Raw genomic sequence first — 72,089 nt, forward strand, 5'->3', positions numbered from 1 at the left:
TACTAATTAATTCTATTGTTATGTTATCAATTTTTGACAGCTAATTAAATTTATATTTTATATAGGGTAAAGTGCAACACACACACACACACACGCACACAGAAAATAAATAAATAAAAAAGGCATGCTTTATAAGAAATGTGTAAAAAAATACCCCCACTGTTTAAAAAGTGCATATAAGTCCATGTGTTTTGAATTTTGTAGCAAATTGCTCCCTAGTCAGTAATTTTGACCAAATATTTTTTTTTTATAAAACCCAGAAATACCCTTAAGGGCATTTTAGGTATTTTAATATTATAAAAAATGCCCGAAATTCCAAAAAAATTTCAAAACCCCAAAATAACCCAATACCCAAAATTTTTCTATAAACCTCAAAAATGTTTATAAAAATCTCAAATTTTTAAATGAGTGTTCTATTTTTATTTTGTCTTGTTCGAAATTCACATTTTTCCGAAAACCGGGTATAGTTGTAAATTAAGGAGGAAAATCTTTGACTTTGTAATTAGTTGAAAATTAATCCTCATTTAGCTAGAATCTTGATTTAGATAGGAAAATCCCATATTTTATGGGATTCAAACTTTATTCCTTGACTTTGTAATTAGTTGGAAATTAATCCTCATTTAACTAATATCTTGATTTAGTTAGGAAAATCCCATATTTTATGGGATTCAAACTTTATTCTTTTTATATGGCCAACACTCCATGATGTATATATTATATGATTCCCAATAATAATAATAATTTCACTTCTCACTAAGATGCCTTAAAGTCATTTTAGATATTTTAGCCTTCAAATTATTATCCTTATTTGTTCAATATGAAAAATATCGTGCAATTTTTTGAACATCACATTAGTATTTACACATTCAGGTAGGATTTTCTTTACACTTTACCCTTTTGACTTGAAGAACCCATTTTTTTTTTTTGTGTAACCTCTATTATTGGTCTATATTTTTATTTATTAAAGATAATTTAGTATTGAAAAATTTAAATTGACCCCCTAAAAATTTTCTGTAACTTCTATACTTCTATTAATAGTGTATATTTATGATTATTAATGGTAATTTACTATAGAAAAATTAAAATTGGCCTTCCAAATTTACAAAAAAAATACTTATTTTTGTTATTTATTTATGATTATTAAAGATGGTTTGCAAAAGAAATTGCTTATGTTCTTTTTTTTTTTTTTGGAAGGTTATTATTGCAATCTTGATATAACATATCAGTACTCTATTCATATCCTTCATACAATATTTAGTTTTATTATTATATACATATAATTTATAGACATGTTAACGAAAAAAATAATAATAAAAATTTAAAATGCACTAAAAAAAAATTTGTTACAATTATTTATTTTTAAAAAATTCAATTTTATACTAGTAATTTGGCTGCCAATTTTATATTTCTGGCTCCGCCCTTGATTGCACCTATGTTGAAAAGCTTAATTAGATCAAGAGAAATAATCACAAGATGTATCCCTTAGGCCTTTGAAATCACATTAAACTTCATTAATTAGTTGATAGCACTCAACCATCTTAGTGCTTTCATAACATAATCAAATTGATGCCAGTATAATATATATAAAAGAGCACCTTCTGCTTCAGGGACGTGCCCAGTTGAACAATACTAGTTTGAAATATATCATCAGCAATCAAAAAAGGTGATTTCTAATGTTTCCGCCAATAAATAAATAGGTATATTATAAAAATATATATCTATATATTAACCAGTCGTCTTATTCTAACAAACAGCAAGCACTTCAACTAGTGGATATGTCCTAACATTACGAATAGTGTCTTAGTGCTCATGACATATAGCATATGCTTCTTTATCATTGTTTTAGAAGCAGATTCCGCTGTAGCACTTTGGAATTCCCATCAACTTGTTGAGATTTTATTAGTTGAAGCATATATCTTTCTAAAAGACTCTGGGTAAGAGAATCCATGTCAAAACCCACCACTTGGATTTCAAATTCAATGGCTTTTGTATTGCCTTTTTATTGAACCCACTTTGACATTTTAAGATTGAAAGAAATAGCATCTATAGCTGGGAAAGTGTACCCTAAACTAAAAAAGATAGACCCTTGAAGGAAGCCAAATTATATACTAGCTAGCATGAAGAGTTCACTTGGATTTCCAATTTCTGCAGACAAAAATAAGGCTTATATTGCAATTATCCTTATACAATGTATCAATGCAGGCACGGCCTTGCTCTCCAAGGCTGCAATTGTTAGAGGAATGAATTCTTATGTGTTTGTTTTTTATCAGCATGCTATTGCCACACTTGTGTTAGCTCCATTCGCTTTTTTCCTCGAAAGGTTGCACCAACATACAATTCTAATTAACTCTACTGCATCTGCATGTGCTTGAATTTGCTTATGATATTAACTGTACTGCGTTTTTTCACTTCCTAATGTGCAGTAACAGGTCAGCCCCTCTATCGTACAACTTACTCTGCAAGATTTTCTTTGCTGCTTTAGTTGGGTATGCAAGTCCCTTTTTATTTCGATCTCATGATTTACATTGGGGCTACTTTTATGATATTCAGTGAGCTAATGTTTAACTCGCAATATAATTATTATTTTTTTTTTTACAATTTCAGGTTCACTGTCTGTCTTAATCTCTTCAATTTCGCTTTAAATTACACCACCGCAACATATGCTTCTGCCAGCATGAACACAGTTCCGGCCATTACATTTATCATGGCAGTTTTCTTAAGGTAATGCGAAAATAAATAAAATATCAATAATCAAATATTTTCGGAAAAATAATCAACTTTTTCTTTAAGGAAATTAAAACTTAAAGTCCGCATGATTTTGAACATTTCAGGATGGAAAGTATTTCTCTGAGGCAATGGCATGGAAGAGCCAAAGTGTTGGGTTCTATGATGGTTCTTTCTGGGGCTGTAGTGTTAATACTTTTTAAGGGGCCTCCTATTTATTCAGGCACCCAGAAAGGAGCTTCAAACGCATCAATAAACCATATTTCCAGAGGAAACTGGATAAAAGGCTCTCTAGTCATGCTCTCAGCCAACATAACATGGTCCATGTGGCTTATTTTGCAGGTTCATCGCTTCTATCTCTATATTCGTGTGTGTGAAGTTGTGACCTAAATTTTGTTTCCATCTTTGTCCCTTTTTATCTCAGGTTATGAACTTGAATGCTAATATCTGTTGTAACTCAATATATAAGGGTGCTAAGGTCTTTAACTTGGATATGACAAAATATTCTAACAAAAAAAAAAAAAAAAATGTGTAGGGATTGACAACTTATATTCTTCATTTTTCTTGGCATAGTGAAAACTTTTCGTCTATCTTCAATAGGGATGTGACTTAGAATATGGCCCAGGGAGAGGTTGGCATTTATGTGTGAACACCCCTTGGCGAGATTGGCATTTATGTGTGAACACCTCCTAAAGGTGTAGACACATTTTGAAAATCGCAAAAAGAGAGATAATTATTTGTGCATTGATTTCCGTTGTCCTAAAAATATATTCTAAAATTAAAAAAGCTTCTTCAATATGGTTTTTGTTCTTGCTTTTAGGCACCCATTGTGAAGCAATATCCATCCACATTACGTCTTGCAACTCTACAGTACTTCTTTAGCAGCATACAATCAGCAATATGGGCGGTTGCGATGAACAGGACGATATCATCATGGAAGCTTGGTTGGGATGTGAATCTTATCTCCGTTGTGTTTTGTGTAAGTTTCTTCATCTGTTATCACAACTAATCTTGTGAAAGTTAGTTTTACCAATTCATATTCAAATAGACTTTGGTATCTTAAATTTCTGGCCTTGGTGCACTAAGCCCCCCTTCTAATTTCAAAAAGTTGGCATAATACATCCTCTAACAATTTACAAAATGCAGCAAATTACTCCAATTTAACCGACTAGGACACAACAACCCATAAATATAGAACTTCAAAATAGAAAGCTGCTATTAGAGCATCTTAGTGGCATCTCTAAAATTTGGGTCTCCAAATTTGCCATGTCAACATTTTTCAATAGTCCCGTAATCATTTCCAATAGTCACGTCAATATTTTTGACTCTCTAAATTTTAGCTATTGCAGGTATTCCAATTGTGAGTTTTTGCTCTCCAAAATTCGAAATATTTTAATATTTTAAAAAAATTTAATGAATTGTTTTTTTTATGATTTGATATTTTGATTAGACTTCTATAACAGCTATATCATACAAAAACTATTAAACAATACAAATTTAATAAGGATTAGAAAATTAAAACAATACAATACTATATGATTTTTTAAAAAATAAATAAATAAATAATACAATATCATTATTAAAATGAACTAGAAAAAATAACAACCATATTACAATTTTTTTTTTTTTTTCCTTTTTTTAAAGAACAATCATATGACACAATCATATACAATAATTTTTTATCTATTTAAAATGCACTAGCTCATCTCTTTTTTTTTTTCTTTTTTTTCTTTTTTTTTTACTTTTTTTGTCGAAAAAAACCTTTAACGCACTATTTATGTCAGTCAAACAGTGCCTTAACTGCTCTTTTGTTCAATTGTGTTAAAAAAAACTTTTAAGACACTATTTATATCAGTCAAACAATGCCTCAACGGCTCTTTTGTTCAATTGTGTTGAAAAAAAAAAAAAAAAAACACTCAAAAGACAGGTTTCTTGAATATTTTTTCCAACCAAACATGCCCTTAACCCAATTATGGGCTGAGGGCTACAGTGATTTGGGCTTAAGGCACTATACTAGCCCCTCCAAAGTTTTCTATCCTTATTTTTCTGTGTTATGAGTTGTTACTTTGTTGTTTTTGTTTTTATTAAAATCTCAATCTTCTTGCCAAAACCCAACTTCATCTTAGTATTGGTCAAAAATCATAGCAACTCGATCTAATTGCTCCAAAATCAAAATCAATCTAGCGGAGTCTACATCTCCTTTGGCTGTTGGTAACCATTTACTCCCTCCGTCCCATAAAAAGTGTCACTTTTAAGAAACCGTGACTCTCACAAATTGAACTGACACGATTCCTAAAACATGACACTATTTTTGAGACGGAGGTAATATTAATTTGCATTTTGTTGATCAAATGTCAGCTCTCATAATTGGCTGCTTGTGTATGTTGATATATTTAAATGCTATTTTTAATTGTATATGAGGTTGGCCTGAAGTAGTGTAGAGAGAGAGAAATCAAACCCATAAAATATTTATGCAATTTTTTCATTAATATATATATATATATATATTCTTTAGTGGCTTGTTCTAAGAAATTATAATATTAAAAGTGGTGTTGATTTATTAATTATGTGAGGAAAAATCATATACCTTTTTCTTATCTTCTTCTTTTTTTTCTTTTTTTTTTTTGGTAAGAAACTTACACACTCCACCACTCACACACCCACTTTGCTCATTTGGAGACTCAAATCATTACTATTTATTTTTAGAGATAGATGAGATATCACTGAGTCACTTACAGATCCACTTTGCTCATTTAAAGACTCAAACCATTATCATTCATTTTGAGAGTTAGGTGAAATATCACTGGACCACAAGGCTATATACTGGCTTCTCGTTATCTCCCTTGATAAAACTATATACGTCTGGCTCCGCGTTATCTCCTGTCAGAAACTTAGGTTTCTTTCTTCATCCTCTCTCTTTCCGTCCACCATCACAAATATTATAATCTATGGGTTGTTGTGTAATTTTACATCATACATTAACTCTAGTTATTCCTAAGTTAGCCAAATGAGGGTAATTTGTTTCCATTGGTAAATTGTGGGTGTTTGTTGCTTCCAAAAAAAATTTAAGAGGGAATTTTGCAGGCTTTTGAAAACAGTGGGTTTAGTACACTAAGGCCTAAATAATTTATTGAGAGTAAATTTTATTAATGTTACCTTTGCAAAGAACTTTATTACAAATCTAAATAATTTTTGGGAGGCATATTGACTTGCCTTTTCCTTTTAAAGAAGATGATTAAAAGTTACTTAAATTTATTAATGCACAATTTTCTATTTTATAATACTGTTATCATCATTTGTAATAAAAATCTTAACTATTTTTTTACCTTCTTTACTTTCTTTAATACATTTTTTTATTTATCCCATTAAAAAGATAATTTATTTAATAGAGATGACTTTTATTTGGGTCCTTTTTCGGAACTTTTTTATGTCTTTGGGTCTTGCCAATAGGGATTATTTATTCAATAGGAGATATGAATTTTTTTTTAATTTTTGGTCCAATCAAAAAGAGATAATTTATGCAACAGCTATAACTTTATTTTTGAATTTTTTTCCTTAATTTTATTTTTTATTTTTGAGTCTTATCAAAAAGATAATTTATGCAAAGAGAACTTTCTATTTTATTTTTTATTTTATATTTTTTGGTCACGTCAAAACATATTATTTTGTTTATAACTTTATTTTTTGGGGGAGGGGTATTTGTTTTCTGGTTTGTCATAAACCATATAGCACGGATATGGATACGAGATACAGATACGATACGACATAGATAAGTCGATACGTCAAATTTTTAAAAAAGTAGGACACAAGTACGACGTGGATACGGCTACATATAAACATAAATTTTTATTTTTATACATCTATTCAGTAATAGTATTATAAAACTTTAATTCATTTATAATTTCTTTCTTAAGAATTGCTTTGAAATGAATTAGAAAATGAAATAATGTCATTATTGTAATGATTTTTATATCATATATACCGTTATTTCACTACTTTGTGATGATAACATTTATATTATTTTCAAGATTACTAGGTAGACTTGTATTAGAAATGCCTGGGAAGTCTGCGAAGTGTCCAACATAATAATATTAACTTTTATTTATGGACACGTATATGAAGTGTCAGACAAGTATTTGAGGAGTGTCCGAGGAATATCGGTGTCCAACATCGATACGATACGGGTACGGCTCCTTCGTAGAAGTATTCGTACTTCATATGTCATAAGAGACTAAAAATATATATATTAAAAATTGGAGGGAGGGAGGGGAGACCAATCATACAGTAATTGTGAAATTTGATTAAATTTTTTTTAAAAAAATTCACTTATTCATGAAGTTAGGATTAAAATTAAAAGAGTCATTTTCTTTTATATGAGAGTGCAAATATAGAAAACCAATCAAAACCACAAACTCACTGTTACCACCCCAACGTCTTCCACAATGCTACCTCCATCACCAAATGTAATTACACAAATTCACTACTAGGGATGGCAATTTGACCCGCCCCCACGGTTACCCACCCCACCCCATTTTTGGCTGTTTTGGGACACTATTTAGCTTATTTGGGCGAGAATGGTTTGATGTAATAAAAACATGTACGGGTTTGGTGCGGGGGTGGAGGGAGGTCGCCCCGCATCGCCCCGCCCCGTTTAGATAGGCAAATTACTTAAGTACCCTTATTTCATTAGTATATATGTTTCCTAGTATATATATTAAGTACCCTATATAACAATATTAAAGTAACAAATGAATTTGATTAGAAAGAAAGTTAGAATGGTGAAGAACTGAAGATGATTGGAAAAAAAATAGCAAATCTATTTCAACAATAAATAAATTATGGTCTTAAACGGGGCGGTGCGGGTACCCGCGAGGGTAAAAATGTTAAACGGTTGCAGGGATTGGGTGAAAAGTTTCCCCATTTTTACAGTTTTAGGCGGGGACGGGGCCGGGTTTTTAAACGGTTACGTGGGTGAGGGAAGGTACACGCGCCCCAAACCCGCCCCCATTGCCATCCCTATTCACTGCCACCACCTCAAACCTACACCCACAACCAGACCCAAAGGAACAGAAACTCGAACAATTGATGCTAAACCAAATTATGAAACCTAATTGAACCACAAAACCCACAACCGCCACCACCATCACCGCCACTGCCATCACCACTACACCTTAACACATAGAAGTAGAAGCTGACAAACCATATGTACAACCATTTGGAAACTCATGAAACATACACCGCCACACATCGTAAAACAAAATCGAACCCATAAACCCACTACCACCACCCCACCTTCACCACCACCATTACCGCCACCTCAATCACATCCATCAGCACCACCACAACATCAACCAATCCAACCATAATGGAAAATTAACCATACACCATCAAACCTAATCGAACCACACAAACCACTTCCACCACCCCACCTCGCCACCACCATCGTCGCCGCCTCACCAAGGTCACAGAGCGGGTACACCACGATAGGAGTGACACAAATTGTTCAAGTATGACTCAAAATTAAGGAGGTTTGTCCAGCAGAACCAATATTGAAAGGAATGAGGTTGATTTAGGTCTTCAATTTTATGATTTTCTCAAAATGGGTTAGGGTTTCTACAACTATGCAGTTTGGCATATACATATATATAAACGTATAAAGAAGGTGTTTGGCTCTACGGTTACTTAGATGGGCAATTTGGTCTTTTACATCTTGTAAGGGTATTATTGTCCAATAATTCTCACATGACAAACACATGCTATTTTAACAGTTATAAATTGCTAGATGGTGGCCTAATGGGATAATCTGTAAAAAATTTCAATAGTTAAGGAAGTTAGTTGCCACTTTTGTAGTTTAAGGAGTTTCATGTTGGTTTACCAATAGTTCATGTGGTTTCTTGCATTTTACCCTTATTCTTAATTATTCATACAAATTGACTTTATATCGTAATTAATAGTAAATTGATAATATTTGTGAACTTTTATACCACATAGAGGTTTTAAATGAGGAACACTTATTTGGGTTCACTATAGGAGTTTTCAATGGGCATCGCATTGCTCTTGTGCATAAAACACCTTATAGTTTTAATTTATGTAAATACGTCTCACCTAGCATATTTAAATTATAACTTGACTAAATTACTTTTATATACACATTTTACATATTATTAAAAAATACATTATATTGTAAAATGACTTAAATAGGCATAAACGAAAATAATGTCGTTTAGCAAATTCCTTCATTGAACAAAATTACATTATTGGACAATATTAGTTGCCCACGTGTCAGTAGCCTATTGGCTGCTAACTTTAGCCTCTCTTTTTTCCCAACTGGGTCTCTCTCTCTCTCCCCTCTCTCTCTCTAACCCGCCAACCCTCCACCACCATTTATTGATGATGACGAAGTAAGAATGAAAATATCTTGTTTCTAGAGAGAGAGTCGCCAGCCCTCAACCTTCCTTTGTTAAGACTTAAAGTTCATTCTCTCTTCATATTATTACTGAGCATTTTCCTTTAAGTGATGATATATTTATAGGTAATTTACACAAACCAATCATATGGTTTGTCATAATTACATAGACCTTCCTTGTGGTTTAAAAATTTACTTGGACCTCCCATAACAATAAAAATATTCTACATGGACATCTCTTATGTGTGACGGACTGTCAAATACACTAATAGACCTGTCAAAATTATTGAAATACCCACACATTGTTATCTTAAATTGCTAAAATACTCATAAGCTTTTTATAAGAGTGAAGCCACACATATATATATATATATATACATATAATTTTTTTTTCTTTTCAATTAATGTACTTTCCCAAACGACGCAAAACATGTTTCTGTCAATCCACGTGCTGTTATCACCGGCGGTTCTTTTGATTCACCTCTGTGAGCTTGAGCTTGTCTTGTTGAATAGCTTCTGCAGGCCATTAGAGCGTGGATGAGTCGGATGAAAAATAGAGAGCAATTATTGTCGAGTGAGGTGATAATGGATGATTCGGCTAGATCACAGTGATCAGCCGCAGAGAAGTCCCCCTGCCTTGTTAAGTCGATATGTTCTCTCTCCTCCACAGATCCATACACACAGGCCACTAGAGAGAGAAAACAAATATATTTATAGAGAGAGAGAGTGGAATAATGTGAATCATTAAGAAGATGGTGAGTGAAAAAAAAGAAGCCTAGTGAACAGGCTCGAGAACCAGGTGGACAATGAAGGAGGAGGGGCTTGGGACTACCTGTCCCTCGTTCGGAAGCTCAACCTTTGACGCTCTAACAAGGTTTTGAAACATGGCTTATCGATCTTGAACAACCCCAAGAAGCGATCCAGTCTCGGCCCTGACGGTACTCACACGTTGTTAATCTTTTTGCTTAATTCTTATGCCAAGAAGATTGATTCGAATTTAGCCTGAAAAAGCTTAAAACTTGGATTATCGAATTGGGTGTGTTAGATTTTTAATTGAATTGTTGGGTTTTGTTTGCTATCCCTGTAGTATTTGTTTACTCTTAAACTACATACTCAATTTGAGAGCATGGGTACAAAAAACTTGTGTTGGCTTCGAGCCAGAAGTGGAGACGGAATGGAATCGAAATTAGGGAGAGGGAGAGGGTTGAGTTCGGAAATCATGGATTCGAGCCAAGAAATCAGAAGGGTGACATAACAATTCATCTTGTTCACTGACTTGACTTTGTTATTGGGACAAGGGTTTGTGAAATATATATATATATAGGGTTGAGTTCGGAAATCATGGATTCGAGCCAAGAAATCAGAAGGGTGACATAACAATTCATCTTGTTCACTGACTTGACTTTGTTATTGGGACAAGGGTTTGTGAAATATATATATATATATATATATATATATCAATTGGTAGGGACAAGAGTATTATAGGAATTTTAGTAAAATTTGTACATGATGTCAGCATATTCCGTCTTTGACTGACATTAACTCTAACAGAAGGAAGGTCTGTGTAAGACATTTTCATTATTAGGGGAGGTCTGAGTAAATTCTCATACCACAGGTGAGGTCCGTGTATGGCAAAGGGGAGATTTGTGTAAATTATCCTATATTTATTAACTTATTGTTAAAGTGGTTGTATCCGACTCTTGGACTAGGGTTGCAAATGAACCGAGTTGTTCATGAATCGGAACAGCTTAGACTCGACTCGTTAAAAGCTTGGCTCGGGCTCATTCGTTTAGTAAATAAGCAAAGTTCAGGCTTAATTTTCAGGCTCATTTAGTAAACGAGCCGAGCTTGAGCAACCTTGAGCTCGGCTCATTAGGCTCATGAACAAACTCGGTAAGTAAAATGGCAATTTTGTAATATCATTTCACATTTAAAACGTGGAGCCCATATTCAGTATTTAAGATGTTTATAACCATACAAGTTTAGTCCAATTCAAACCATCTTATTAATAAGGCCTAAAGACTTCTAATTAAATAGTCCAGGCCACAAGTCTATAGTGGCATGTCCTCTTCACTTCCGAATGATCTTGCCAGCAATCCCAATCATGTGAACACAGAGCTCATCTCTCTCTAATGGATCTCAAGGTTGACCAGTTAGAGTAGTGCAATAATACTGTAGATCACGAATAAAACCTTCGAAGTTTTGATTTTATTTTAAATTTTGTTTAGTTTTTTTTTTTATTTTTCCTTTCTTGGAGTGCGATTTCTTTCTTGTTGGAGATGGAGATAAAGATTTCATCAATTCAAAGTTTGATTTCTTTCTGGTCGAAGATGGAAATTGGATTTCATGGAAGAGGTAATGACGATTTCTTGAATCAATGATTGTTTGGTATGCTATCGGTCCCGAGCCGAGCCTAAGCTTTTCTAATTTCTGACGAGTCGAGTCCGAGCTTAGTTAGGCTAAACTCGGCCAAGCCGGAACAACCAAAGCTTGGCTCGGCTCATTTACGGCCTATCTTGGACTAAATATCATTTTCTTTAGTAAATGAATGAACATGAAAAAATTAGGACGACAAGTGATACATACGGACATAGACTGTACCATTCTTAAAAAATAATAAATTGTAAATATATGCATATATATTACAAAGATAATATGAATAGTAGGAAAAAAATTCGTGGTAAAACCTATGGTAGCATTAATTAATTCACTATCTGTTTATTTATATTACAATAATTATTATTTTTTATTTTTTTCAATCATATCATAATATTAAATCAAATTAAAAGAGTAACAAAATGAATTTATGATTGTTAAAAAATTATAAAACATTCCATAGAGTTGAATATTTATTTGTTTACCTATTTTATTTTTTGGAAAATATTATTTTTTGAAATTTTTTATTTAAGTCACTGAGTGACTAATTCTAAACAAATTTACTCTACAGTTACCCTAGGAAAAGATGAATACTCTGCTGACCCAAACCTCCTCACCTTCGATCTTACGGGGACCCAAACCTGGGTTCCCCTGTAAATAGTTGGTTTATAATTTTATATTATATTTGTTATAAACATTTATAGTTCAATTATAATACCTACAACTCAAATTGAGAAAGAAGTGGGCCTTTATAGCCATTGCATTTACTAGTGAATGAGGTTTTATTAATGAGATTAACCTAATTACTTAACACTGAACCCAAAAAGAAAAACTATTAGAAATTTTAATACAAACCTAATGAGTTAAGAGTACCATCATTCAAAATCAGCCCATGTAAAAAATGAGTTCATAATTAGTGCTTCATACTTAAATTCAGCTAATTCACATGAAAAACGAACAACAGTCATGTCCTAGATAGGGATGGCAAATTTCTCATCCCTACCGGGTCCCCGCTTTGCCCCGTTTATAGTAAGGATGTGGACCCTTTTATGTAAATGAGGATGGAGATGGAGGTATATTTTGAAAACCCACCGGGGTCGGGGTCGGGGGCGGGTGCGGGGATGAAGTAAACCCGTCCCGATTAAGTGTTAAATTACTAATATATCCTTACATTTAATAATTTATTACTAAATTAGATTTAGTATACATATGAAAATAAGAAAAATTAAGTTTTTTTTTTTTTTTTAAATAATATATGTTAATCTGGGCTGGAGATGGGGCGGGGATGGGGATAAGGGGTCGGGGTCGGGGTCGGGGTCGGGGGCAGGGGCGGGTATGGGGGTGGTGGTGGTGGTGGTGAAATTTTAAGCGGGGATGGGTATTGAAAAATTCAGCGAGGATGGGGATGGGGAATGAGATCCCCGCCCCGCCCCACCCCATTGCCATCCCTAGTCCTAGACAGTCTGAGTCCAAATTTGTTCACCAATTACTTAAGTTTACCCATGGTTGATATTGAAATATGGTTATTCTTGATGTTGTGAACAAGAAAATTGTTGTTATATTACATAGTTTATATTTTGGTAAAGATATATTTTAAAAGGTCTTATAGCTAGCATCAACATATATCTAAAAGAAAAAAAGAAAAAAAAAAACACATCTATATTCATATATTTGGATTTCTTAATCTCAATATTTATGGAATGTAGGGCATAACTGTCACTGGGATTGGCATCTGGTTGCGAGTTTGGATCATAAATAAGAAGGGCCCTGTTTTCGTTGCTATATTCACTCCATTAGCATTTATCATAACAGCTGTCTTTTCTGCATTCTTCTGGAATGAGATTCTTCATTTGGGAAGGTACAAATTTTTTTTTTTCTAATTGGTACTCACACACATATGTCTTTTCTGATACTTAAATTCTTAACATCTCTTTAAAAAATAAGAGACTGATATCCCTAAACTCTCTTCTTATATATTATTATATGTGTGTGTATGTGTATAATATATATATATATATATAGAAGATAAAGAGAGTACAGTTACCTTCACTTTAATATGGAAGATTAAGTTGTCTCCACATGCAAAAAATAAATAAATAAATAAAAATAAAAAACTATCGATACTAACTCAGTATAGACAATCAGTCATGTAATTTTTATAGATTAATTAATTCATCTCATTAATTAAAAGTACCAGAAACTAGAGGGCTTAAAACACATGAATGCCCCTAACTACATTAATTTTGTTGATATACAACCAATTGGTAGGGAATTCTTTGTTTAATTCGTAAAAAGATACCTTAATGTTCCCCTGTTGAGGTGAAGTTAGCTTTACCATTTTGTGTGCGTCTGAATAGACAAAACAATTCCTTAACTTATATACATATATATAATGTCTATGCACAAACAAATTCTTAAACATTGATGGAAATCGTTGTTATATTGGCAATAGTGTTGGTGGAGCTATATTATTGATTGGGGGCTTCTACGGCATTTTGTGGGGAAAGTACAAAGAAGGAAAAAATAAAACAAATCAACAAAGATCAATTGCCAAAGAGGAAACCACGTTGGAGAGCATCGCTCACTAGTGATTAATGATGGAATGACAGAAAATGGCTTTAATGATGACACGAATGCAATTACTAATGTATCTAGAAAGACAGAAGACATTTCCCAAGAGGGTCACTTTTGTAATTACGAAACTGTTACCTTGTAACCATTTGAGGATTGTTTCCATTTTTCATTTTTGATTTCATACAAATCAAAAGCAATATTTTTGTTGTATTGAAATTTGTTACGATAGAGAAACTTGTATGGTAGTTAAATTTGTTGTACAATGATTCAAAGTTTAAAAGAGAGAGTGTTGTTAACTTAGATGTAACCACCTGTAAGTGTATGGATTTTTGCAAATAGGACTTTTTTTTTTGTAAGAGTGTCATATCCAAAAGATTTGCATTAATGAAGTTGTTAACATATTTATTAAATTCTAAATTTACTTGAAATAGGACAAACAAGTTTTGATGATTTAATCTAATGAACTAAGTAGAAAATTAAATAAAAGGAAATAATTAAATTAGATGAAGAAAATAAGAGAGATGAGACTATGGACACGATTTCACCACTAACCAGTCAATTGCATCATTTTATTGAAGAGATATGAAAATGCATAAGAAATTAATCATGGCTACAAGCACATATTAATTCAGTTATAAGATGATTAAAAATTAAACCTAAGCATGGATTATCTTCTGTTGGGATTATATGCCCTACAAGCCAATTAGTTATTCGATATTTTATTAATAAATGTGATATTCATGCATTCGCTTTACACATTTTTGCATGAGATGCATTATTGTCCTCAAGTTGCATTATAAGTGACTTAAGTGTGTAAATGAGATTTACATGCAAAAGAATTGAGCTCACTGGTTTCTTGCACCTTGGCATTGTTCGCAGTCAGTTATAAAAGTTGGGCACTTTTATCTGTAAGACTGAAACACACTTGACCTCTATAAGATATGATGTTTTGTCTCGACCATTGGGGTAGTTGACTCTAACGCAGTATGTTAGTGTGCTTAAAGTACACTGAACTGGATCACCATAACATCACACCATACAAATTACTATTATTATTTTGGTGTGATTCTTATCTACTAGATACATTAACCTTTAAATCCTGAGAGGTTTAGTGGACTTAAGTTTTAGTATTGGTCATTTTGACTTACCAATATGTGAAATCTTTTAAGGTCAATATCATGGTATCTTGGGTGGCTAATGTTGGAGCTCTGGGAACACAAATGCTCAACATGGAATCCATACTCTATAAGAGTTAGAATATCCCCTTGATGTAATTTAATAAGTTTGATCACTGGAACCTGGTTAGGGCATTTTAGTAAAATATTTACTAAATTATTTTTCTATTATTTATTTAGAAAAATATTTATTTTGAAAAATTATTTTATAAAAGAAATTCAGTGATCATAAGGATTAAATTAGTTACTCAAAGAATATAAGAAGTAAGCATGCCTTAGGTGGAACAGTATTTATTTTCCTTGGGGCTACTTATAAATGTTCGGTAGTGGAGGGACTTATATGTAGTTATTTAATATGACAAGACTTTGTTGTAATTTCTAAATCCTATATTACAATTACAATATTATTGTGGTACTTATTATAATTAATTAGATAGGATAGAGTTATGAGATAACTTTATCTCTATCTAGTTGGAGCTAGGATAAGAATCGCTTTTGATCCTTATCTCTAACCCCATCTATATACATGATATATCTCTTTTATTCGGATATACACACAATCTTATAGAATACAGAATAACGAGAGTAAGAGATATAGGGTTTCCACAAATCTGTGTATTCTGGGGATATAGAGGTGAAAGTTTACTGGTGTTCATGGCCAAAGAAGGACCAATCTAATTCACTGTTATTCTCGGAGTGTTGACTATTAATCAATCGTCCAAATGTATGAAATCTTTTACAAATATTCCAGTTATTGATTTGGTGAAATGTCCTGTGGATATGATCCTGAAAATTTTTAAATCGCTTCCATTGTGCCTTCAATTGGTATCAGAGCAACCCACGTGCTTTTCATCAAATCATGATGTTGATTTGATTATATGATTATTATCTATGATTATATAGATTTATATTCATGAATTATTTTTGTCTGTTTCATGAATATGTATTTTATTTATTATTTGATCAAATAATCCATTATATGAAAATTGGATCACAGCGAATAAAGTAAATAAATTTCCTAAACAGTACGACAGCCATTGGTGACACAGTAAGACAACACCCATGAGAATGGGTGATTAAAATGCATGGGGGTCTATTTTTGGTGATCTGTATAAATAATATTTGTATTAGTGGTATCAACTGATGCACAGTTACAACTGATTTTGATCTGTGCACACCCATGTGATGGGTGTCACACGACAAAAAGAGTAATCTGTTGATTGCCAGTTTCAGATTTTTGGTAGTACTAATAAATAAATAAAAATAAAAATAGAAAATTATTTTATCCAATGGCTGTGCTGATAATCTATTGATTACTAGATTCACGTTTTACTTATATATATATGTGTATATATATATCAATGGAAAAACTTATCTTTTGAGTTTTAATAGGAGACTATTTCTTGACCAGTAGTGCTTTTGGTTGGAAAGTAGCGTCTCTGGATTTGATTCATGGGTTGTGTGTTGTTTTGGTATTACACTATTTACACATAAGTTTGTCATTGTAATTAGTGCATTGTAATGGGCAGTCACGTTATAGTAGAGATTCTAAATTTCGCATGATGTTGTGGCTGCAAATAGCAACCACTAGTTCGCACATGTAATACCCATGTGATGGGCGTGCAGTGATAAATCAATGGGCAATGTATAGTACCACTGTACTAGGCAAGTAAATGACTAACACACATATTTCTTTTTATTTCAAAAGCCATCTGTTAGGTGGGTGTTTCCATCTTTAATGGGTAATATGACTAGAATGTGGTACTAATTAATATAAAATTATTATTTTTTTTTTATAATAATCTTTATATGATTAGTGAATTTATGTGTATTTATGACCTGCATTGCATATGGGATCTATTAAGTAATCTATGCATATGATGCGTAGAAGTTACTCTTATGTTATCATTGTTCAAATTGTTTGCCATGTAACCAGTGAAATCTATTTACTAATTAAATTTATATATATTGTCAAATGCATATGTTTATATGCATAGAATATTTAAGCTCACTAGCAGGTGTAGAGTAATTACTTTAATCTCTCTCATGGTCCGGTACAGTTTTAAATTATTATTTAATTACATGTGATGTAATTAATTAATTAATTAATGGCGGCGTTTTAAAGGGCTGTCCCAATAAGGGTTGGTTTTCCCTAGCCGAATAGGATTTAATTATTTATTTATTTTATCTTGTTTATAATTTTATATAAGTCCTAAACTGGAAGTAGGACAAAGCCTTGTACTATATTTTTAAATTTAGCGTTGAAGTTCTTGAAGAGTTCAGGAAAAGATTTAGACAAGATAAGAGTCAATGCTTCCAATGGAGGACTTTGAAAGTACAAGATTATCATGAGATGATATTTAACCAGCCAAGAGAGGGGCTTAGCACTGGGCTTAGCACTATTTATGGTGCAACATGATTTTTATTTGCATGCTTATATTCATGTGATGGTTATATGCTTGAATGTCATGCTTAATCCATGACTTGCTCTAGTTATGTTTTATTTAATTTTAAACTAGATAAAATTGGAATTACTTTTTTTGGGTAGTTTTGGAAAAATTAGCACTTTTGAAAATATTTTTTGAAAATTTGATTTTCTGTAAATTAAAATTTTATTTTTAATTAAATTTTGTGGAAAGTGTAGGATTATCCCATAGCTTAGCTCAAGAAATTGAGCTAAATTGACCCAAATGGATTAGGTTCATTGGGCCTAAAAGAAATTTTAAAATGGATTCCAATATTATTTAGATTAAAATTAATATCATAATATGATGATATTATGCATAGGATGTATGGAATTTAAAGAAAACTCTCTAATTTTAAAAATCAAGTGGGAGCATGATTTAATCTTAAATTCCACAGCCTTCCATTGTCGATCTATTGTAAGGTGGAACAAGTACCTCGCCACCAATCTTGGGTGCTCCTCCGTAGGGTATTTGTTTTACTGGTTACTAGATATAGATTTTGCATGATAGAACTAGCGGTAGGTGGATGGGGACGATCACCATTAGGAGACGGGCCTCATTCAATTACACTATTTTTAGATAATGGTATACACTTGACTAAGTGGGAGTACGCTCCACCTAGGGGGTATTTTCACATAGAGGCTAAGGTTAAATCGGTTGCTATATTTCATTTGGCATGAGATGCCTAGATAGTAGGATGTGGTGGAAATTGTTTCCATCTAATCAAGGTAGTGACATAATCTCTTGGTAGTGGTATGTTCTTATTGCCCCATGAGAGAAATGAGTGAATACCTACAGGGATTATGATTATTGATGTTTTCATTATATCAGTGGCTTAGAGAGACCTACAGAGAAGCTATGTGAAAACTAAAGTTTATTTTTTGTTTTTTGTATGGATGCCATTTTATTTATGCATGAATGTTTATATATATTTCAGATGTCGAATGTTTTCAGCCCACTTGCTGCTATACTTAAGGACAATAAATTAACCGGGCCAAACTATGTTGACTGGAAGAGAAATCTTCACATTGTACTTACTACACAGGAGTACAAATTTGTGCTCACTCAAGAGTGCCCTCCTATACTTGGCACTGATGATAGTTAGGTGCTAAAGGAAATGTACGAGAAGTGGCAAAAGGCTGGCCAAGTGCTATATTTTAGCTTCAATGTCAAACATTTTACAACATTAGCATTTGTCTTTTGTCACTACTCGTGACATTTTGTTGAACCTTAAGGAAATGTTTGGGGAACAAAGTAGAGCGGCACGACAAGTTGCAATGAAACAGATTATGAACGCTTGTATGCCCAAAGGAACTCCAGTTGGCGAACACCTTTTAAAAATGATTTCTTATTTCAATGAACTGGAAATTCTTGGGGCAGACATAGATGGTGAGACCCAAGTTGATATAATTCTACAATCATTGCTAGAGTTATTTAATCAGTTTAAACTAAATTATTCTATGAATAGCATGGCTTATTTTTTATCAGAACTGATGAATGCTTTGCAAGCTGCAAAATGAATTTTTAAGGGTAAATGGAGGGTTCATACAGTGGAAAAGGGTTCTTCTTCTCATGGAAAGCCGAAAGGCAAGAACTATAATAAGAAGCAAGGTTCCACTGTCCCCTAAAAGGTTGGTTCTAGTGTTAGAATTGTCAAGGCTAAGGGCAAGGCTAAAATCAAAGGAAATTGTTTCCATTGTGGTAAGGAAGGGCACTAGAAAAGGAATTGTCGAGTGTATCTAGCAAAGAAGCACTTTGAAGGTATGCTTCAGTCACTTATTGGTGTGTCGCCACACCAACGCTTAAAGATGTGCAAAAGATAGTGAATGTGCAATGTAGCCAAGTTTTACATTTATAAATGCCACTACTACCATTAACTAAAAATATAGCAAGGGTGAGTAGGGATCATCCCAAGGGATTAGAGGGTTACTAGTAACGGAAACAATGCTTAGGGTTAGTAGGTCGAGTGATCAAAGGTGGGTTGTTTGGTTGATTAAATTACAATTAAGATTAAACAAGCTCAATATAAAACAAGTAATTAAAAGATAGAGAAAACAAGAGAGAGAGATCTTGGGACTTAGAGATCACCACTAAGCATCACCTTTCTCTACACTCAATTCATAATTAATGAGGGGAAGGCATATGTTGCAACAATAGTGAATGTGTGTGATTGTTTCAACAAGCATGGATGACCAATTAAGTGTATATTGTCTAAACAACACAATGAATAGCGCAATATATCAAACTAAGCCACTAAGCCTTCCTTTAAGTTCACAATCCAAACACATCACATAATTAGAGAAATATACTACTTGCATTCATAAGTATGGAACATCAAACAACAAGCATGGATTGTCCTCCCATTTAACAACTAAGGTAGCTACACTACATCTAAACTAATGACATGAAAATTAAACTAATTAGAGTAAGGAAGAGGCACAATCTATCAAGAAATGAATATGAACCACCAAATAAACCACAACAGCATTCTATTAAGCACTATGTCTTGACAATCTCTAGATCTATAGCATCAACACACATAAACATGCATCAATAACACAAGAGATAGAGATAAACACATGAACATCTATCCTATCATACATAGACATATGGATAGAATGAAATGATTAATTAGAAGAATTAAATCACACAAATCATTGAATAAACAAGATCTATGTATATAAATATGTCAAAACATATATTACAACACAAATCCCCTCAAAAATACATAAATCAAGGTAAAGAAAGCATGTTTAAGGCTAACTCTAGCCCCAAGAGGATGTCTAGCCACTCATGAATGGTGTCCTCCAACCTTCAAGGGCTATCTCCATGGTAGAAGTGCTCTTTTTCTTGAGGAAGATGGAAAGCCTCTCAAGAATGTGTCTCTAGCTCCTCTTCTCTTTTCTTCTTCTCTAAGAATTATGTCTTTCTACTCTAAAAAGTATATGAAAGACTATCCAAGACTATAAAAAACTATGTGTAAAAGTTGCTCATATTCCTTATATAGGTAGCTTAAATGTCACACCCAATGGTCTAGGCTTGTACACAAGGACTCCTCCAATAATTGCACAATGAGACAACTTTTAATGAGCTGGAGATATATTTTTTTTTCGTATTTGAGAGGTTTTGATCGATCGAACATGTTCTATGGTCGATCGAACATGGCTGAGATCTATCAAACTTTGGCTGGATCGATCCTCCCATGGCGGCGCCTTTTTGGATAAGGACAGATCTGAGATATTTTGGGAAAAAAGACAAAAGTGGTAGGTAGGGTGGTAAAAAGGATAAGATGGAATCTTTTTGATCGATCTGAGAATTGTTGGATCGATCGAACTTTGTGGGATCTTTGGATAAAGATAAAAGAGCTTGGATCCATCTTGGAGAATCTAGATCGATGAACTTTCGATCGATCGAACTTGCTGAATTTCCACACTTTGCTTCAATCTGCTTCCACTTTGCTCCTTTCTTCCATCTAGCTTGAGTTAGCTTCTTTTAAGCTCTTATTTAGCTGAATTAGCTTATTTTGGGGATAAGCACCTAAAAAAGGGAAATAACACGAAATTAGTCTAAAATGGGAAAATAAGATAGATAAAGGTCCTAGAATACCTAAGCTTAAGGGGTTTAAATGTGCACTTTTCAGCACTCATCACACCCCCAAACTTAAATTTTGCTAGTCCCTAGCAATGAACTATAAAGTAAAGGAATGAAATGAACAACTATACAAGTATGAACTAGAAATCAATAAATGGATAGCGCCACTTTCGTAGGGAACACGATTGCATTTAGCATATGTAACAAGCCTTTTAAACCCCTAGGTTACCCCTAGTGGACGAGTGAAGTCTTGTGAGGGTTTCTAGAAATGATACCCACAAATATTAAGCTCATTCTTACTAAAGAGGTACCAATATTGCAAACAAGCATTAGGAGAAAACTACCTCAAGTATGCAATTTTTCAACCAATCTCCCAAAATATCAACATCAAACAAGCAAATATGGTCTTCTACACATCAAGAAAATGATCATTCAAATCAAAACAATACTAGAATCCTTTTTGAGTGGACTGTCATCAAATACGTTGCTATCTAAGCCAACTAAAGAAATGATTACATCTTTACCCTCAAACTAGTACACAAATCTAGTACCGATCATAAGATAAATAGTGGACCTTTTATTAAAGCTTTATTGATCTAGGTGCGCTTATTTTTTTATTTTTTATTTTTATTTTTTCCCTAAGGATCAAAGATGGAAGTATAGTGCAATGTATTGATCTATTAAGCTTTCTAGCGATTCATGAGGTCGAGCGTTAGGTCAATGACTCCCAAACCGGACGGCTTTAGGGCACTAGGTGTTGAAACACCCCTAAGGACTTACAAGCTCAAATCAACTAGGCTACAAATCAAAACAACCTCTATCTAATCATTTCCCACTTCTCATCTTTTGAGAAAAGTCCTCACTTTTTTTTTTTTTATTGTTTTTGTAACTTTTTTATTATTTATTTATTTATTTATTTTTTCAACATTCAATTATTAACCTATAGTTTGGGCCCTCCACCTTTCGGCGCGAGAAATTCAGTGCTTGATGAGACTAGAATCTCGGCTACTCAACGAAAAGGGTTTGTTATCCACTTTTATCAAAATGAAAGCTTTCAATGCACTACTAGCTCAATTGGGATATAACCAATTCAATAATCAACAAAGCATGTACCCCACAAATGAATGCTAATGTTTGTCTGTGCTAGTGTAGAATCCTAGAGTGAATCTCAAAAAAATCACAAAATCAGGATGATGTGGACCACAAGTGCAAGCAAGATATCAATCTTTGAAAAAAATTACTCCTAAATGGCATCCACAAGGCATACAAGGAGTATTGGACTCTCAAGTCAAGCAATTTTTAAATTTTAAACAATATAATCCTCAAAGAATCAAAGTCATCGCTAGTTATGGACCAATCATAGACAATCCCTCAAATACACAAGTCATGCTTAATATTTTGAATTAAAAGCAAATACTGCAATGAACACCATTACCCCCTAAACTTAAATGGCACAATGTGCTCAATGTGTAAAGAGAACAAAGGAATGAGTATACCAGTGTAGCTTTAGCAAATAATAGCCGGGACATAAGTATCCAAAGTGGGTGGTATAACCCCCCCAAACTTAGAATTAACTGTGGTCCTAAAAAGATGCACTGGATAAAAGTTCATTAGATAACAAAGGAGAATAATAACAGTGTACAGTGGACATGTAAGTGTAAATGGGACAAGAAATTGAAGTAAAGAGAGAGAGGAAAAAGGGTGGTCCTGAAAATTTGGGCGGCACTCTCTCTCACTGAAGTCACTGGGATGCACCTGATGGAGTCAATCAAATATAGATATATCAATACAAGGTATGACATCCGGAAGATAGCAAAATATAGAATGCATAGCAAAAGATAAAAATAATGTAAAAATAATGTACATCAGAATGTCTGGGCCAATAGACTGGCCGTAGAAATATCACAACAGTAGCAAAAATAGAAAATATCACAGATATGTAAAGCAGGTAATAAAGAGATATGAAGATCATACTGAGGAGGTAGGACGGGTAGGGCGCGTTCCGCGGATATCTCGGGATATGTCTCGCAGCGCAATCATGACATCCGTACGCAGGGAAGAAATGTCAGCTCGGATGGAGACAGTGTCTGCGTGGATAGAGACTACAGCATCCTCCAAAGCCTGGAGACGCTTTCCAAAGCCGAGTGTCTGTACTGGAGCCTCAGGTATGACTAGATCAGGAAACTATGGTACATCCTGAGCGTGCTCCGGAGAATGAACTGGCAACCTTGTTGGTGAGTGATGCTGTAGACCCTCTGCAGGATACTGCTCCAAGTCTATATCCATATGGACTGTAGCTGGATAGACTGCTGGATCGTCCGCTGCTGGTGCGTTTGCTTCTCTTGCTGCTGCCATCTCCTCCTCCTCTGCCTCCTCTACTGCTATCATTGTGTTCTCCAAAAGACTCTTGATAAGAGCATTGTAGCTCTTATTCTAGTCTTTCTTGCCAAAATGGCAAGCTCTTGTCTCTGAGCCCTCATCGGAACGGAATGGATAACGCTGATCTCAGAGGATCTGAGTGATAAGATGGCCAAATGGAAGATACTTAGCCCACTTGGGCTTGGCCTTGCTGATGTAGTCTGCGTAGAGCTTCATCATCACAATGCAGTATAAGGCTGGAATAGAAACCCAGCACCCTGTGTAGAAGGCATACAAGGCTGTCAAATAATCGCCGCGCCTTTGGATCTTGTGGCCGGCCATGAACATATTTTGGTACAGGAATGAATTAAAGAACCACAGGTCATCGGGCAGATAGGTGCGAGTAGCAAATGTGTCGCCCTCACTGTAATGGCCTGTAAGTGCCTCAGCCATAAATGTATAAGAAGGCTTCCTCTCCAAAATGGGATAATCGAGCTCAAGCTCAGGAGGGCAGGCATGCGGGCATCGGCAGGATCGGGCCAGAGTCTCCACTGTAATGCGGATAGGATGGCCATCCACGGTAGTGCGCAGCTTCGCCAGATTACTCGAGGCAGGTTGGAGGTTCTGGAAGAACATCCGAATAAGCCTCGGGTGAACTATGTATGTGACAAGGTCTAAAATAGCTGAAATGCCCCTGCGGTCAATGTCCTCGTAGGCTGCCTGGGTCAGGATATACCGGGCGAAGAAATAGATGTCAAAAACTGACTCCTGCGCCACTGGAAGGCGTGAGTATCTCGGCAGAGGTCTGTTTGAGGCCTAGTCTGGCTGTGCATGTGGCGGAGATGAAGAAGGTAATGATGTATACTCAGCCTCATCATGTGATGATGAAGATGCAGAAGCAGAAGACTGTAGTTTACTGTCTGATGGGGACTAAGCTGGATCAGCCTTTATATAATCCTCCAGCTGCTCAGGCTGTTCAGGATCCGGGACCTGAAATGGTCCTGCCTGATGCTCTGGCTGCTCCCGAACATGAGAGGGCTCACCTAGCCCCTCTAATCTTGGCCTAACTCGGCGATGATAATGTCCACGGGCAATAGTCTTGACCCTAGCCATGGCCTACAAAACAGAAAGAAAAACACTTGCAATATAAGTTAGTATTGGCATTAAGAATTGAAGCATAGTATATAGAAACATGTATGTCAAATAAGATAGATAACACAAGACATGAATCTATGCAAGTGATGACGGGGCTAAATAAACAGTGACAGTAAGTGAAGCATACTAAACAATATAAGTATGGAATGCATCCAATATAGAAAACATAGGCATTGGGCATGTATGAGATAACATGGAATCACAAAGGAGAGTGTGTGAAGTGTGGGATGCAAATATGTGAAGTTCGATTAATCACAAAAATGTGAGATCGATCTCTGTGAGATCGATCTGAGATAAGTTCGATCGATCTGAGAAAACTTCGATCGATCGAACTGGGATGGGAAATTCGAAAAGTCACAGATCTGTGACGTGGAAGGCACGGGGGCACCCAAGCAAACTTGTGGGGCCCTCTCACACATCAACAACACAATATAGGACACTTGTTTGGCCCGTAACCCTCAAAAATTGATTCAAAAATGAAATATATACAAAACTATATATATATATATATATATATATATATATATATACAAATATATATAAAAGCTTCAAAACTTTAAAAATGGAAGGAATCAAACATGGCAACCCTAGATCTAGCATGTAAACATCCCAAATAGGTAGATTGAAACTCAAAATCAAGGGGAAAAACTCAGAACTTACCAAATCCGAGAGAGAGAGAGAGGTGGAAATCGCGAGATGGACGAGATCCGAGATGAGGGAGAGAGATTCGAGGCTTGGGATGGTTGCCGGAGGGCTCGCCGGAGATGGGAGAGATATGGTTTGCAGTAGTGAGGGATGAGAAGGTCTTTAGATCGATCTTTGAATCAATCTAATGACCCTAGGGTTTTGTTTTTAAAAACATTTCCTGACCAGTTTGATTGATCAGGGAAAATTTTCGATCGATCGAACATAGATCGATTTAAAAAATGTCAAGATCGATCTCACCTCGAATTTATTTATTTATTTATTTTTTGGAAATATTTTAAATTTTTGGAAATTAAAAATTAAAATTACAATTAATACTATTATTTTTGAATTTTTGGAAATAAAACAAAAGAAAATTGTTTTTGGGATTTTTGAAAATTTTAAAATAAAAATAAAATAAGTAATTGAAAATAAAAGTGAAAAAAAGAATGAAAATCTTTTTTGGAGTTTTTGAAAATAAAATAAAATAAAATAAACACTAAAAACAAAAATAAAAATAAAAATAAAAATAAAAATAAAAATAAAAATAAAAATAAAAATAAAAATAAAAATAAAAATAAAAATATGCTTACAGTCAAAGTCAAAGTCAAGGTCAACAAAAGGTAGAGATCGATCAAGCTGAGATCGATCGAGAATATGGTTCGATCGATCAAACAGGTGAAAATCTACAAAGAAGTTCGAACGATGCACAGATAGGCCTTTTTTTCATGGATTTCAAAAATTTTCTAAGTGTGGAGTGAAGATCGATCCAAGAAAAAGTTGGATTGATCTAGGAACTTTCAGATTGATCCAAAGGAATTCTTGAACGATACATAAAGGGCTAATTTATGCAGGAATTTTTAGATCGATGGAACAGAGCAATGATTGGATGCAGGGATGAGTGTTCGATCGATCGAGCATCTTTTGAGATCGATCGAACAGGGACAAAATGACTATTTTTAGAATGAAAGTGCATGCACACTCAATCAAAATTCCTAGCCATGTGTATGAATTCCAAAACATATCTAGACGAAGCAAGAAATGAAAGATAAAACAAAAATGAGGGAGGAATAGGGTTGTAAACCCTACGAAGCATTTACTAGTCTTTAACATCTCTAGCAAGACGCTGGGCTCTTTTAGCCCGGATCAAACATCTTGTAATGCATCCCCTCCTTATCGGGGTGATAAGTACTTTGAATTCCACCTAACAAACGGTTCCCTAAAGAACTTGTTGGATTAGGTTCAAAGGAGATTATTAGTCCTTTGTCAATGTGATCTTTGGGCTTCCATGCCCTTTCAAAGCAAGATTTTGAAACATCATTTTTTAGTTTCAAGGTTAAAGATAAACTTTTTGAAGTTTTGGTTTCAAGCAAAGACTCCATTCTTTCACATTCATTGTCTAGACATTTTTCTACAACATTTACTTCTTCATGCTTGTCAAATAAATTTGGGGTCAGATTGAAGATATTCAACTTCACTTTTATAAGCCCAAATGAGATTTTCATTACTCCCGTCCTACAATTGATGTTGGCATTTGCGGTTGCCAAGAAAGGACGGCCAAAGATAACAGTAATTTGGCTCTTGGGATTTGGAACCGGTTCCGTGTCAATGACAACGAAATCGATCGGGAAGAAGAATTTATCAATTTTAATTAAGACATCCTCAATGATACCCCTGGGCTTTTTGATGGATCGGTCGGCAAGTTGTAAAACCACCGACGTTGGTTTCAAGTCTCCTAAGCCTAATTTGACATATACCAAGTACGGAAGAAGATTAACACTTGCTCCTAAATCTAGAAAAGCCCGATTAATGACATGGTCACCAATGATACAAGAAGTAGTAGGCAAACCGGGGTCCTTAAACTTTGGAAGGGTGTTATGTTGCAAGATTGAGCTCACTTGCTCGGTCAAGACCACTTTCCTAGGTGCTTGGCTCTTGTTCGTCCTCTTTTGGGTACAAAGATCTTTTAAGAACTTGGCATAAGCTGAAATTTGCTTAATTGCATCCAAAAGTGGAAGATTAATCTTCACTTGCCTAAACATTTATATGAGTTCATTGGTCTTAGTCTTTTGTTTATCAAGATAAATGGATCCTTTGAAGGCATCCGGAAATGGAGCTTTTGGCTCAAAAACTTTTTCAAAATTTTTCTTTAAAACATCATCAACACAAGAATTTTTAAAATCCTTTTTCAAAGCTTTGTTCAATTCATCTTTCAAATCAATTTTGGACTCACTGTTCAGATCACTTTCTAACACTTTCTCATTTGAATGATCATGCATATGCAATGAAGGAGAATATGATAAGAAATGGGACGGGTGTCAACTTTTGGTTTCACCGGTTCACTCTCTTCATTGGACACACCTACTTTGTTGTCCACAATCTTCCCACTTCTCAAGGTTGTCACCGCATTGACATGCTCAATTGTGTGCCCTTCCGATGAGGAATGAGTCTCCATAACACATTATTGCTTTGGTGGGGCATTCAAAGGCATCTTCCCCTTCTCTCTAGCATTTAAGGTACTAGCTATTTGCTCTACTTAGGTTTCTAGCTTAGCAATGGATTCAGAATGAGAATAAAGCAATTGAGTGTTCACCTCTAGAGTGCCTAGAGTGGTTAAAACTTTCTCTTCAAAGGCGGGACTCCTAGAATTTCCTTGGGAATATTATGATTGATTAGGAAAATGAGAATTAAAAAATTGATTGCCATTTGATTGAAATGATGATGATTTAAAATCTTGGGAACCTTGGCCTTGCATTGGTGGCGGAACATACTTCCCTTAAAAACCACCTTGGGGAGGGTTTGAGCCTTCCCCTTGGCTTTTCCAAGAAAAGTTTGGATGGTTCCTTCAACTTGAATTGTAATGAGTGCCATAGGGATTATTCCCTTGATTAACAAATGTAGCATTGACTTGCTCATGGGGCTCACTTTGTACATGTCCATGGGGACAATTGGAAGTAGAATGCAAGACACTTGAATAAGTCATACAAGATTCATTAGATGCACGATGATGAATATGAGTAGGGGAGGAAGATACTTGATTCGCCGAATTTTGGTTGATCAAACCTTTGAGACAAGGATTTCATCTCGTATGTCATTGGAGTTGTCAACTTGATACAAGCAGACATTCTTCCTTCCACCTAGGTTTCTACCATTTTTAGAAGATAAGGACCTATGAATGAAATTTTCACTCATACTTTCATACAATTGGCACACATCATTTTCATGCTTATCAAGATAAGAACCACCCATGGATGCATCAACCATACCCTTGTGATTATCCAGTAAACTTTCAAAGAAATATTGGACTAGTTGCCACTTAGGTATGTCACGATGAGGGCACTTTCTAAGCAAATCATTAAATCTTTCCCATGCCTCATGAAACATTTCCCCATCCCCTTGAGAAAATTCTCTAATTGAAGTTCTCATGGCATTGGTCTTCGAAACCGGATAGTACTTTTTCAAGAACTCTTATTGCATTTTCGCCCAAGAAGTTATCGAAAAAGGCCTAAGATTGTTGAACCAATATTTTGCCTTGTCTTTAAGGGTAAAAGGAAAAAGTTTAAGTCTTAAAACTTCCTCCAGCATGTCTGTGTATTTCACGGTGGAACACACTTCAAGAAACTTATCCAAATGCTTATAAGATTCTTCACTAGGAAGTCTATGATAGTTTGGAAGCATTTAAATAGTTTGTGGTTTAACTTCTTAGTGATGTGCTCTAAATGGAGGCAATTGAATGCAAGTGGGTGCATTTTATTCATTAGGCACATAATGGTCTCTTAATGTAATGGGAGGATTCACAATTGGTGATGCTAAACGAACACCTTTATTAGCTTGAACTATAGGGTGTTGTGGAGCAAATATTGGCCGAGGCATTTCCAATGGAACTTGGCCTTGTTGTTGTGGGTGAATGAATGGCCTAGGCATGCCTAATGGTACTTGAACATTTTCATGATGCACATTAGGGTGGAGGTTACCTTGTTGGTCTATGTGACCAAGGTCCTCCACATGGTCGTCATTCAAATCCTCCATTGGTGAAATGGAGTGATAAAAACTACCTCTCCCCCTAGGATTACGAACAACCGATTCAAGATGCAAATAAGGAGGGACAAGAGTAGGATTCAATGACCTACGACTATGTATACACTAGCAAAGTAAATAACAAGCAAGTAACAATCACTTCGCCCTCGCAACAATTTAATCAACAAATCTTCACATTCAATGATCCCATGCTCCCATGCTTAAACAACATGCAAAGAAAAGTAAATTGCCTCTACACGGGCTCAGGATTTATCTAAGAAATGAAAAACTAGCCTCCACGCGGGCCGATGATTTAACTAGAGCTTGAGTTAGAAAGATCTCACAAAGGGTCCTTAAGCAACTTCAATTCATTTTCAACTTCCAAGCTTTGCTATGCCTTTCATTTTTTGATTTTTAATCCTTTTTGTGCTTAGCTTAGCTCCTTGCTTTGAGTTCTCTTTTGCTTAACCTCCTTGCTCAATTTCACCTAGCCAAATAAGAACAAACACAATAAGTAACCAAAAATAAAAATAAAGTAAAGACACGATCAAAAGAGTACTAATTCCTAATTGTTTCCAAAACACGGCATTGCCAATTCAATTCCCCAGTAATGATGCCAAAAGCTTGGTGTGTCGCCACACCAACACTTAAAGATGTGTAAAAGATAGTGAATGTGCAATGTAGCCAAGTTTTACATTTATAAATCCCACTACTACCATTAACTAAAAATATAGCAAGGGTGAGTAGGGATCGTCCAAAGGGATTAGAGGGCTACTAGTAATGGAAACAATGCTTGGGGTTAGTAGGTCGAGTGATCAAAGGTGGGTTGTTTGGTTGATTAAACTATAATTAAGATTAAACAAGCTCAATATAAAATAAGTAATTAAAGGATAGAGAAAACAAGAGAGAGAGATCTTGGGACTTAGAGCTCACCACTAAATATCACCTTTCTCTACACTCAATTCATAATTAATGAGGGGAAGGTATATGTTGCAACAATAGTGAATGTGTGTGATTGTTTCAACAAGTATGGATGACCAATTAAGTGTATATTGTCTAAATAATACAATGAATAGCGCAATATATCAAACTAAGCCATGAATCCTTCCTTTAAGTTCACAATCCAAACACATCACATAATTAGAGAAATATATTACTTGCATTCAAGTATGGAACATCAAACAACAAGCATGGATTGTCCTCCCATTTAACAACTAAGGTAGCTACACTACATCTAAGCTAATGACATGGAAATTAAACTAATTAGTGTAAGGGAAAGGCACAATCCATCAAGAAATGAGTATAAACCATCAAATAAACCACAAAAGCATTCTATTAAGCACTATGTCTTGACAATCTCTAGATCTATAGCATCAACACACATAGACATGCATCAACAACACAAGAGATAGAGATAAATACATGAACATCTATCCTAGCATATGTAGACATATGGATAGAATGAAATGATCAATTGGAAGAATTAAACCATATAAATCATTGAATAAACAAGATCTATGTATATAAATATGTCAAAACATGTATTACAACACAAATCCTCTAAAAATATACATAAATCAAGGTAAAGAAAGCATGCTTAGGGCTAACTCTAGCCCCAAGAGGATGTCTAGCCACTTATGAATGGTGTCCTCCAACCCTCAAAGGCTATCTCTATGGTAGAAGTGCTCTTCTTCTTGAGGAAGATGGAAAACCTCTTAAGAATGTGTCTCTAGCTCCTTTTCTCTTTTCTTCCTCTCTAAGAATTGTGTCTCTTTACTCTAAAAAGTATATGAAAGACTATCTAAGACAATCAAAAACTATGTGTAAAAGTGGCTCATATTCCTTATATAGGTAGCTCAAATGTCACACCCAATGGTCTAGGCTCGTACACAAGGGCTCCTCCAATTATTGCACAATGAGACAACTTTTAATGAGCTGGAGATATATTTTTTTTCGGATTTGAGAGGGTTCGATCGATCAAATATGTTCTATGATCGATCGAACATGGTTGAGATCTATCAAACTTTGGCTGGATCGATCCTCCCATGGCAGCGCCTTTTTGGATAAGGACAGATCTGAGATATTTTGGGAAAAGAGACAAAAGTTGTAGGTAGGGTGGTACAACAGGATAAGATGGAATCTTTTCGATCGATCTGAGAATTGTTGGATCGATCGAACTTTGTGGGATCTTTGGATAAGGATAAAAGAGCTTGGATCCATCTTGGAGAATCTAGATCGATGAACTTTCGATCGATCGAAGTATTCTTGAGATCGATTGAACCTGCTGAATTTCCACACTTTGCTTCAATCTGCTTCCACTTTGCTCCTTTCTTCCATCGAGCTTGAGTTAGCTTCTTTTAAGCTCTTAGTTGGCTGAATTAGCTTATTTTGGGGATAAGCACCTAAAAAAGGGAAATAACATGAAATTAGTCTAAAACGGGAAAGTAAGATAGATAAAGGTCCTAGAATACCTAAGCTTAAGGGGTTTAAATGCGCACTGTTCAGTGCTCATCACTCATTATTAAGACATTATATGTGGTTGGATCTACGGATACCTGGTTTGTAAATTCTGGAACCACTAACCATGTTTGTAATTTATTGCAGGGGTTCTAGGAAACCAGAAGACTGAGTGAAAGGGAGATATCTATCTTTATCTTGCTTTACAAGTAAGGGTAGCGACAGTATCAGTATGAGCAATTATTTTGAAATAAATGATAGGAGTTTATTATTAAAGATTGTCTTTATGTACTAGATAGTAGAAAATACTTGATTTCTATTTCAGTTTTTTTCAAAATATGGGTTTTCAATATCTTTTGATTCAGAATTTTTAAAAAAATAAAAATAAAAGGTTTATTTATTTTGGTACATTGATGGATGGTCTTTATTTAATCACTCATACACCTCACTCCTTATATGATACTGAAATAATTGATGTGTTGAATGTCTTACCATTAAAAAGATAGATTCCTTTGATTAACTCTATATATTTTTTTGGCATATGCAGTTATGTCATATTAATTAATCTAAATAGGATCTAAAGACTGTTTAAGGATGGGCCTTTGCGCTCTTTAGTGGTTTAACCACTTCTAGTTTGCGAATCCTACTTAGAGAGTAAAATGACCAAACGACCTTTTTAAGGATTAGAGGCATAAAAGCTAAAGAGGTTCTAGAGTAGGTGCATACAGATGTATGTGATCCTATAAATGGGATCATATCCTATACTTGTGCACCATACACACTATATCAAAATGGTGTTATAGAAAGAAGGAATAGTCCTTTACTGGACATGGAAAGATTGACGATCAGTTATTCAGGATTACCAGTATTCTTTTGGGTTTCTATCTAAAGTAGTTCCAAACACTACCAAGGAATTGTAAACCAGGTGAAAGCCTTGTTTACAAAATTTATGTAAGTGTAAGTATCCTGCACTTGTGTGGAAGGGAAAGCTTGAGAAGATGGGACCGAGATTAGAAGTTTGTTCTATTTTTGGGCTTCCCAAATGGTACAAATGGTTATTCATTTTATGATCCTAAGGAGCTAAAAGTGTTCATTAGCACGAATACTACTTTTCTCGAGGAGGGTTATATAATGAATCACTATCCTCGAAACAAGATTGTTTTAGAGGAGATGATAGATAGACAAGCTAATCCAAGAGTGGATATGGTAGTTCTGGATGATGAGACATTAGAAACTACGACTCCAGAATCTCTTATTATATCAGAACCTTAACGTAGTGGGAGGGTTCTCAGGCCATCTGATTAGTTAATGCTCTTGGGAAAGTCTGACGAGTTGATCGTAGACGAGCAAGATCCCTCTATACTTATGAAAAGGTTACGAATGATTATAACACGAAACATTCATTTTGATTAGAATCTGAATGGGCTTTGTGTGTACAAGAATAACTAGTGATGGAAGCGTAGTGGTGTTTTAAAGAGATAGTTTAACATAGGGATATTGTTGTCATTAAGATTGCATCTGCAAATAACCTTGCAGATCCTTTCACTATGAATCTACCTACTAGGGTTTTTAAGTCTTATATTGAAGGGATGGGTGCTAGATGTAATGGTAATTGGCTTTTAGTGCAAGTGGGAGATTGTTAGGATTATATGCCCTACAAGCTAATTAGTTATTCGATATTTTATTAATAAATTGATCGAAGGCTGGACTATCAATTATAATTCAACCTTTTTGCAATAACACAAATCATTGTAAAATAGGGCTATTGGTCGGGTAAGTCAAACCACTAGGACTGCTAGTTTATGGCAACTTAGGTATCTAGAATCATTTTTAGAATGATAAAGGGGTAACAAGGATTTGTTAGTTTGTCACTTAAGCTATGAATTGAGAAATACATAAAACAGTAAATTGCAAGGAGTTTAGAAAGAAAAGATCTAGATAGAGAGGTCTAGGGAAGTGAATCCATTCTTGCCCTTTTACACATGCTAAGTATATGATTGATTTGGGGAATTAATGTACATACATGACCATGATACATAGCAACACATAATTACTACAATATCTTCAAGAAATTCATTTAATCACAAGGTAAGAATAACCTATCAAAGCTTTACATGCTTGAGCTACCTAGACTATGGTGTAACCTTAGACTGCTCACCAAGCTATAGATTATCAAACCCTTAATTAAATGGTAAAAGCACATGGAATCAAGATGCAAGATTAACCCATTAAAAGAAAGTCTTAAGCTATGGATTAACAAATTTCTCAAAAACCATGCCATTAAAACCATTCCATAATCTTGTTTCCATTGTCACTATGAAAATACTAGCCATACAACCTTGAGAATAAATAATCTAAGACAAGAACATTTGATTCAACATGATCATTTATAATTAAAAACATTCATTGCAAATTATAATATGCTCTAGATTATGGAACTTGGACATACATACATTTCATTCCCCAAAATAAATAAAAAATTAAACATGTTTACAAGGAAGGGTTTCATCACCTCCCTAGATGGAGGTTTAGTTACCCATTAATGCTATAAGGAATGAAGAGGAAGAAGAATAGCCCTCTATTTCTGCACCCTTGCTCCAAGAACACTTCTCTCTCCTTTCTAGATCTCCCAAAAAAAATGTTAGATATGTGGTATGAGATCACCTTCCCCCCTTTATCCATCAAAAACCTACTCCCCATACTCACAATCACGACTCCCCCCTCTGCATGAAGCTAGACCACACAAAAGAAAGATAAGGGGACCAAAAAGCTGGAAATTAGGGGCAGTTGAACTGCCTTCTGCAGTTCCGTGGGTGCACGTGGTGGCTTGGCCTTGCGAGGATGTTACTGGTGCGTTTGGCGGGCGCCTGTGGGAGTTCGCAGGGGCTTCTGCGGGAGCTCAGCAAGGGTCCGCCAAACCTGGCAGTGAGGTGTGGAATTCGGTGGGCGCCCATGGTACTTTGGCGGGCGCCCGTGGGAGCCTGCAGCTGCACTTCATCAAGGCTTTATTTTGTTGCAAGCTTCTTCAGGCTGGAGTGAAGACACACTTCCACTCTGAAACACTAAGCCATGTCTTCACAATAATGGCAACAGAAGAGGTTTAATCCAAAAGATGACTCCCCGACACGGCACACGTATTTCAACACAAATGATGTCAAAACCGCTTTTGTGATCATTCTCGGGCAAAATACTTGAAATCAGAAAGAAATACACAAATGAATTAAAACTGTACATTATCCTCTAATAATGGACTTAACTAATGCAAGAAAGGGCGCTTGAATATGTAATATTCGGCGCTTATCACACCCCCAAACTTACATTTTGTTAGTCCCTTAGCAAAACAAAATAAAGAGCTTAATGAAAATGACGACCAATGAAATGCTGACACATGCATCAATCATGAAACAAAAATATCGACGAAGCTCAACTATGATTTGGAACACAGAAAATTCGAAGATAGACATTAGGCAGACTACCTTGCACATATGAAGCCTTAACACACAAAATGGCAAAACAAGATCAACTTTAAAACATCAATCATCAAGTTCTATATAAAAACTTCAATTGTCATCTCTTGAATAACATGAACTCTAACTTCAGTGAAAGTGAGCCGAATTCCCAATATGCGACTTTTACCGTCTTTTTCCAATCCCAAGAACACCTTTTCACATCATTAAATCTCCTTCTAAATGAGGTCCCCAAGGCATAACTTTATTCACGATACAACTTTTGTTACTTATTGAAAATTTTATTCTAACTCAAAATGAAACATACTTTGGTTGTGCAATGTCGAAAATCCCTTAAGCTTTCTAAACAACCCATATAGCAAGTGTTGGGCCAACAACTTCCAAGCCAGATGGCTTTAGGGTGCTAAATGTAAAAACATTCCAAGGGCTTAATAACTCAAGTTGGAAAGGCTACGAATTTCGACGAACTAGATTTATTTATTTTCGAACAACCGTGCAATGTCTAAGTTCTTTAAGCTTTCTAACCAACCCATGTAACAAGTGTTAGGCCAACAACTCCCAAGCCAGATGGCTTTAGGGTGCTAAGTGTAGAAACACTCATAGGGCTTAATAACTCGAGTTGGAAAGGCTACGAACTTCAACTGGTCGTTGATTTTTTTTTTTTTTTTTTTTTAAGACAAATGCCAAGGATATCCATTCATTAGGGTCATTAATTCAGATCACTGAGTCCCGATCAAGGTCAATTTGGGTTGCATGCCTCACAATTAGGTTTCCGGTGTACAAATGTGCAATGTGAAGCATAACAGAGTATGAAATCTGACGAAAATTTAATTGAAGTCTTTATACAAACTGATTATGAATCAACATGCTTATTTTCAAAAATTATCTTGGCTTCTGTACACAAAGTATTAAGCACATGCTTTAACCTTCAAAAAGTTTCATGATTACAGTATCATTGCTTTAAACAATTTGATTTTATTAACTTACGAGCATAAAAAATGAATGAGCAAAAATCATTAAAACTGTAATAACATGCACATGCATCCCCAAACTTGAATGTCACATTGTCCTCAATGTGAGAAGACAAAGGATAAGCAAAGAGAATGAATAGAGGGGGAAAGGAACAATAATACCAAGTTGAGAGGATTGGAGTGGCGGTGCAAAAATAGGCCACCTCGTAAATTCCATGAGCATGGCCCCAAGCTTGGTTTCAAAAACCTGTCAAAAGACATCTATACAAAGCAAGAATCATATGAATCCAAATTCAATGAAAATAACTGCAATTTATTCGACTAAAAATTATAATCCATGCAAAGTAGCAAAAGTGATGCAGTTATAAGTTCAAAAGAAAAACTAAAAAGCAAATGCGAAACGCGGCCCAAAATAAGTCTAAAAAGTACTACTAAAAAGGGAAATAAAACGAAAAACATGAAATCAGTCCACCATTGGAGCAGAGGAGGAAGCACCAGGTGCACCAGGTGCACGGTCAATCAATGACTGGAGCATAGCCTTCAGAATCTCTTGATTCTCCTGAGTCTTCTGGACAGCACCCTCTATGGCATCAAAGCGCAAGGTAAAGGCATCGAGACGAGCATTCAAGGTGAGATAGTCGGCGTGAGTCATGACATCCGGCAGTGGTACAAAAGGGGCAGTTGGAGCAGCAGGGGCATCATGAGTAGGAAGGGCAGGAGCCACAGGGGGAGCCGAAGCACCCCAATCCAACTCGCCACCAGTGCAGGCCTGACGGGACGTCTGAAGTTGAATTGTACTGGACTTCCAAACACCAAGGTTGAAGTTCAACACATCTTTCTCTTTCTTCTCACCACGGGGAGCTCGGAACCCCGTATTTTTTAGCAACCTTGTAATAAGGTATGGAAATGGGAATGCCCAGGTGGTGGTGGTGCGTGACCAAACCAAGGTTAATTCATTGTAGATTTTTAGCAATTGGTCCCAGACAAGTTGTGGGACACAAAACCAATACTCATTTTCATCATAGTAGAGGGTTTTCAGAAAATCCCCCTTATGCTCGGAATGGCCTGGCACGGGTAGGATGTTCTTGGCCAGGACCGAATCAAGAAACCACAGCTGGCATGGTAAGAAGGATTTATTGGTGCTTGTGGTTCTGTTGCCGGTGAATAGACCATGACAAAATTCTAACCTGCAATGGACATTCAATCACAACCCAACAATCACCAATCCCTCAGAACAAGAATCCCATCCTCTTTAGTGTAAAAATTTAAAGAAAAAGAAAGGTAGAAACACTTACCCAAAGTGTAGGACTCAATCCCCTCAAGCTTGAATGATGGATGATGAGGATGGAGATTGGAATATGATGATGGGTGAGATGAATGAATGAGAGGATTAGGGAGGAATTGGGAGAGAGAGTGGGATGGTTTGAGAAGGATGGGGGCGAGAGTAGAGAGAGAGAATAGGAGTTAAAAGAGTATAAATGGGCTTGGAAGCCCATTTAAAATCCAATGGAGGGAATCCGCGTGCGCCCGTGGACGTGCGACGGGCGCCCGTGATGCTACATAGAGCACGGGCAGGGTTCCCGGGCGCTCGCGGATGCGCTGCGGGCGCCCGTAGGAGCTCTAGAGATGTTGCCTTGTGCAACATGCAAGCCCCTGACTGAATCAATTGGACTTCAAACATGAAATGAGGGGCGATGAAGATTCATTAACCTCGAAGAATGAGACGGAACAAATTAATTCACAAAGGATGGCCATGAGATTCGAACAGTAAAAGAATTTTGGATAGGATGGGAGACATGCCCAATGACTTAGGAAGTGTCCAGAGACTGAACAAGGATTTGGAAATGACAAAGATAACCAATTGGAACCACCGGAAGGCCGAATGAACCAATTCCAGAAGCAGGCATACGATTGGTCAAATTTAACAAATTCCCAGGAAATGCTTGGGATTGGACATGTAGAAAGCAGAAGCTCAAAAATTGGAAGAATTGCATCCATGAATGCTAAATTTAATGTTGATAGCTAGACGAACCAGGCATTGTATGGCGCATCAATCCTCGTAAATTGGGTCTGTCAATAAGACTTTCTCAACTTCTCGAATAGGGACTATGCTGTCGACGTAAGGCTTAAGCCATTGGCCATTAACCTTGAAGAGAGATCCATTGGTAGGATCTTGGAGTTCGACTGCACCATGAGGAAAGGCGGATGTGATAACATATGGACCATCCCATCGAGAACGAAGTTTTCCGGGAAAGAGTCTCAATTTAGAATTGAAAAGCCAAACTTTTTGTCCAGAGGCAAAAGACTTTTTGATAATATGCTTGTCATGAAAAGCTTTGGTCCTTGCCTTATAGATTTTGGCGCTTTCATATGCATTATTTCGAATTTTCTCAAGTTCATTGAGTTGTAATTTACGGGTAGAGCCGGCTTATTTAAGATCAAAGTTGAGCTTTTTTATGGCCCAATAAGCACGGTGCTCTAATTCAACAGGGGGATGACACGCCTTGCCAAAGACAAGTCGATATGGCGACATACCAATGGGTGTCTTATAAGCTGTCCAGTAAGCCCAAAGTGCATCGTTTAGTCTTAATGACCAATCTTTGCGGTCCGATCAAACCGTTTTTTCCAAGATATGCTTAATCTCCTGATTAGATACTTTCACTTGACCACTCGTTTGAGGATGGTAAGGTGTGGCAACCTTGTGAAGGTGGAGTACTTGGAGAGGATGGATTTAAGGTAACGATTTCGGAAATGAGATCCACCGTCACTAATGATTGCTCGGGGCGTACCAAAATGACTAAAATTGTTGGACTAAATGAAGTTGATCACTACTTTATGATCACTGGTTTTGGTAGCTTCGGCTTCAACCCACTTGGAAACATAATCCACCGCTACAAGGATGTACTCATAGCCATAAGAAGATGGTAATGGTCCCACGAAGTCGATCCCCTACACATCAAAAATTTCTATGATTAAGATGGGAGTGAGGGGCATCATGTCCCTCCGGGACATGGATCCGAGCTGTTGACATTGCTCACAAGATTTACAGAAATTGTATGCATCCTGAAACAAGGATGGCCAATAAAATCCACTTTGAAGGACTTTGTCGGCGGTCATTTTGGCACTAAAGTGTCCCCCACAAGCAAGAGTGTGGCAGAAGTTTAAGACACTTGTGGTTTCATTGTCGGGAATGCATCTCCAGATGATTTGATCCGGGTAATATTTGAACAACTCTGGATCTTCCCAAAAGAAATGCTTAACTTGGGAGAAGAACTGTCTTTCTCTTGTTTGGACCAATTGGATGGAATTTTGCCTATCGCTAGATAGTTGACAATATTCGCATACCAAGGGAGACTAGAATGGGAAATCTGAAAAAGTTGCTCATCCGAAAAGGAATCACGGACTACAGCAAATTTAGAAGATTTTTTAATGAGTAAACAAGAGAGATGGTCTGTGACAATATTGTCGGTCCCTTTTTTGTCCCGGATTTCAATGTCAAACTCTTGAAGTAAGAGTATCCATCGAATTAGACGGGGTTTGGTCTCTTTTTTAGTGAGCAAATGCCTAAGAGCGGCATGATTAGAGAAGACAATGACCTTGGATCCAAGAAGATAGGAACGGAATTTATCCAAGGCATACACCACAGCTAGCAATTCTTTTTCAGTGGTGGTGTAATTTAACTGAGCATCGGAGAGAGTCTTGCTAGCATAATAGATGACATATGAAAGTTTTTCCACACGTTGGTCCAAAACCGCACCTAATGCATAATCAGATGCATCACACATGATCTCAAATGGAAGAGACCAATTAGGCGGTTTCATGATTGGGGCGGATGAGAGAAGAGTGCGTAGTTTCACGAAAGCTTCCATACAAGCTTCATCAAAATTGAATGGAATGTCCTTGGCAAGAAGATTACACAAGGGCCAAGAGATTTTGCTAAAATCTTTGATGAAGCGATGATAGAAACCGGCATGTCCAAGGAAGGAACGGATTTGACGGACCGAATTTGGAGGAGGGAGATTAGAGATTAACTCCACTTTGGCTTTGTCAACCTCAATTCCCCTTTTTGAAATGACATGTCCTAAAACGATGCCTTCTTGGACCATAAAGTGACTTTTCTCCCAACTTAGAATGAGATTTGTTTCCTTGCACCTTTGAAGTACAAGAGACAGATTTTGGAGACACGAGTCAAAGGAGGATCCAAAGACAGAAATATCATCCATGAATACCTCTAAGAATTTTTCAACCATATCCAAAAATATGGACATCATCTTTGGAACGTGGCCGGTGCATTGCATAGCCCAAAAGTTATGCGTCTATAAGCAAAGGTTCCGAAGGGGCATGTGAATGTGGTCTTCTCTTGATCTTGTGGATCAATTGCCACTTGGTTATAGCCAGAATAACCATCAAGGAAACAATAGAACCTTTGGCCAGCTAACCTCTCTAGGATTTGATTAATGAATGAGAGTGAAAAATGATCTTTCCTAGTGGTAGAGTTAAGTTTCTGGTAGTCAATGCACACACGCCACCGGTGGTGGTGCGTTGTGGCACGAGCTCTTCCGCGGAATTTTCAAAGATGGTAAGGCCGGATTTCTTAGGAACAACTTGAGTGGGACTCACCTACTTGCTATCGGAGATGGGGTAGATGATTCCTGCATCCAATAGCTTGATCACTTCTTTTATGACCACTTCCTTCATGTTGGGATTCAACCGGTGCTGCACCTCTCTAGAAGGCTTAGCGTCCTCTTCCATATGGATGCGAGACATGAAAATAGAAGGGTCGATTCCTTTCAAATCAGCCACTGCCTAGCCAATAGCTTCTTTGTGCTCTTGTAGCACCGCTAAAAGGCTAGTTTCTTGATCCTTTAAAAGGTCAGAAGCAATGATGACTGGAAGAGTTTGATTTGCACCAAGAAACACATACTTGAGGTGAGCGGGGGTAGCTTTAGCTCAAGTTATGGGGGAGACTTCAAGGAAGGGATCGGAGGAGTAGAAGAAAATTGGGGAAGCGGTTCTTTTGAAATTTTCCAAGGAGGAGTATCCATGACAGCATTAATGTCAAGCAAGGAGTTTACTTCTTGGATTGATTTGTCAATATCAAAGTTCGAGAAGTCAAAATGAGACATGCAAGTTCCAAAGGATCTTTGCTTAGAATGAAGGGGAGAGATTCTTCGACCACTTCATCTACCACATCGATAAGGAAACAATCATCCTCATCGGAAGGATGTTGAGTTGTATAGAAGATGTGAAGTTTGACTTACATATTTCCAAAGGCGATATCCATCACCTCGGTTCAGCAATTAATTGAAGTGTTAGCCGTAGCTAAAAATGGTCTACCAAGGATCACGGGAATATGCTTCTTTGGGTTATGGACCGGTTCCGTGTCAAGAACCACAAAGTCTACGGGGAAGTAGAATTTGTCCACTTTGATAATGACATCCTCAAGAATGCCTCGTGGGTGCTTTACTGATCTATCGGCAAGCTGCAAGACCACAGAGGTTGGCTTTAGATCTCCCAACCCAAGTTGTAAGTAAACTGAATATGGAATCAAATTTACACTAGCTCCTAAGTTAAGGAGGGCCCTTTCTACCTTGTTGTCGCCAATGACACACGAGATAGTTGGGGCGCCCGGATCCTTATACTTTAGAGGAGCACTGTATTGAATGATTGCACTCACATTTTCAGTTAATCTCACCTTCTTTGGCAAATGATTTTTGGAAGTGCGCTTTTGAGTGCACAAATCCTTGAGAAATTTGCATAGGGAGGGATTTTCTATATAGTATCTAAGAGAGGCAAGTTGATCTTTACTTGTTTGAAAACTTCCCACATGTCTTGAATTTTGTAATTCTTGTTCCCAATATGTGTCGACTTTTGGAGACGTTGAGGAAACGGAGCTTTAGGCTCATAAGAAGTTTCCACATTTGGGGTGACAAGCTTGGGATTTGTATGAGTAGAATTTGGAATTTTATGAGTGATTTTTGGATTGGAGGAGCTAGGATTTGGATTTTCTGAAGGAGAATATTCGTCATCCTTGTTTCCATCAACCTTGTTGTCAACAACTCGACCACTCCTAAGGGTGGTGATTGCTTGGACTTGTTCATGAATTGGCCCACTCGAAGGAGGGGTTTCGTCAATCTCATGCATCCCTCTAGGATTTCAAATGGTTGAGCGGGAAGCTTACCCTTGTCCTTTTGGAGCAATTGATTCACGGAGTTAGCTATTTAACCCACTTGATTCTCAAGCTTAGCTATAGACTGAGTATGAGAATGAACCATTTGGAGAGTGGGTTGCAAAGATGTCAAGAGTTGCTTGTTGGAATCCATCATTTGCTTATTCAATGATTCCATCATTTGCTTGTTTGCAGCCACGATTTCATCAGTTGGGAACATATGGGATTGATTGGAGACATTTGGATTGTATGGAGGACAATAGCTTGAGGAGGCCTGAAATTGCCTATTTTGAAATTGAGAAGATGGCTGATTTTATTGCCTTTGATTTTGAAAACTTGAATTTTGTAGGGCTTGTTGCCTCTACGAGAAATTCAGATGATCTCTCCATCCCGGATTATAAGTATTAGAATATAGATTATTTCCAAGCCTTGAGAACATTACATTTACTTGCTCTTAGTTGGAATTAGGAAATTATTCCGGTGTGGGACAAGCTTCCGAGAGATGGAATGGACTAGTACATGATGCACACACCGCACTAGCTGAATTTTGAGATAGGGAAGGAGATAGATGCGGTGCCATCAATTGATAGAATTTATGGGCTATGGCATCCACTTGAGATGATTCTTCCCTCATTGTCTTCAGTTGACAAGGGTTGGTGTTCTTTGGATTGGTTGAGGTTGGACCACTACGAGAATTATGCTGTAATGAGTTTTCACTCAAATTCTCAAGTAAGGTCCATGCCTCCTCTGCACTTTTAGACATGAACATCCCGCCACAAGATGAGTCAACCATGAATCTATGTGGATCGGTTAACCCAGCATAGAAGGCTTGCACCAATTCCCATTTTGGAATTAAGTGGTGCGGACATTTCCTTAAGAGGTCTTGAAATCTCTCCCAAGTTTCATGGAGTTGTTCCCCCTCGCTTTGTGAAAAGCTAAGACTGGAACACCTCATTAAATTGGTTTTACTCACTGGATAATATTTCTTTAAGAATTCTTGCTACAGTTGAGCTCATGTGGTGATGGAATTTGCAGCAAGGGAGTTCAACCAATAATTTGCCCGTTTTTTTAATGAGAATGGGAAGAGATGCAAATGGAGAGCATTGTTAGGAAAGCCCCTCAGCTTGATGATAGAGCATATTTCAAGGAATTCATCAAGGTAGTGGACGAGTGAAGTCTCGTGAGGGTTTCCAGAAATGATACCCACAAACATGAAGCTTATTCTTTCAAAAGAGGCATCAATATTGCAAACAAGCATTGGGAGAAAACTACCTTAAGTATGCAATTTTTCAAACATTTCCAAGTAATCTCCCAAACTTTCAACATCAAGCAAACAAGTATGATCCTCCGCACATCAAGAAAATGATCATGCAAATCAAAACAATTCTAGAATCCTTTTTGAGTGGACCGGCATCAAATATGTTGCTATCTTAGCCAACTAGAGAAATGATCATATCCTTACCCTCAAACTAGCACACAAATGTAGTACCGATCATCAAAACAAAGAGTGGACCTTTTATTAAAGCTTTATTGATCTAGGTGCGCTTATTCTTTTCACTCAATTTTATTTTTATTTTTTTTAATCCTAAGGATCAAAGATGGAAACCTGGTGCAATGTGTTGATCTATTAAGCTTTCTAGCGATCCATGAGGTTGAGTGTTAGGTCAATGACGCCCAAACCAGATGGCTTTAGGGCACTAGGTATTCAAACACCCCTAAGGACTTACAAGCTCAAATCAACTAGGCTACAAATTAAGACAACCTCCATCTAATCATTTCCCACTTCTCACCTTTTGGAAGAAGTCCTCACTTTTTTATTACTTTTTTTTTTTTTTTTTTTTTTTTTTTTTTTTTTGAATTCATTTGTTAACCTAGAGTTTGGGCCCTCCACCTTTCGGCGCGAGAAATTCAGTGCTTGATGAGTCTAGAATCCCGGCTACTCATTGAAAAGGGTTTGTTATCCACCTTTATCAAGAATGAAAGTTTTCAATGCACTACTAGCCCAATTAGGATATAACCAATTCAATAATCAACAAAGCATGTACCCACAAATGAATGCTAGTTTGCGCCTATGCTAGTGTAGAATACTAGAGTGAATCTCAAAACAATCACAAAATCAGGATGATATGGACTACAAGTGCAAGCAAGATATCAATCTTTTGAAAAATTTACTCCTAAATGGCATCTACAAGGCATACAAGGAGTATTGGACTTTTAAGTTAATCAATATTTAAATTTTAAGCAATATAGTCCTCAAAAGATCAAAATCATAGCTAGTTATGGATCAATTATAGAAAATCCCTCAAATACACAAGTCATGCTAAAAGTTTTGAATTTAACGCAAACATTGCAAATCACACTATTACCCCCAAACTTAAATGGCACAGTGTCCTCAATGTGCAAAGAGAACAAAAGGAAATAGTATACTAATAAGCGCCGAATATTACATATTCAAGCGCCCTTTCTTGCATTAGTTAAGTCCATTATTAGAGGATAATGTACAGTTTTAATTCATTTGTGTATTTCTTTATAATTTCAGGTATTTTGCCCGAGAATGATCAAAGAAGCAGTTTTGACATCATTTGTGTTGAAATACGTGCGCCGTGTCAGGGAGTCATCTTTTGGATCAAACCTCTTTTGTTGCCGTTATTGTGAAGACATGGCTTAGTGTTTCAGAGTGGAAGTGTGTCTTCACTCCAGCCTGAAGAGGCTTGCAACAAAATAAAGCCTTGATGAAGTGTAGCTGCAAGCTCCCGCGGGCGCCCGCCAAGCCACCGCAGGCACCCGCCGAATTCCACACCTCACTGCCAGGTTTCACGAACCCTTGCTGAGCTCCTGCAGAAGCCCCCGCGAGCTCCCGCAGGCGCCCTCCGCGCTACTGTGGGCGCCCACCAAACGCACCAGTAGCATCCTCGCAAGGCCAAGCCACCTCGGGCGCCTGCCGGTGCCTCGCGGGCGCCTGCGGAACTGCAGAAGGCTGTTCAACTGCCCCTGAATTTCAGCTTTTCGGTCCCCTTATCCTTCTTTTGTGTGGTCTAGCTTCAGGCAGAGGGGGGAGCTCGGGATTGTGAGTATGGGGAGTAGGTTTTGGATGGATAAAGGGGGGAAGGTGATCTCATATCACATATCTAACATTTTTTTGAGAACTAGAGAGGAGAGATAAGTGTTCTTGGAGCAAGGGTGCAGAAATGGAGTGATATTCTTCTTCCTCTTCATTCCTTGTAGCATTAATGGGTAACTAAACCTCCATCTAGGGAGGTGATGAAACCCTTCCTTGTAAGCATGTTTAATCTTTGATTTATTTTGGGGAATGAAATGTGTGTATGGCCAAGTTTCATAATCTAGAGCATATTACAATTTGTAATGAATGTTTTTAATTATAAATGATCATGTTGAATCAAATGTTCTTGTCTTAGATTATTTATTCTCATGGTTGTATGGCTAGCATTTTCATAGTGACAATGGAAACAAGATTATGGAATGGTTTTAATGGCATGATTTTTGAGAAATTTGTTAATCCATAGCTTAAGACTTTCTTTTGATGGGTTAATCTTGCATCTTGATTCCATGTACTTTTACCATTTAATTAAGGGTTTGATAATCTCTAGCTTAACGAGCATGTCTAAGGTTACACCATAGTCTAGGTAGCTCAAGCATGTGAAGCTTTGATAGGTTATTCTTACCCTGTGATTAAGTGAATTTCTTGAAGATATTGTAGTAATTATGTGTTGCTATGTATCATGGTCAAGTATATACATTAATCCCCCAAATCAATCATATACTTAGCATGTGTAATGGGTAGGAGTGGATTCACTTCCCTAGACCTCTCTATCTAGATCTTCTCTTTCTAAACTCCTTGCTATATACTATTTAATGCATTTCTCAATTCATAGCTTAAGTGACAAACCAACAAATCCTCGTTACCCCTTGATCATTCTAAAAATGATTCTGGACACCTAAGTTTCCATAAACTAGCAGTCCCAGTGGTTCGACTTACCCGACCAATAGCCTTATTTTACAATGATTTGTGCTATTGCAAAAAGGGTTGAATTATAATTGATAGTCCAGCCTTCGATCAATTTTTGGCGCTGTTGCCAGGGACTGCACACGGTTTAGCAACCGAAGTTCTAGGGTTAATTTTGGTTTGATTGTTAATATTATGATTTGTGAATATTTCTTGTGTAGTTTTGACCATCTTGGTGTTGAAAGTTGTTTGTAAGATTCTAGGGACTTGATGCTCACTGAGGGAATGCTAGCAAATTTGTAAGTCTCTTGGCCTTCTAGTTTCAAAATTGTTAATATTGTGCATATGTTAAATTTGGTGATAGTCAAGTTGTGAAGCCCTTGTCGAGGCTATTGTCTTGTTTATTTTCAATTGCAAAGCATCGGTCCTTCTTGTGGCTATTTAATTTCTATCTTAATAATTGAGGAGAAAGGGAACATCGTATGTGGAGTTGATGGTGATGAATTATTGTATTGATTGTGGGGTGTGTTATTGATGTTTGGCTGTAGATCACTCTCCCTACCAACTCTAGAATCGACAGTTGACATAAATTCACTCGAAAGAACTCTTAGAAGAAACCTTAGGGAATCTACTAGCATAAGAGAGCTTGAAACTGAATTTAACACAATGGATGACAATGTAGGAAATGTCAGAAATGAGGGAGTTAATAATGATAGGGCCCAAATTCCAGATGTGGTTCCCATGACTCTTTGGGACCACTTCATCCCTACCACTTATGTTTCTCCCTTGTGCATAGTGATGCCAAATATTGAGGCCGCTCAATATAAAATCAAATCTAGCACCATCCAAATGCTTCCATCTTTTCATGGCTTTGAAAATGAGGACCCTTATAAGCACCTTGAGAATTCCTTGAAATATGCTCTACCATCAAGCTGAGGGCCTTTCCTGACAATGCTTTCCATTTGTATCTCTTCCCATTCTCATTAAAAGAATGGGCAAAGTATTGGTTGAACTCCCTTGCTGCAAATTCCATCACCACATAAGCTCAACTGCAGCAAGAATTCTTAAAGAAATATTATCCAGTGAGTAAAACCAATTTAATGAGGCGTTCCATTCTTAACTTTTCACAAAGCGAGGGGAAACAACTCCATGAGACTTGGGAGAGATTTCAAGACCTTTTAAGGAAATGTCCGCACCACTTGATTCCAAAATGCCAATTGGTGCAAGCCTTTTATGCTGGTTAACTGACCCTCATAGATTCATGGTTGACTCATCTTGTGGAGGGATGTTCATGTCTAAAGCTCTGCTAGCTAAGTAGGTCTTTTTGAAAATTTTGTTTTCCACTATTCTTTTACGTTCGGCTGCTCTTGCTGAAATCATTACTCTTCATTCTCCCGTGCTCTAGCAATTGCGCTCCCTAAACCACTACTTTGTAGTTACGTAGGGGCGAAGTTGTAGCGATCTCAACTACGGCGGATGAGGTATGGACCTTACTTGAGAATTTGAGTGAAAACTCGTTACAGCATAATTCTTGTAGTGGTCCAACCTCAACCAATACAAAGAACACCAACCCTTGTCAACCGAAGACAATGAGGGAAGAATCATCTCAAGTGAATGCCATAGCCCATAAATTCTATCAATTGATGGCACCACATCTATCTCCTTTCCTGTCTCAGAATTCAGCTAGTACGGTGTATGCATCATGTACTAGTCCATTCCATCTCTCGAAAGATTGTCCCACACCGGAACAATTTCCTAATTCCAATCAAGAGCAAGCAAATGTAATGTTCTCAAGGCCCGGAAATAATCCATATTCCATTACTTACAATCCGGGATGGAGAGATCATTCGAATTTCTCGTGGAGGCAATAAGCCCCACAAAATTCAAGTTTTCAAAATCAAGGGCAACAAAATCAGCCCTCTTCTCAATTTCAAAATAGGCAATTTCAGGCCTCCTCAAGCTATCGTCCTCCATACAATCCAAATATCTCCAATCAACCCCATGTGTTCCTAACTGATGAAATCATGGCTGCAAACAAGCAAATGATGGAAACATTGAATAAGCAAATGATGGATTCCAACAAGCAACTCTTGACATCTTTGCAACCCACTCTCCAAATGGTTCATTCTCATACTCAGTCTATAGCTAAGCTTAAGAATCAAGTGGGTCAAATAGCTAACTCCATGAATCAATTGCTCCAAAAGGACAAGGGTAAGCTTCCCGCTCACCATTTGAAAATCTTAAAGGGATGCATGTGATTGACAAAACCCCTCCTCCGAGTGGGCCGAGTCATGAACATGTTCAAGCAATCACCACCCTTAGGAGTGGTTGAGTTGTTGACAACAAGGTTGATGGAAACAAGGATGAGAAAAATTCTCCTTCGAAAAATTTAAATCCAAGTACCAGCTCTTCTAATCCAAATCCTACTAATGAAAATCCCAAGCTTATCACCCTAAATGTGGAGACTTCTTATGAGCCTAAAGCTCCGTTTCCTCAGCGTCTCCAAGAGTCGACACAAATTAGGAATAAGAATTGCAAAATTCAAGACATGTGGGAAGTTTTCAAGCAAGTAAAGATCAACTTGCCTCTCTTAGATGCTATAAAGCAAATCCCTCCCTATGCAAAATTTCTCAAGGATTTGTGCACTCAAAAGCACACTTCCAAAAATCGTTTGCCAAAGAAGGTGAGATTAACTGAAAATGTGAGTGCAATCATTCAACATAGTGCTCCTCCAAAGTATAAGGATCCGGGCGCCACAACTATCTCGTATGTCATTGGCGACAACAAGATAGAAAGGGCCCTCCTTGACTTAGGAGCTAGTGTAAATTTGATTCCATATTCAGTTTACTTACAGCTTGGGTTAGGAGATCTAAAGCCAACCTCTGTGGTCTTGCAGCTTGCCGATTGATCGGTCAAGCACCTACGAGGCATTCTTGAGGATGTCATTATCAAAGTGGACAAATTCTACTTCCCGGTAGACTTTGTGGTTCTTGACACAGAACCGGTCTATAACCCAAAGAAGCATATTCCCATGATCCTCGGTAGGCCATTTTTAGCTACGGCTAACGCATCAATTAATTGCCGAACCGGGGTGATGGATATCGCCTTTGGAAATATGCAAGTCAAACTCCACATCTTCCATGCAACTCAACATCCTTCTGATGAGGATGATTGTTTCCTTATCGATGTGGTAGATGAAGTGGTCGAAGAATCTCTCCCCTTCATTCTAAGCAAAGATCCTTTGGAAACTTGCATGTCTCATTTTGACTTCTCGAACTTTGATATTGACTAATCAATCCAAGAAGTAAACTCTTTGCTTGACATTAATGCTGTCATAGATACTCCTCCTTTGAAAATTCCAAAAGAACCGCTTCCTCAACTTTCTTCTACTCCTCCGGTCCCTTCCTTGAAGTCTTTGCCACAACTTGAGCTAAAGCCGATCTCGGCTCACCTCAAGTATGTGTTTCTTGGTGCAAATCAAACTCTTCTGGTCATCATTGCTTCAGACCTTTTAAAGGATCAAGAAACTAGCCTTTTAGCGGTGCTACAAGAGCACAAAGAAGCTATTGGCTGGGCAGTGGCTGATTTGAAAGGAATTGACCCTTCTATTTGCATGCATCGCATCCATATGGAGGAGGACGCTAAACCTTCTAGAGAGGTGCAGCGCCGGTTGAATCCCAACATGAAGGAAGTGGTCATGAAAGAAGTGATCAAGCTATTGGATGCAGGAATCATCTACCCCATCTCTAATAGCAAGTGGGTGAGTCCCACTCAAGTTGTTCCTAAGAAATCTGGCCTCACTATCGTTGAAAATTCCGTGGGAGAGCTCGTGCCACAACGCACCACCACCGGGTGGCGTGTGTGCATTGACTATCGGAAACTTAACTCTACCACTAGGAAAGATCATATTCCACTCCCATTCATTGATCAAATCCTAAAGAGGTTAGCCGGCCAAAGCTTTTATTATTTCCTTGATGGTTATTCCGACTATAACCAAGTGGCAATTGATCCACAAGATCAAGAGAAGACCACATTCACATGCCCCTTTGGAACCTTTGCTTATAGACGCATGCCTTTTGGGCTATGCAATACACCAGCCACATTACAAAGATGCATGATGTCCATATTTTCGGATATGGTTGAAAAATTCTCAGAGGTATTCATGGACAATTTTTCCGTCTTTGGATCCTCCTTTGACTTGTGTCTCCAAAATTTATCTCTTATACTTCAAAGGTGCAAGGAAACAAATCTCATTCTAAGTTGGGAGAAAAGTCACTTTATGGTCCAAGAAGGCATCGTTTTAGGACATGTCATTTCAAAAAGGGGAATTGAGGTTGACAAAGCCAAAGTGGAGTTAACCTCTAATCTCCCTCCTCCAAATTCGGTCCATCAAATCCGTTCCTTCCTTAGACATGTCGGTTTCTATCGTCGCTTCATCAAAGATTTTAGCAAAATCTCTCGGCCCTTGTGTAATCTTCTTGCCAAGGATGTTTCATTAAATATTAATGAAGCTTGTATGGAAGCTTTCGTGAAACTTCGCACTCTACTCTTATCCGCTCCAATCATGAAACCGCCTAATTGGTCTCTTCCATTTAAGATCATGTGTGATGCATCTGATTATGCATTATGTGCGTTGTTGGGCTAACGTGTGGAAAAACTTCTATACGTCATCTATTATGCTAGCAAGACTCTCTCCGATGCTCAGTTAAATTACGCCACCACTGAGAAAGAATTGCTAGCTGTGGTGTATGCCTTGGATAAATTTCGTTCCTATCTTCTCAGATCCAAGGTCATTGTCTTCTCGTATCATACCGCTTGTGATGGCCCTGGTTTTTCAAGCCAGTGCATCCTGTGATGAACCGTAGTTTGACCCGATAACAGATTCGAAATGCGGAAGCAAAAACTGAAAACAAGACTCTAAGAAGTCAAAGTGACCTTCCATGAGGTCGTGGAACTCAATGAGAACTGATGCGGAAGCAAAGGATAAAAAATATAACCAATAAGCCCTCAGGGGCAAAATAGTCATTTCTAAAAAATATGGACTCGGGTGCCACTGAGCACACAGCTGGAAGGACAACAAAAAACTAATCAAGATGGACTCAAGAATCGCATGATTCGGAGTCCGGACGAAGGAGAAACGGCATGACGAAGAAAAACGAGCACTTAAGGCTAAAAGGGTAAACTAGTAATTATCTAGGAAGATCCAGGTGTAACCGAGCACACCGTTGGAAAGACAGCGAAAAATTAATCAAGTTCAAAAAAAAGTTCACTCGATTTGGAGTCCAGACGAGTAAGAAACGAGTGTTTGAAGTTTTGACGTCGCGACGGCCCGACGAAGGCCATGACATGCCCTATGCGCGCCTGGCACCCATGCCAGCGCCCACGTTGGCGTCCAATGGCATGCACATGTTGACAGAAAGAAAAAAAAATGAGTGTCCAGAACTGAGGCTTGAAACGGAGGTCAAGACGAGTTTTTCTGGAAAAACACGAAGAAGAAACCCCCCTTAAAATCGAGTTTTCTACGTGACTTGTGAGAGAATTCAAAAAAACTCACAGTAAAATACCCAAAATGCCCCTAGATCAGAACTAGTCAAGAGAGGTAAAAAGTTGCTAAAATGCAAATTGGAAGCTGAAACTTCACGAGGGATTTCTGGTACCAAGACGACATTTTCTGGAAAAACACGAAGAAGAAACCCTCCCTAAAATCACATTTTCTATTTGACAATATTGAAAGAAGAAATTAAAACTAATGTGAAAGATCTAGAATGCCCCTAGATCTGATTATGCAACAAAAGATCTAGAATGCCCCTAGATCTGATTATGCAACAAAATTTCAAAATGAGTCCATAGGAGGCTCATTTCACCAAAGAAGAAGGTTTGCCCGGAAATGACCATCCACACAAACGTAACTTACCTATTTGGACGCGCTACAATGGTCTACGGCTTAAAAATACCACCGCTACAAAATCCGACCCCCCAATGGGCAAAACGACAAAAATGAACAAGAAAAGGGAAATTTGAAAACCAAAATTATCAAATGATTTCAATTTACCATTTGGCCCTTGGCCACACTTCAAACATGATTTACAAGACCTTATGAAAGAATAAAAATGGAATTCCCACACCCGATGCAAAAGTTATGAAGCAATGACGTAGCATTTTTTTAATATTTTCATAATATTTCATGAAGTTAAAGTTGCATAGAATACAAGATACATGTCATTGGCCTATGGCCTCATCTCATACATGTCAAATACATTATAAAGAGTGTACTTATGTATACATTACAAAAATAGAATCAAATTTACACATTTTGACATATAAAGCTATAAATGGCATTTTAAGCCAACATTTACATGAAATGAGAACTTCAAGTCTACAAATCATCTAAGCATGATGTGAATCCCAAATCTTGATCCCGGTACCTGAAAAATGTCCCCACTACGTGGGTGAGTAACATAAAGCTACTCGTAGGAGATGAGCATGCATCGACCTAGCATTTTACAATTATATCACCTTAAGGTGAAACATGTCAAAGGGGCTCATGCCACCTAACGTCTATATCAAAATGAGACTCAGGGAGCATCCTAAGCTACTCATGCAATTTAAAGTGAACAACGGCATACAAGTATACATGCTCAAGTATACTAAACAATGTTAAACACGTTATACAACATACAAGCATACATTTCCAAGTATACTAAACCACATTAAGACAAGTCATGCAATGTCTAAGCATATTTACACAAGTATGCATTTTATATGAAAATCTCGTAAATCAAGTATACCAACACAAGTATATTAAGCTAAGAGAGATACGCCTAAGACAAATATACATGGTACAAGCATACTAAATGAAATTTAAACTCACGGAGCAAGTGTACAAGTTCAAGTATACTAAATAGGATTCAAATATCCAAACCAAGCATCAATTCTCAAGCTACAAGTAATTTATGATTAACAACTTGAAATTGAATGCGAAATCAAGTAGTAGAAAGACTAGGATCCTTGGCTACAGACCAATCAAGTTATTCTGGGTTACTAGCCCGCAAGGTACTACCTAGTGCGCACATGTATAAGTTATTTCGGATAATTACGACCCACAAGGTACTACCTATTGTGCACTTCATATGATTTAGGAGACTCACGAATCCGTACTAGGGCCAAACCCTAGACATCACATGAGTATGATCCTTACAAGCCTCCAAAAACAATAAGTTCAAAACTTATGCAAAATCAATAAGTTAAACCAAACTTATACATCTCAAATAATGTCTAGGAATCAATTTACATGCACAAGTAAGGTTGAATTCACACAAACCATGTCCTAGAGTTCAAGTCTAAATAGCATATGACATGTCATGTTCTCAATATGCAATTTACATACAAAGCAAGAATATTTTACAACAATTGAGTCACATTACTATCCTAAGCCACAAGTACTAAATAAGCTTCAATTTAGTAACAAGTTTTCAAGGTAAACAATTGTAGTATTCTAACAAGCTATATACCTACACAAGATATATTTAAACAAGCTTTACAAGTCGATGATATTCTATATCATGCTAAGTCCAATTACCATTTTAAGAGGCCCCAAGTACTAATTCTACATCCAATTAGTAATATGCTCACAAGGTAATTAATTTCACTACATTAAAAGGGATTTTCAACCTAACATGAAAAGTCTCTAGATTTCATATTAATTCCAAATAAACTCAAATTAATATATGTTAAGGGACATAGCACAGCCTTCACATATATTATACCCAAAATCAATTTAAGTGACTACAACACTTAAAAATAAAATTAATTAAGCTAATTAATTAATTTTCTCTAGATTTTCAAACATATCTAAATGTCCTCAATTTAATATATGTTAAAGAACTCACCAAGGCCTACTTTAATATCACATTACAAGTTGATTCCATGCTTGATACAACTGGGTGAATTAAACTTTCACAAAAGATAAATATTAAATAAAATTTGCAATTCTTATTCAAATAACCCCAATTTAATATATATCAACCACCATACCAAGGCCTAAATTTATAGTATGCCATAATTTAATTCTAAGTTGCCTAGCATCATGAGAATTAAATCTTAAACAAAGAAAATAATTAAATTAAATTCTATAACTTGAACAAGGCATGCTCACAAGCTGTATATGCTCATATAACAATCAATACAACATTAATATAACCCTAAAATATCCCCTACCTCGATTTGAGATGAAAATCTCAAAAGCCCCAAAAAAAAAAGTGCTCCGAATCCGACGATACCGTGAAGTTTTGTCGGGGACAACACGATCTACATGAACTTCTAAGAAGCCCCATCAAAATCATAACTTGACTTCAAACCCAAACTCAAAATTTGGCCAAAAATGGGTTCTAATAAGGGGGAAAGATGCGCGTGGTCAAGACAAACACAAAACGCGGAGGCACTTCGACCTTTTAACAAAGGGAAGAAGGTTCAAATGAAAGAAGAAGGGTGGCTGCCCCCTTGGGCTGCCATAGCAGGTTCTGGTCGTGCATAGAGAGGGGAGAAGATGACTTTTTAATTTTAAGTCCCCCTATTTATAGAAAATCTCAAAAAGTGCCCTGAACGGGTCCCGCCGGGTCCGGAAAAGTGAAATTTGAGCATACGCGCTCAAATGGCAAAACTCCGTGAACAAAAAAGATTCAAAATGAGAAAATATGAATAACAAAAGAAATGACGTCGGAAACTAAGTCCCGATTAGAAAGTTATGCCCCGAACATGTTCGGCGGCAACCGAGGTCAGAAACTCTGAAACTAGCTCAAAATGACCAAAACGGAATTTATGAGTACACGACTCGACGAAAAGTGAAAATGAATCCTGTACAAGGATCCAGGCTCAAAATGAGGCATTTTTGCAATAACTTTCATTAATTACACAATGACCCCTCCAAAAAGTGAAAACTGCACTAATGACCCAGAATGAAAATATCTTCCAAAAATATTTTCTTAAAAACCCCTAAAATAAAATATCTTCAAAAGATATTTATGAAAAACAACCCAAGAAAAGAAAATAATTCCAAAGAACTTTGCATCCATGCCCCTATGAACACCGGGAGCAACTAGAGTACTTTCTTGCAAAAGTAAAGATACGTATTTCGTGGAAACCACTTAAAATGAAGATACGTGAAGTCAAAAACTAACTCCGAACACAAAGAGTGAGGTTACGCCAACAAAGTGACAAACGGGAAAAAGACAAAATAGGGAAAATGACGAAATAGGGAAAAGGACAAAAAGTAAATAATGTCGAAAAACGAAAAATGTGGAAATGACTTGGTCCTTAAAGGAAGTTGTTAATCCAAAGAAAAGAGTCTCAAAAACTATTTTCGAGCACTCGAGATGATACTAAGCGACGAGAAACTGAACTCAGAAAAGAAATTTCAACGAAAAAAATTCATCCGTAAAATTCTGAGGAAAAAGGAAAGGAAGGAAATGACCGGGTCATTACACCGCTCTTAGGCATTTGCTCGCTAAAAAAGAGACCAAACCTCGTCTAATTCGATGGATACTCTTACTTTAAGAGTTTGACATTGAAATCCGGGACAAAAAAGGGACCGATAATGATGTCACAGACCATCTCTCTCGTTTACTCATTGAAAAATCTTCTGAATTTGCTGCAGTTCGTGATTCCTTTCCGGATGAGCAACTTTTTCAGATTTCCCATTCCAGTCTCCCTTGGTATGCGGATATTGTCAACTATCTAGTGATAGGCAAAATTCCATCCAATTGGTCCAAACAAGAGAAGGACCGGTTCTTCTCCCAAGTTAAGCATTTCTTTTGGGAAGATCCGGAGTTGTTCAAATATTGCCCGGATCAAATCATCTGGAGATGCATTCCCGACAATGAAACCATAAGTGTCCTAAATTTCTGCCACACTCTTGCTTGTAGGGGACACTTTAGTGCCAAAAAGACCGCCGACAAAGTCCTTCAAAGCGGATTTTATTGGCCATCCTTGTTTCGAGATGCATACAATTTCTGTAAATCTTGTGAGCAGTGTCAACAGCTCGGATCCATGTCCCGGAGGGACATGATGCCCCTCACTCCCATCTTAATCATAGAAATTTTTTATGTGTGGGGGATCGACTTTATGGGACCATTTCCATCTTCGTATTGCTATGAGTACATCCTGGTAGCGGTGGATTATGTTTCCAAGTGGGTTGAAGCCGAAGCTACCAAAACCAGTGATCATAAAGTAGTGATCAACTTCATTTAGTCCAACATTTTTAGTCATTTTGGTACTCCCCGAGCAATCATTAGTGACGGTGGATCTCATTTTCGAAATCGTTACCTTAAATCCGTCCTCTCCAAATACTTTGTCCTTCACAAGGTTGCCATACCTTACCATCCTCAAATGAGTGGTTAAGTGGAAGTATCTAATTGGGAGATTAAGCACATCTTGGAAAAAACGGTTCGACCGGACCGCAAAGATTGGTCATTATGACTAAACGATGCGCTTTGGGCTTTCCGAACAGCTTATAAGACACACATTGGCATGTCGCCATATTGACTTGTCTTTAGCAAAGTGTGTCATCTCCCCGTTGAACTAGAGCACCGTGCTTATTGGGCCATAAAAAGTCTCAACTTTGATCTCAAATAAGCCGGCTCTACTCGTAAATTGTAACTCAATGAACTTGAGGAAATTCGAAATGATGCATATGAAAGCGCCAAAATCTATAAGGCAAGGACCAAAGCTTTTCATGACAAGCACATTGTCAAAAAGTCTTTTGCCCCTCGACAAAAAGTTTGGCTTTTCAATTCTAGATTGAGACTCTTTCCCGAAAAACTTCGTTCACGATAGGATGGTCCATATGTCATCACATCCGTCTTTCCTCATGGTGCAGTCGAACTCCAAGATCCTACCAATGGATCTCTCTTCAAGGTTAACGACCAACAGCTTAAGCCTTACATCGATGGCATAGTCCCTATTTGAAAAGTTGAGAAAGTCCTATTGACGGACCCAATTTACGAGGATTGATGCGCTATACAACGCCTGGTTCGTCTAGCTATCGACATTAAATTTAGCATTCGTGGAAGCAATTCTTCTGATTTCTGAGCTTCTGCTTTCTACATGTCCAATGCCAAGCATTTCCTGGGAATTTGTTAAATTTGACCAATCGTATGCCTGCTTCTGGAATTGGTTCATCCGGCCTCCTGGTGGTTCCAATTGGTTATCTTTATCATTTCCAAATCCTTGTTCAGTCTCTGGACACTTCCTAAGTCATTGGGCATGTCTCCTATCCTATCCAAAATTCTTTTACTGTTCAAATCTCATGCCATCCTTTGTGAATTAATTCATTCCATCTCATTCTCCGAGGTTAATGAATCTTCATCGTACCTCATTTCATGTTTGAAGTCTAATTGATTCAGTCAGGGGCTTGTATGTTGCACAAGGCAGCATCTCTAAAGATCCCACGAGCGCCGGCGAAACCTACCAGTGTACTCATCCATCTGGCGGGCGCCCGCGAACCCTGCCCGTGCTCTGTGTAGCACCGCGGGCGCCCGCGGATTCCCTCTATTAATGGATTTTAAATGGGCTTTCAAGCCCATTTATGCTCTTTTAACTCCTATTCTCCCTGTGATGACCCTGGTTTTTAGGCCAGCGTGTCCTGTGATGAACCGTAAGGATGATCCGATAACGGATCCAAATATGGAAGCGAAAACAGAAAACAAGACTCTAAGAAGTCAAAGTGACCTTCCATGAGGTCGTGGAACTCAGCAAGAACTGATGCGGAAGCAAAAGATCGAAAATATGACAAATAAGCCCCTAGGGGCAAAATAATCATTTCTGAAAACTGTAGATTCGGGTGCCACTGAGCACATCGCTGGAAGGACAACAAAAAACTAATCAAGATGGACTCAAGAATCGCATGATTCGGAGTCCGAACGAAGGAGAAACGGCATGACGAAGAAAAACGAGCACTTAAAGCAAAAAGGGTAAACTGGTAATTATCCAGGAAGAACCGGGTGCAACCGAGCACACCGTTGGAAAGACAGCGAAAAATTAGTCAAGTTCGAAAAAAAATTCACTTGAATCGGAGTCCGGACGAAAGAGAAAAGCCCAAAAGAATAATTGACGTCGCGGCGGCCCGACGAGGGGCCATGGCGCACACGGCGCCCATGCACGAGCCCACCGGCGTGCATGCCGGCGCCCAAAGACATGGCTGGTGGCAGCCCTTGGCTGCTGCTATATTTTTTTTTGATCTGCGTAGAACTGAGGCTTGAAACGGAGGTCAAGACGAGTTTTTCTGGAAAAACACAAAGAAGAAACCCTCCCTAAAATCGAGTTTTCTACCCGACATTGTGGACGGAATCGAAAAAAACTCACTGTGAAATTCCCAAAATGCCCTTAGATCAGAACTGAACAAGAGGGTCATAAAGCTGCTAAATGAAAACTGGAAGCTGAAACTTCGCGAGGGATTTCTGGTACCAAGACGACATTTTCTGGAAAAACACGAAGAAGAAACCCCCCTAAAATCATGTTTTCTATTCAACCATGTCAAAAGAAGAAAATAAAACTAATGTGAAAGGTCCATAATGCCCCTAGATCAGAATATGCAAAAAAAATGTGAAATGAATTCACAAGAGACTCAAAACACAAACGATAAGGTTTTGCCCAGAAACGACCATGCACGCAAATGTAACTTACCTATTTAGACGCGCTACAATGGTCCATGGCTTAAAAATATAGCCGATACAAAATTCGACCCCCCAACGGGCAAAAAGGCAAAAATGGACTTAGAATGGAAAACATGGAATCCAAAAATGTAAAATGGAGTCAAATGACCATTTGGCCCTTGGTCACACTTTATACAAGATTAATAAGACCCTATGAAAGAATGAAAATGGAATTCCCACACCCGATGCAACCATGGTGAAGCAATGACTTGCGATTTTTTAAGGTTTTCATAATATTTCATGAAGTTAAAAAGTTATATAGAATATAATACACCTGTCATTGGCCTCTGGCCTCATCTCATACATGTCAAATATATTGAAAGGGGTGCACTTATGTACACTTTACATACATGGAATCAAATATACATATTTTGACATGTAAGTCTACAAAATGACATTTCATGCTAACATTTGCATGAAATGGAAACTTGAAAGCTACACGACATCCAAGGAATGCTAGGCTTCACGAACCAAGTCTTCGTACCTGAAATATGCCCCAGTATCGTAGGGGTGAGTAACATAAAGCTACTCGTAGGAGATGAGTATGCATTGACCTAGCATTTTACAAATTTATCTCCTTAAGGTGAAACATGTTAAAGGGGCTCATGCCACCTAACGTCTATGTCCAAGTGAGACTCAAGGAGCATCCTAAGCTACCTTAAAGTGTTTCTAGCATAAATCACATCATCCATGCATTTCAACAGCATAGAAACATGTTATACAAAGCAACAAGAATCATGATATAAATACATGAATGAAACAAATCAAACTTGGAGTAATCCGATTAATACAACGAGTTTATAGTTACCACGGATCACATTATCAATGTAATTGAACAAAGTCTAGAGGAATCCATACAACATGACAAAAGCATATTTGAATACAAATTAACAAGAATTACATTATCCATGCAATTCAACAACAAAAGAGCATGTTATACAATGCAACAAGGTATAAGTTCTCAAAACCATCAACTTAGAATCTGAAGCACAAAATAACAGTAGTGGCTCATGCCACCCAACATCTAAGTTCTAAATGAATCAATAGGATCATTCCTAAGCTATGTTAGAACGTCAAAACACAATTTTCAATATCGATGCAATTTAACTAACATTGGAACTTTCAATACAACGCATAAAGCACAATTTCGCAAAGTTAACATCCTGTAACTTAAAATGGAACGACAAATAAGAAACAACAAGTTACAACATCATCTAGTTATTAACTTGAAAATGAAATGCGAAATCAAACAAAGTGGATACTCGGACGTCACGCCGGATCAGACCGACAACATAGTTACTTTAGGGTTACTAGCCCATGGGTAAGCTCCCTATGTGTGCACTAGACCATATAGAGGGACTATCCCCCGTACTAGAACCACGTCCTAGCCATAGTCAAACAACGACATCCCCAAGTTTCCAAAATCAACAAGTTGTGCAACAATGCATATATCAACAGGAATATGCAAGATAATCAACTATCTACTAAGCACAACCAAATTTGGAAACCTATATAATACATGCTCTAAATCCACAACTAATATGATATGATGAATGTCGAATCTTCAGTGTGCGATTCGTTACACGCTATGCACGAAATATGTTAAACACGAAGTGTGCAAATCATTGCACAAGGCAACAATATATTCAATAAGGAAAACATATTATCACGAATACGAACATAACAACTATGTTATCCAATGTTCAAAATATAACCAAATGAATATACAACAAGTCTAAGTCCATGATTTGAATATAGAAACCACTTCTAAAACACAACTAGATCATGGAGCAAATTGAAAGAATTTAAATAGATAAACACAATTAAATTCTTTAGATTCCAATTCAATTCCAAATAACCTCAATTTAATACATGTTAAAGGACATGGTATGGTCATCACCTATATCCATTCTAAAACTCAATTAGGTTGTTAGAACAACAAAGTAGAACTTTAATTAAATCATGCTAATTTAATTACCAAGGTTCTAAAACAACTTCTAATAGTCCCAAATTAATATATATAGTAAACAAGTCATGGCCAATACAAATATCAAGTTAAAACCTTAATTAAGCAAATGGAACCACAAAATATATTTTAATTAATTCTTTTAATTAAAATCTCTAGATTTTTAAACTTAACCAAATGCTCTCAATTTAACATATCTTAGAGAATATGCCAAGGACTAATGTAATATCACATTACATTCAATTTAAGACCATGTGACTTAACCTTTCACTAAAATTAAATATAAATTAAAAGTTGCAATTCTCATGCAATTAATCCCAATTTAATATATGTGAACAACTATACCTAAGCTTAATTTTCTAGCATGCCACAATACAATCCCAAGTTATATATCACCATGAGAATTAAATCTTAAACATGGAATTTAATTAAATAAAAGGTCTCAAAACCTAACCGAATATTCTAAATCAAATATATGTGAAACTATATGGCCTGTAAATCAAGAATATCAAGTCGGAATTCAAATAGAGTGAATAGTGCACTCGGGGTAAATTAATTAATCAAATTAATTCATAATTACTAATTTTCAAAACACCTCTAATTACTTTCAAATTCAACTATGTTGGAGAGCATGCAAAGGCCTAATTTAATATGCTAACACATATTGATTTTAAGCTAGTTAAGGCCATGTGAATTAATCTTTCACCTAAGATAAATATTAAATAAAATCTTTAATACTTATTCAAATGTTCCAATTTTAATACACGACAATGAGCATATCAAGGGGCAATATAAAATCATGCTACATGTTTAAACCAAGTCATGAGCAACCGGAAAAATTAGATCCCGTACAAGAAAAATAAATAATAAAATCTCTAGATTTTATATTTAATCATGCAAACAAGTAGTATAAGCATCACAAGCATGCTATATAACAAGAATTTTAACCTAAAACATCCCCTACCTCAATTTGAGATGAAAATCCCAAAGGCCCACCAAAATAAAAGTGCTCCGAATTCGACGATACCGAGAGGTTTTGTCGGGGACAACACCGTGAACATAACCCCCATCAAAGCCCCATCAAAATCATAACTTGACCTCAAAACCAAACTCAAGAAATGGTCAAAACTGAATTCTAATAAGGGGGAAAGGTAGAGCACGGCGAGGAGAACAACAAACGTTAAGGCCGAAGACTTTCCATCAAGGAAAAGTGAACCAAAAGAGGAAAGAGAAGATGGCAGCACTCTTTGGGCTGCCATGGGAGCTCTAGGTCGTGCCTGAAGAGGGGAGAATATGAAAAATGAAATATCTCACCCCCCTTTTATAGAAATCTCAAAAAGTGCCCCGAACGGGCCCCGCCGAGTCCGAAAAAGTAAAATTTGAGCAGACTCGCTTATATGGCAAAACTTTGTGAACGAAAAAGATTTAAAATAATAAAATATGAATAACGGAAGAAATAGCAACAAAAACTGAGTTCCGAACAGAAAGTTATGCCTAAAACAAGTTTGGCGAAAACCGGGGCCAAAAACCCTAAAACTGGAAAACATCGACCAGGAGGAAATTCCAAGAGTACATAACTCGACGAAATGTGAAAATGAATCCCGTACGAGGATTCAGGCTCAAAACAAGACATTTTACAATAACTTTCATTAATTGCACAATGGCCCCTCTAAAAAGTGAAAACTGCACTTGTGACCCAGAATGAAAATATCTTCCAAAAATATTTTCTAAAAAACCCCTGAAATAAAATATCTTCAAAAGATATTTACGAAAAACACCCCAAGAAAAGAAAATAATTTCAAAGAACTTTACATCCATGCCCCTATGGACACCCGGAGCAACTAGAGTACTTTCTTACAAAAGTAAAGATACGTATTTCATGCAAACCACTCAAGATGAAGGCACGTGAAGTCAAAAACCAACTCCAAGCATGAGAAGTGAGGTTGTGCCAAAAACTGACAAGCGGAGATAAGACAGAATAGGGAAAAGGACGAAATAATGCATAGTGTCGAAAAACGAAAAATGTGAAAATGACTCGGTCCTCAAAGGAAGTTGTAATCCACAGAAAAGAATCTTAGGAACCAATTCCGAGCACTCGAGATGACACTAAGCGACAAGAAACAGAGCTCAGAGAAGAAAATTAAACGAAAAAAATTCATTCGTAAAATTTCAAGAAAAAGGAAAGGAAGGCAAATGACTGGGTCGTTACACTCCCTCTCTACTCTCTCCCCCTTCCCACTATCTCTCCCAATTCCTCCCTAATCCTCTCATTCATCCATCTCACCCATCATCATCTTCCAATCTCCATTCTCATCATCCATCATTCAAGCTTGAGGGGATTGAGTCCACTCTTGCTCCAGCCTGAAGAGGCTTGCAACAAAATAAAGCCTTGATGAAGTGCAGCTGCAAGCTCCCATAGGCGCTTGCCGAATTCCACACCTCACTGCTAGGTTTAGCGGACCCTTGCTGAGCTCCCGCAGAAGCCCCCGCGAGCTCCCGCGGGTGCCCACCAAACGCACCAGTAGTATCCTCGCAAGGCCAAGCCACCGCGGGCGCCCGTCGATGCCTCGCGTGCGCCTGCAGAACTGCAGACAGCATATACTAGTGCTACTATAGCAAAGAATAGCCGGAACAGAAATATCCAAAGTAGGTGGCATGGCCCTCCCCAAACTTGGGATTAACTGTGCTCCTGAAAATTTGGCACTTGGATAAAACTCATCAAATAACAAAAGGGATAATAACAGTGCACAGTGAACATGCAAGTGTAAATAGGATAGCAACTGAAAATAGAGAGAGGTATAAGGGTGGTCTCGAAAATTTTGGGCAGTACTCTCTCTCACTGAAGTCACTTGGATAAACCTGATGGAGTCAATCACAAACAGATATATCAATACAAGGTATGACATCCAACATATAGCATATATAAATAGAAATAATATACATCATAGCACAGTATCAGGGTCAACAAACTGGCCGCAAAAATAAAGTAACAGTAATAATGTATCACAGATATATAAAACGACAGGAGTAAAGGGATAGAGAGATTAGGAAGAGGAGGTATGATGGGTAGGGCGTGCTCCGCCGATATCTCGAGATAAGTCTCATAACGCAGCCATAACATTGGTATGGAGAGATGTAATGTCAGCGCGGATGGAGACTGCATCCTCTTGGATAGAGACCGTATCGGCGCGGATAGATACTATAACATCCTCCAAAGCCTGGAGTCGTTCTCTAAAGCCGAGTGTCTGTGCTGGAGCCTCAGGTACCACTGGAGTGGGAGAATAATGATCCCGAGCCTGCTCCTCATCATGAATGGGCGACCCAGCCGGAGAGTGATGCTCCTGGTCCTCTGTTGGCTGCTCCAAGTCAATATCCATGTGCATGGCTGGTGGATCGTCTGGTATATCATCTGCTGCCTGTGCTGCTACTGCTGCTGCTGCCTGTGCTGCTGCTGCCTGCTCCATCTCCTCTAACTCTAACTCCTCAGCTGCCTCGGCAGCATCATCCTGCAGACTCTTGATAAGAGCGTTGTAGCTCTTATCCCAATCCTTCTTCTTGAATGAACAGGCCTCGGACTCAGTATGCTCCCGTGACTGGAAGGGATAGCGCTGGTCTCTCAGAATCTGTGTGATGAGATGGCCGAATGGGAGATACTTAGCCCTTTTGGGCTTGCCCTTGCTGATATGGTTAACATACAGCTTCATTATAATGCTCCAGATGAGCGCAGGAATGGACAGCCAGTACCCTGTATAGAAGGCGTATAGAGCTGTAAGATAGTCGCCGCGCCTCTGTGTCTTGTGGCCGGCCATAAAAATATTTCGGTATAGCACAGAATAGAAGAACCACAGGTCGTCCGGCAGATAAGTCCGGGTGGCGAAAGTCTCGCCATCGGCATAGTGACCTGTGAGTAAAAAGGCCATGTTTGGATATGTGGGCCTCTATAGAGTAGGATAGGTATCCTGGAGATTGGGAGGGCAGATGTGTGGACAATGGGAGGATCTGGAAAGAGTGTCCACCGTGATACTGATAGGGTGGCCATCGATGGTAATCCGCAGCTCCGCCAAGTTACTCGGGGCAGGTTAGAGGTTCTGGAAGAACATCTGAACCAACCTCGGGTATACTGGGTATGTGACAGGGGCTAGTATAGCTGAGATGCCCCTCCGGTCTATATCGTCATATGCTGTTCTAGTAAGAACAGACCGGGAGAAGTAGTCTATGTCAAAGACCGACTCGTGCGCCACCCGAAGGCTTGAGTATCTAGGTAATGGCCGGTCTAAGTGCTGGGCTGGCTGAGCTGGTGGTGGTGATGGAGATGGTATATGCTCAGCCTTAGCGTCCACCTGTGAAGAGGGTGCCTCAGCTGAAAATTGTAGTCGACTATCAGCTGGAGACTGAGGTGGAATGGGCTTTGCTGACTCCTCCTGAATAGGGCCCTGGGCGTGAGATGGACCTGCCTCGTAGTCCAAACTCTGCCTGGCCCTACGGTGATAGTGTCCATGAGCTACAGTCTTGACCCTGCTGGCTCCTCTTGAATGGGGTCCTGGGCGTGAGATGGACCTGCCTCATCGTCCAAACTCTGCTTGGCCCTACGGTGATAGTGTCCGCGAGCTACAGTCTTGACCCTAGCCATGGCCTGCAAAAATAAAAGGAGAACTTGCAAAAAGGAAGTCAGTGCCGGTATAAAGAATTAAAGCACAGTTGATAGAATCATGTATATTTAATAGGATAGACAAAATAGATAAGGAACATGAATCTAGGCAAGTGACAAGGAATGAGTGACATTAGGTTGGCATTTGCAGTTGCCAAGAAAAGACGGCCAAGGATAATGGGAATTTGGTTCTTAAGATTTGGGACAGGTTCCGTGCCAATGACAACGAAATCAATGGGAAAGAAGAATTTATCAATCTTAATCAATACGTCCTCAATGATACCCCTAGGCTTTTTGATGGATCGGTCGGCAAGTTGCAAAACCACCAACGTCGGTTTCAAGTCTCCTAAGCCTAATTTGATATATACCGAGTATGGAAGAAGGTTAACACTTGCTCCTAGGTCAAGAAGAGTCTGATTAATGATATGATCTCCAATGATGCATGAAGTGGTAGGTGAACCGGGATCCTTAAACTTCGGAAGAGTGTTATGCTGCAAAATTGAGCTTACTTGCTCAGTTAAAACCATTTTCCTAGGTGATTGGCTTTTGTTCTTCCTCTTTTGGGTGCATAAGTCTTTTAAGAACTTGGCATAAGCTGGAATTTGCTTGATTGCATCCAAAAGTGGAAGATTGACTTTCACTTGCCTAAACACATCCATAATTTCATTTGCTTTGGCCTTTTGCTTGTCAGTTGAAATGGATCCTTTTAAGGCATCCGGAAATAGAGCTCTTGGCTCAAAAACCTTTTCAGACATTTTCTTTGAAGTCTCTTCAACATAAGAAGTTTTGAAATCATGTTGCAAATCTTTCTTTTCAAAATCACTTTTCAAGATATTCTCATTTGAAAAATCATGCATATGCAATGAAGGAGGAATAGGATAAGAAACGGGAAGGGTGTAAACTTGTGGTTGCACCGATTCACTTTCTTCATTGGACATACCCACTTGGTTGTCCACAATCTTCCCACTTCTCAAGGTTGTCACCGCATTGACATACTCTATTGTGTGACCTTCCGATGAGGAATGAGTCTCCACAACACATTGTTGCTTTTGTAGGGCATTCAAATGAATTTTCCCTTTCTCTCTAGCCTTCAAAGTACTAGCTATTTGCCCTACCTGGGTTTCTAGCTTAGCAATGGATTGAGAATGGGAATGAAGCAATTGAGTGTTAGCCTCTAGACTGCCTAGAGCGGTCAAAACTTTCTCTTCAAAAGTGGGACTCCTAACATTTCCTTGAGAATATGATGGTTGATTAGGAAAATGAGAATTAGAGAATTGGTTTCCTTGTGATTGAAATGGTCTATATCCTTGGGAACCTAGGCTTTGCATTGGAGGTGGAACATATTTCCCTTGGAAACCACCTTGGGGAGGGTTTGAGCCTTCCCCTTGGTTTTTCCAAGAGAAATTTGGGTGATTCCTCCAACTAGGATTATAATGATTTCCATAAGGGCTGTTCCCTTGATTTACAAAAGTTGCATTGACTTATTCATGATGCTCACTTTGCACATGTCCATGGGGACAATTGGAAGTAGAATGTAAAACACTTGAAAAAGTCATACATGTCTCATTGGATGCATGATGGGAATGGTTAGGGATGGAAGATACTTGATTTGCCGAGTTTTGGTTGATTAAGAATTGATCAAACCTTTGAGATAAGGATTTTGTCTCGGTGGCTATTTCATTGGAATGGTCGACTTGATGTAAGCCAACACTTTTCCTTCCACTTGAATTCCTACCATTCTTAGAAGATAAAGTTTGATGCAAAGAATTTTCACTCATGCTCTCATAAAGACGCCACACGTCATCCTCATGCCTATCAATGTAAGAGCCACCCATGGAAGCATCAACCATGCCCTTGTAATTATCCGATAAGCTCTCGAAGAAATATTGAACTAATTGCCATTTGGGCATGTCATGATGTGGACACTTCCTAAGCAGTTCATTGAATCTTTCCCATGCCTCATGGAACGTTTCCCAATCCCCATGTGAAAACTCTCGAATTGAGGTTCTCATGGCATTGGTCTTAGAAAATGGATAGTACTTCTTTAAGAACTCTTGTTGCATTTCTGCCCAAGAAGTTATTGAAAAAATCCTAAGATTGTTAAACCAATATTTTGCCTTGTCTTTAAGGGTGAATGGAAAAAGTTTAAGCCTTAAGACCTCTTCTAGCATATCCGTGTATCTCACGGTGGAACATACTTTAAGAAATTCATCCAAATGCTTGTAAGGTTCTTCACTTGGAAGTCCATGATAGTTAGGAAGCATTTGAATGGTTTGTGGTTTGATCTCATAGTGGTGTGCTCTAAATGGTGGCAATTGAATGTATGTGGGTGCATTGTATTCATTAGGCACATAGTGATCTCTTAAAGCAAGGGGAGGATTAGCAATTGGAGGTGCAACATTGGCATATTGATTGCCTTGAATGATGGGAGGTGGTGGAGTGTAGATTGGCCTTGGCATTCCCAATGGAACTTGGCCTAGTTATTGTGGTGGACGAAGAAATGGCCTCGGCATGCCTAATGGTACTTGCATGTTATCATGATGCACATTAGGGTGGAGGATGCCTTGTTGGTCTATGTGACCAAGGTCCTCCACATGGTCCTCATTATGTCCTTCCATTGATGAAATGGATTGACAAGAACTTCCTCTTCCCCTAGGGTTTCGAACAACGGATTCAAGATGAACATTTAAAGGGACAAAAGTGGGTCTCAATGATCTACGACCATGCATGCACAATGCAACACAACAAGCGATAATGATAAACACTTCACCTTCACAACAAATCAACAATCAACAAACTCCCTCCACATGCAATGTTCCCATACTCCCATGCTATCAACAATATGCAAGAAAAGTAAATTGCCTTCACGTAGGCTCATGATTTAACTAAGAATTGAAATACAAGCCTCCACGCGGGCTGGCGATTTAACTAGAGATTGAGTTAAGAAAGAGCTCACAAAGGGTCCTTTAGCACTTTAATTTATTTTCAATTTTTAGCCTTGCAAATTTTTAGAATTTTGCCTTTTTCCTTTATTTTTGCTTAGCTCCTTGATTGGAATACTCCTTCGCTCACCTTCTTGCTCAATGCACCTAGTCAAACAAGAACCAACACAATAAGTAACCAAAATGAAAACAAAGTAAAGACATGATCAAAAGAGTACTAATTCCTAATTGATTCCACAAATACGACGTTGCCTTTAATCAATCCCTGGCAACAGCGCCAAAAACTTGGTGTGTCTCGGGGCGTCAACCCAAAACCCACGGTTTGTTATACCAAAAGATAATGTGTAGAGCTATGATGAATGTGGCCAAGTTTTACATCTAGAAATTGCCACTAATACCTTTCACTAAAAATATAGTTAGGGCAAGTAGGGATCGTCCCAAGGGATTGGTGGGTCGTACTAGATTGAGGAATCAAGATTATGGTTAGTAGGTCGAGTGATCAAAAGATTGGTTGGTGGTTGAATTACACTAAGATGCAATTTAAACTAAAGTAGGCTATTAAATGTAATGGAGAGAAAATAAGAGAGAAATCTTGGGGTTTAGAGATCACCACTAAGCATAGCTTTGTACACCCTTAATGAATGATTAATGAGGGGGAAAAACATGTATTGCAACAAAGTGTGTGCGTGTGGTTGTTTCAACAAGCATGGATGACAAATTAAGCATATATTGTCTAAGTAACATGGTGGATAGCACAACATATCAAATTAAGCCATTAATCCTTTCTTCAAGCTCACAACCAAACACATCACAAGGTTAAAGATATATGTTACTTGTTTTCATAAGTATGGAACATCAAACAACAAGCACGGATTGTCCTCCCATTTAATATCTAAACTACAACTACACTACAATTAAGCTAATGACATGAAATTAAACTAATTAAACTAAGGGAGAGGTACAATCCATTAAGAAATGAGTATGAACCATCAAATAAACCATAAGAACATTCCATTAAGCACTATGGCTTGACAATCTCTAGATCTATAGCATTAATACACATAGACATGCATCAATAACACAAGAAATAGAGGCAAACACATGAACATCTATTCTAGCTTACATAGACATATGGATAGAATGAAATGATCAATTGGAGGCATTAAACCATATAAATCATTGAATAAACAAGATCTATATATATAAAAGTGTCGAAACATGTATCACAATACAAATCCCCTCAAAAATATATAAATCAAGATGTAAAAAGCATGCTTAGGGCTAACTCTAGCCCCAAGGGGATGTCTAGCCACTCGTGGATGGTGTCCTCCAACCCTCAAGGGCTAACTCTATGGTAGAGATTGCTTCTCTTCTTGGTTGATGGAAGAACTCCATGCTTGTGTCTCTAGCCTCTTCTTTTCTTTTCTTCCTTACTAAGATATGAAAATTGTTCCTCTCAAGTATATCAAAAGTCTCTAGTCTCCTCTCTCAAAAAGTGGCGCATATTCCTTATATAGGTAGGTCAAATATCACCACAAATGAGCTGGCCTCGTACACCAAATATTCCTCCAATGATTGGATATGAGACAACTTTTAATGAGCTGAAATTTGGATTTTCTCGGGATTTAGAAAGTTTGATAGATCGAACTTGTAGTGAGATCAATCGAACATGGCTGAGATTTATCGAATTAAAGATAGATCGATCCTCTATGGTGGTGCCTTTTTGGATAAAAACAAATTTGAGATATTTTGAAGATATTTTTGGGAAAAGGACAAAAGTGGTTGGTAGGGTGGTACAGCTGGATAAGATCTAACATGTGGATAAGGACAAGAAAGTTCGATCGATCAGAGAATCAAGTTGGATCAATCGAACTTTGAGATCTTTGAATAGGAACAAACATGGCTCAGATCCATCTTAAAGTGCTAAGATCGATGAAAGTTGGATCAGTCGAACTTTTCTTGAGATCGATTGAAGTTTTTGAAATCCCACCCTTTGCTTCATTTTGCTCTACTTTGTTCCTTTCTTTGATTTTTCCCAGAATTGCTTCATTTATGCTCTTATTTGGCTGAGTTAGCTTATTTTAGGGATAAGTACCTAAAAATAGAAATAACATGAAATCAATACAAAGCGAGAAAATAAAATTGATAAAGGTTCTAGAATACCTAAATTTAAGGGGTTTAAATGCACACTTTTCAGCACTCATCATTTGGTCTTTGGCCACACGTCACATATAATAAAAGAGCACTAGGAAAAGTGATAAAACGTAATTCCCACCATCCAAACTGAAATAGACATGTTAAAGCTTTGCGTTTTTCCAATTTTTCTCAACTTTAAGCATATAGTCAAATAGCATAAAAGTAAAGCATAAGGTCATTGGCCCTTGGCCTCATCACAAACATGTCAAATAGGCCTCAAAAGGTGCATTTAAGCCCTTATTATATATTCCAAATAGAAACTATAAGTTTTGATATACTTAACGTAAAATAAAGCAAAATCATGCTAGTAAGTGCATGTGAGGAAATACGCCAAACTCATCAAGCCACAAGCAAGTTCAAGGATGTTGTGCATCCCTAAAACATGATTCTTCACCTGAAAAATATCCCAAACAATGAGGGTAAATAAATAAGTTACTCATAGGAAATGAACATGCGTATAACCTAAAGTTTTACAAATCTTTATAAGTTGATATAAATCGATCCATGTGGTTCATGCCATCTAACGTCTATGTCTAATGTGAGACTAAGAGATCATCCTAAACTACATTAGAACATCCACATCATAAACCACAATAAATAAGCAATTAAACAACATTGAAACATCAAATACCAAATAACAAAATATATTCACAAAGTAAACAACTTGGAATTTAAAATGCGAAATCAAACATACGGAGACTTGGACGTCAAGCCAGAATAGAACTGGACCCAAGCATCATTTGGGTTACTAGCCTGTGGGTGCTTGCCCCTAAGTGCCCACTATAAAATAGAGGGCTCCTTCTGTTTCCCGTACTAGAGCCGTGCCTTAGCCATTGTCATTCTTACGACATTCAAAGTTTCCAAAATCAACAAGTTGTGTACAACAAGTACATACACATATACTAAATGCACTTAATCAAATACCATGTACAATCCAATCATGGAAACACACAAGACATGCCCTAAGTCCTTAACTATCATGGCATGTAACATAATAGGCCTTCAAAACATTAAAGATGCAAATAAGCCATAAAATAATTAAATGAAAACTAATTAAACAAAAAATTAATTAATTTC

At 37.4% G+C, this 72,089-nt stretch overlaps 1 protein-coding gene and 2 pseudogenes across 2 annotated transcripts; all 3 read left to right on the forward strand.

The window, feature by feature from the left end:
• The first annotated feature begins 2,005 nt into the window (after positions 1 to 2,005).
• Positions 2,006 to 18,972, forward strand: LOC132273547 (WAT1-related protein At1g43650-like). Of its 2 annotated transcripts, none has more exons than XM_059774508.1 (7): positions 2,006 to 2,320; positions 2,424 to 2,486; positions 2,605 to 2,721; positions 2,832 to 3,066; positions 3,545 to 3,703; positions 13,213 to 13,364; positions 18,658 to 18,972. In XM_059774508.1, exons 1-7 carry the CDS (start codon positions 2,118 to 2,120, stop codon positions 18,707 to 18,709), a joined length of 981 nt encoding a protein of 326 aa, XP_059630491.1. In that variant the 5' UTR covers positions 2,006 to 2,117; the 3' UTR covers positions 18,710 to 18,972. The 2 variants fall into 2 exon arrangements, with proteins under 2 accessions (XP_059630491.1, XP_059630490.1); XM_059774507.1 differs by lacking the exon at positions 18,658 to 18,972 and adding an exon at positions 13,959 to 14,393 and having other exon boundaries at positions 2,008 to 2,320.
• A 9,858-nt stretch (positions 18,973 to 28,830) lies between these two features.
• LOC132275567 (small nucleolar RNA R71) lies at positions 28,831 to 28,929 on the forward strand (annotated as a pseudogene).
• Positions 28,930 to 67,782: 38,853 nt separating this feature from the next.
• On the forward strand, positions 67,783 to 67,881 carry LOC132275730 (small nucleolar RNA R71; annotated as a pseudogene).
• Positions 67,882 to 72,089: the final 4,208 nt, after the last annotated feature.

The sequence above is a fragment of the Cornus florida genome, unplaced genomic scaffold (assembly GCF_030987335.1).
Source record: "Cornus florida cultivar Cherokee Brave unplaced genomic scaffold, ASM3098733v1 CherokeeBrave_3.0.0_Hap2_Chr09, whole genome shotgun sequence".
In the NCBI taxonomy this organism is placed as follows: domain Eukaryota; kingdom Viridiplantae; phylum Streptophyta; class Magnoliopsida; order Cornales; family Cornaceae; genus Cornus; species Cornus florida.

What these genes read in the sequence shown, in the direction of transcription:
- LOC132273547 (XM_059774507.1), top strand. Translation starts at nt 2,118, where the DNA reads ATGAAGAGTTCACTTGGATTTCCAATTTCTGCAGACAAAAATAAGGCT. An exon ending in ATCATGGCAGTTTTCTTAAG is followed by an intron (nt 2,722 to 2,831) that starts GTAATGCGAAAA and finishes TGAACATTTCAG; the next exon opens with GATGGAAAGTATTTCTCTGA. An exon ending in TTATCTCCGTTGTGTTTTGT is followed by an intron (nt 3,704 to 13,212) that starts GTAAGTTTCTTC and finishes TATGGAATGTAG; the next exon opens with GGCATAACTGTCACTGGGAT.